This window comes from Salmo trutta, chromosome 29, assembly GCF_901001165.1.
Source record: "Salmo trutta chromosome 29, fSalTru1.1, whole genome shotgun sequence".
In the NCBI taxonomy this organism is placed as follows: Eukaryota; Metazoa; Chordata; class Actinopteri; order Salmoniformes; family Salmonidae; genus Salmo; species Salmo trutta.
The window spans coordinates 8,402,783-8,474,340 of NC_042985.1; the positions used below are offsets into that span (position 1 = coordinate 8,402,783).

The following is a 71,558-nucleotide window of genomic DNA, read 5'->3' on the forward strand; positions in this document are numbered from 1 at the left end:
TCCATTGTTAGATTGTTTTAACAACTCCTATAGAAATGGTAGTCTGTTAGGTACTCAGCAGGAAGGTCTGATTTCTCTATTATTAAAACAAGACCCAGATGGCAAATATAAAGACCCAGTCTATCTAAAAAACTGGAGGCCCCTTACACTTCAATGTTGAGATGTTTTCTATTTCTATGTTTAAGTTCTAGTTTTTCTATTTCTATGTTGGGATTGTTTGGGTTGATCTCTAATTGGAGGCAGCTGATCCTCGTTGCCTCTGATTAGAGATCATATTTAAGTAGGGGGTTTTCTTCCTGGGTTTTGTGGGTAGTTGTTTTCTTTTTAGTGTATGTCACCTGATGGAACTGTTTTCGGTCGTTTTGTTGTTTTGTTCAAGTATATTCATTAAAAGTAAATATGAGCACTCTACACGCTGCACCTTGGTCCCCTTTATACGACCCCCGTTACACCATGTCTCATTTTCGATTAATTGAAAATTATACTTTTTTCAAAGATTCTCTCTTTTTCAAACAAGCATTGCAGAGCTGGCTACAATTTCAATTTCATCCCCCTGAAAAGATAGAATAAATATTACAACAAATATTATGGCTGAACTCAAATGTGCTGGTTGATAAAATACTGTATTTATGGGAAAGATGTTTGAAAAGGGTATTTTGTTCTTAAATGGTATTGTAACTTGTAATGGTAGAGTTATGTCCTTCATGGAGTTATCAGAATTGTACGGGAAGGTCTGCTCAATCCAAGAGTACAACCAATTGATTACAGCATTTCCACAAAAATGGTGGCAGCGGGAGGAGGTAGGGAACTGGTCTGTCTGCCCAATATAAAGGATCAAAACTGGCGGAGGTGTCGCGCCCTGGCCATAGAGAGGTTTTTGTTCTCTATTTTGGTTAGGCCAGGGTGTGACTAGGGTGGGCATTCTATGTCCTTTTTTCTGTTTTGTATTTCTTTGTTTTTGGCCAGGTATGGTTCTCAATCAGGGACAGCTGTAGATCGTTGTCTCTGATTGGGAGCCATACTTAGGCAGCCTGTTTTCCTTTGGGTTTTGTGGGTAGTTAATTTCTGTTTAGTTCTAGTTATCCTGACAGAACTGTTGGCAGTCGTTTTGTTTATTTGTAAAGTGTTCATTTTTCCATTAAATTACAAAGATGAACAAATTCCACGCTGCACCTTAGTCTCTTCACAACAACGCACGTTATAGAACTACCCACCACAAGCGGACCAAGCAGCGGGGAAAAGAGGACTGGACATGGGAGGACATCCTGGACGGCAAGGGATCCTACACGTGGGAAGAGATCCTGGCCGGAAGGGATTCGCCTCCCATGGGAACAGGTGGAGGCAGCCAGGAGAGCGGAGGCAGTAGGAAGGAAGGACCAACGGCAACGGTATGAGGGAACACGGCTGGCAAGGAAGCCCGAGAGGCAGCCCCAAAAAGAATTTGGGGGGGGCACACGGGGAGTGTGGCAGAGTCAGGTTGGAGACCTGAGCCATCTCCCCGTGCTTACTGTGGCGTGCGTTGTACTGGTCAGACACCGTGTTATGCGGTGGAGCGCATGGTGTCACCAGTGCGCCGTCACAGCCCGGTACGTTACATCCCAGTTCCCCGCATCTGCCGGGCTAGGGTGAGGATCCAACCAGGAAGGATTGGGCCAGTCCTACTTCTCTCCAGACCTCCAGTGCGTCTCCTCGGGCCAGGATATCCTGCGCTGGCTCTGCGCACTATGTCTCCAGTGCGTCGACACAGCCCAGTGCGTCCTGTGCTTGCGCCCCGCACGTGCCGGGCCAAGGTCACCATCCAGCCAGGACGGGTTGTGCAGGCTCTCAGCTCGAGACCTCCAGTGCGCCTCCATGGCCCAGGGTATCCGGTGCCTCGGTCAAGGACAAGGCCTCCTTTGTGTCTCCCCAGCCTGGTGAGTCCTGTACCTGCTCCCAGAGCCAGGCCTCCTGCATGTCTCCCCAGCCTGGTGCGTCCTGTGCCAGAGTCGCCCGCCAATCCGGCGCTGCCAGAGTCGCCCGCCAGTCCGGCGCTGCCAGAGTCGCCCGCCAGTCCGGCGCTGCCAGAGTCGCCCGCCAGTCCGGCGCTGCCAGAGTCGCCCGCCAGTCCGGCGCTGCCAGAGTCGCCCGCCAGTCCGGCGCTGCCAGAGTCGCCCGCCAGTCCGGCGCTGCCAGAGTCGCCCGCCAGTCCGGCGCTGCCAGAGTCGCCCGCCTGTCCGGGGCCCGCTGCGAGGGTTCCCAGTCTGGGGTCGGCGGCGAGGGCCCCCACTCCAGAGGTGCCACCTAAGTGGGCCAAGCCGAAGGTGGAGCGGGGTCCACGTCCCAACCCCAGAACCGCCGCTGTAAGGAAGGCCCACCCGGACACTCCCCTTTAGAGTCAGGTTTTGCGGCCGGAGTCCGCACCTTTGGGGGGGGGGTACTGTCACGCCCTGGCCATAGAGAGGTTTTTGTTCTCTATTTTGGTTAGGCCAGGGTGTGACTAGGGTGGGCATTCTATGTCCTTTTTCCTATGTTTTGTATTTCTTTGTTTTTGGCCGTGTATGGTTCTCAATCAGGGACAGCTGTAGATCGTTGTCTCTGATTGGGAGCCATACTTAGGCAGCCTGTTTTCCTTTGGGTTTTGTGGGTAGTTAATTTCTGTTTAGTTCTAGTTATCCTGACAGAACTGTTGGCAGTCGTTTTGTTTATTTGTAAAGTGTTCATTTTTCCATTAAATTACAAAGATGAACAAATTCCACGCTGCACCTTGGTCTCTTCACAACGACGCACGTTACAGGAGGAATAAAAATAGCATAAAAGGAAAGTATACCAGTTTCATTTGAGGTCCAGGATGTTGACAACTGTGCCATACAGATTGCAAAATAGTTGGGAAGAGATTTTTGATGATACCGATTCCATGGTACAGGGTGTATAAGTTGATATATAAAACAACGCAAGATTCAAGACTTTGTGCTTTTCAGCTAAAAGTATTACATAGAATTCTTGCCACCAACAAAATGTTGAATATTTGGGGCGTAAAATCATTGAAGCTCTGCAGATTTTGTTGTGAGGATACAGAATCAATAGACCATTTATTTTGGTATTGCCCTCAGGTAGCCTGTTTCTGGTCTCAGGTTCAGGAATGGCTGAAAATGCATAGCATTGATCTAAAATTTACCCTAGAAATAGTACTGTTAGGAGATCTGGAGAGACCGGGTCAGTCAATTACTAATATACTAATACTCTTAGTAAAAGTATTTATCTTCAACTCGCAATCTGTGGATTCTATTCGATTAGATAGATTGAAATTGTACGTTAAACATCACAGCATAGTTGAAAGATATGTGTTGCGTAGAAACCCGAAGTGGGTGGCCAGCAGAGATAGATGGGATGGGCTGAGGGAAGCTGAGGGTTGTTATGTGGAATTGGAGACAAGTGGGAGTGGAGTTGCTGTGTGTGAGAGAGAATGATGGTCAAAGATAAAAGAAAAGAAAAGTCAAAATAAAACATAATAAAAGTACATTTGAATGACACTAAGTGGCAGTGTTTTTACAACTAATGCCAGTTTGCCTGAGGCTGATGCCGTACAGGTGTTTGTACACACTCTCATTAAAATAAACACATACAAGAACACACACATACATGTAATAGTGCCAGACATGCACACAAACATATATTTTTTTAAAACAACAACAAAAAACAATGGAGTAAAGAAAAGCTTATATTTAGGGTTCTGATGGGGTGTGACAGTTGGAAACATTAGAGTGCCTAATGTTAGGTTCTAATTCTCAGAGTAAAAACTTGATGGACACTACGAAAGCTTAAACCAAGTTTATTCTTCCCAGAGGGTCAGTACAGCTGCATTAGACAAAGACATTTTCACACAAGCACTGATATTTAACCCTTTCTCCTAGGCTGAGTCTCCTCCTACACATCTGTACAAACATTGTATCTTTACTGCTAGGCAGGACACTAAGTGATACGGGCCATAAACTTTTATTTCTCCCTTAACATGACCTGACCTCGACCCCTTCTGCACTAATCCATGGCTCTCTCCCCTTATCAATGCCTGCCACATGTGATCGCTTTCCCTACAGTCAGTACATTCCAAGCTTAATTTCCCCCACCATATATTTTCCTCCTACAGATAACCATTAACCTCTGGTGTAGCCCCTCGGCTATGACACCTCTCATTTCTCTATTACAACTAATGATTAATAAGGATTTAAAGTTCATAAATCCAAGCCTATAGCATATCAGAGTACCTATAGTATATTAGAGTACCTATACTGTAGTTTATTAGAGTACTTATAGTCAGACAGGTTGATGTATTCATCAAAATCTCTGTCGAAACATGTTGGTTAGCATCGAAAAAGTGCTTTTGCCTGTCAGGGCGAGATGCATAGTATTATGGCATTCAAAAGCTGAGACTATATATTTTTTCATCACAAGGGTTTGGGATTTACAAATATATATTTTTTTAAATGTATCAATCTAAAATCAAATCAAATCAAATGTTATTGGTCACATACACATGGTTAGCAGATGTTATTGCGAGTGTAGTGAAATGCTTATGCTTCTAGATCCGACAGTGCAGCAGTCTCTAACAGGTAATATTTAACAATTCCACAACAAAACCTAATATCTAACAAATTCCACAACAGAACCTAATACACACAATCTAGTAAAGAAATGGGATAAGAACATATAAATATAAAATAAATGGATGAGCAGTGACAGAGTAGCTAAGACGCAATAGATAGTATAGAATAGATAGTGTAGGATACAGTATACAGTACATGCATATAAGATAAGTAATGCGGGATATGTAAACATTCTTAAAGTGGCATTATTAAAGTGACTAGAGTTCCATTTATTAAAGTGGCCAATGACATGAAGTCTGTAGGTAGGCAGCTGCCTCTCTGTACTAGTGATGGCTGTTTAACAATCTGATGTCCTTAAGATTGAAAAACAGCTTCTATCTCTCTGTCCCAGCTTTGATGCACCTGTACTGACCTCGCCTTCTGGATGGAAGCGGGGTGAACAGGCAGTGGCTTGGGTGGTTATTGCCCTTGATTATCTTTTTTGCCTTCCTGTGACATTGGGTGTTGTAGATGTCCTGGAGGGCAGGTAGTTTGCCCCCGGTGATGAGTTGTGTAGACCGCACCACCCTCTGGAGAGACTTGCGGTTGTGGGCAGTGCAGTTGCCGTACCAGGCGGTGATACAGCCTGACAGGATGCTCTCGATTGTGCACCTGTAAAAGTTTGTGAGGGTTTTTGGTGACAAGCCACATTTTTTCTGCCTCCTGAGGTTGAAGAGGCACTGTTGCGCCTTCTTCACCACACTGTCTGTGTGGGTGGACCATTTCAGTTTGTCCGTGTTGTGTACGCAGAGGAACTTAAAACTTTCCACCTTCTCCACTGCTGTCCCGTCGATGTGGATAGGGGGTGCTCCCTTTGCTGTTTCCTATAGTCCACGATCATCTCTTTTGTTTTGCTGACATTGAGTGAGAGGTTATTTTCCTGACAGCACACTTCGAGGGCCCTCACCTGCTCCCTGTAGGCTGTCTTGTCATTGTTGATAATCAAGCCTACCACTGTTGTGTCATCTGCAAACTTGATGATTGGGTTGGAGGCATGTATGGCCACGCAGTCGTGGGTGAACAAGGAGTAAAGGAGGGGGCTGAGCACCCACCCTTTTGGGGCCCCAATGTTGAGGCTCAGCGGAGTGGAGATGTTGTTTCCTACCTTCACCACCTGGGGGCGGCCCGTCAGGAAGTCCAGGACCCAGTTGCACAGGGCGGGGTCAAGACCCAGGGACTCAAGCTTAATGATGAGTTTGGAGTGTAGCAAAATGTATGTGCACTGTAGTGGCAATTAGGACTCAGGACTCAATTGACTCAGTTGATAGTAAATATGATTTTTTTTACATTGCAGTAAACGGGGACAGTAGGTAAAAACCATAGTTATTTCATCCTGCTGTCCAATACAGAGGACATGTATTAACAAGCTCTTAAGCTCCTATTTAATGTGTTTGATATTTAAAAAATATTACACTGCTCTGAAAACTCACCAATCTATTACTGAGATATGTATCTATTAGAAACAATTTGAGTAACAAACTCACAAAAATTATAATTACACACACTTGGCAATTAAATGTGCTAATTTTGGTGGTAATTGTGATGGTAGCCATTTTGAAAAACCAGAAAGAAAAAATGATGAAGGTGACACCCCCACGTGAAAAGCCCAGAATGTCTTCTCAAAGCCACAACAGGTCCTAACACAGTGGCATGTATGACCTTTAGCGACACGGACCAAAAACAAATGTCCATTAGAGAGGACAACAAGGACTTGTTAGGACTCAGGAGGATGTCAGGCCTAACGTCAGTTGGTTACATTGTCGGTTGGCTTTGTTATTTTTGGAATCACAGAATGCCTCCTTAAAGGAAGATTCTTGCCTTTCTGGTGACAGAAAAGAAAAGAGCTCTAATGAGCCAGTGTTCACAGAATGGATGGATTTGTTGATAAAATACAACATTTTATGAGATTATGTTAGCCAAAAGGCTGGAGAAAAGTAATACAGACTCCAAAGAGATATGGGAGCAATTCTTGCTTTTCCTTAAAGGTACATAAAGAAGTATCATGTCCATGAAGTATCACTTATCAGAAAGTTATGGTATGTTAGTTTGTGTTGTTAGTTATGGTATGATATGTTAGTTTGTTAGTTTTTGTTAGTTTGTTAGTTTGTGTTGTTAGTTATTGTTTTTGTACTTTATTTGTTGTTGCAGCATTGGGCACGTTTTGTTAAATATGAAAACATTTCATAAATTGTCTTAGAAAAAAAGAATGATTCTCGTTAAGAAGAAGAAATCCAGATGTGGTGTCAGTTTGACTGGACATTTCTGGCCTGCACTACACTACAACTATTTTTTTAAAGCAAAGAAAAAATGCATCACAGCAAAAAACACCTTTTGTCAGATTTAGGCCTTCTATACATCCGTAGTCAATAGGGTGTGTGAGGGTTCTCTCTGCTTGAAATAGACCATCCAGAGTATTCCAGTCATGGAAGTAGGACTGTTTCCTTCAGATGCCCAGTATAGTACACATACAGATGTAGGATCATAATTTGATCTCTCTTTTGTTGCGGAGGATTTTCCGTCACAGCAGTGTATGAGTTTTAAAAATACTTCTAAAATGTGTAATTTCCACTTTCAAGTTTCAGACTTTTGCCTAAGTGTGAGTGTGTCAACCCCTACAAAAATAGCCATTAATTATAATCCACATATAATTCACATTTCCTGTTGCTGCAGGATTATTTTCCTGCTGTAGCAAATTGGCTAAAATCCTACATCTGTACTAGTGCCCTAAAGGCTTAGATACTCGTATAGCAATACCTTAAATGGCATTAGTGCTATTACTGGCCAGGTGTTGCATAACAAAAGCCAGGTTAGACCACCACCGCCTCTCACCTACCACTGGAAGCCAGCCAACACAGAGCTATAGGAAAGGCTGCTGTGAGGTCACTCAAAGCAAAACCACAAGCCTTGGTGCAATAGCATCCAATTGACCACAGAGAAACCCTGTGCTGTTTTGGTTGTGTAGAAATACAGTTAAATCACAGAAAACAGAATAGTGCCTCTATGTGGTTAAACTGAGGTATGGTACCTGGGCGGTGTTAATGGTATACATAGTAATTGTCTGGAGTTTGTAATTGGCTTGGCAGTGTTTTGGCCGTGGTAGGTGAAAGGTGACTGTGGCTCGATGACGTGGTGTACGGTGGCTTGAGGCTGATGGTGTCCTAACCTAATGGATACCAGACTGGTGATGCTGAAAGCCTATGATTTGACTTTAATCAGTCAAAATTGCACTGCCAAGCAGGGGCTGTTCCTACGATTCCCTACAGGTGTGGCAATAGAGAATGACAGTATGAGCCATAATACCCATAAAACCTAGCAGTCAAACAGGGAAACTGTTCCAATCGTTTTCCCACCATCAATTTTTCTGTAACGCCCTGGCCATAGAGAGGGGTTTTTTGTTCTTTATTTTGGTTAGGCCAGGGTGTTACATTGGGTGGGCGTTCTATGTTCCTTTTTCTATGTTTTGGTATTTGTTTGTTTTGGGCCGTGTGTGTGTGTGGCTCCCAATCAGGTACAGCTGAAGCTCGTTGCTGCTGATTGGGAGTCACACATAAGGAGCATGTTTTTCCTTTGGGTTTTGTGGGTAATTGTTTCTGTTTGAGTATTTTCCTAACAGGACTGTTTGCTGTCGTTTTGTTCATTTTGTAGTGTTCTCTTGTTTATCTGAATTAAAATTCTAATGATGAGCACATCCTCTGCTGCACCTTGGTTCCCTCTTACAGACAGCCGTTACAGTTTCCCATGGGAGATTTTAGAAACACTTAAAATAAGGGCTGCATTTCGTGTAGGCTTACCCTGGCGTGACGTTTTGATAACCGTGTAAATCTCTCCAGGACAAGGTGCCTTATCAATATATTTGCCTGTAGTTACTCCCCAAAATGAAATGCTAATTAGCTGCTAATATGGCTATCATAAATATATACTAATGCCATGATCTGGACAGACTGCCAAATCGAGGCAAAGGTAAGAATCTCTGTATCAATGATCTAATGTTAGCTAAATGTAGTAATGAATAAGGAATGATGATGAGGACAGTGTGTGTATGGTGACTTTCTCCACCTCTTCAGACTGGATTAGACCTGAGGATAGGTTCAGTATAATGGGGTTGTACTGTTGGGTCCTAGCAAACAGACACTTGGCATATAACTCTATTGGTAAAAACAACAGGCCACCAGGCAAAGACAGAACATTTTCCAACATTGGTTGATATTTGATTCTGTTTTCAACTAACATGAATTTAACTTGAAATGAATCCTTGACACCCTACATTAAAATGAGACCTAAACTGATTACATTGAAGAAACATAGCAAATTCACCCAGCACATCTATGGTGTGCTATGCTGATGCTCACCATAATTACACAAACATTATGTTGAAATAGAGATGTTATTAGTTGACCAGATCTTTTGCTCTGGGGGATGTCTGATAGCCAATGGTAATGAAACAGCTTTTGATTGGGAGGAGATTGCGACTTGATCCTTGCCTAATGAATGCGTGGCAGAAGAAGGGCTCAGACTATTGGATTATCGTATCTCAGGCTGGGCTGTATAGTGGTAAGTGACAGGGATATACCTAGTGGGAAAAAAGTTGGGTAAATAATAGTATACTATTCACTATATTTAAAAAGGTGTGTGAACGACATTACTGTAAAATAAATTGTGTAGCTGGGTAACCCAAGCAGCAGACTCTGTTATTTGACTTCTGTCCTAGGGAGTTATATGTCTGACTTCCCGATTCGTCCACCAGAAGGCAGCCACACGCTCTTAGTTTTGTCCCTTTGCTCAAGAATCTGGGCACTATGGGGGATGAGGGTAGTGGAATGTTGCATGTTAGAGCCCCATATGGGGCATGTTTTTTTCTGGGGTAACTTCTCCCCAGACCCTTTGTTAATTTCATGTTGTGAAAATATTTTTTATCCTCTAGAATTTTCTTCTCAGCAATCAATTAAATATCTTCACAGGACACCAATGGATTACAAACAAGATCATTTAAAACGTTGAAAAGAGTTTTAGGATTGTTCTGGGTAACCTGGGTCAAACACACATAGGCATTTACATAAGGTGAGAACATTAAGCTCCTTCCCCCAGTCAGAGATGCCAAAGTTCCAGTTATCCATCCCCGTAGTTAAAGGGGAAACCTGGCCCTTCTCACGTGTTCAGGTTGAGTAGTTGTGTTAAGTGTGCATTCATAAAGAACCTGTCCAGTGCATTCAGACAGATCTTTAATATGTTATAACACATGAAACAGCTTCTCAGTCCCCAACACCTTACACTCCATTCAGAGCAGCACAAGAATCAGGAGCACAAGTTATACCATTACAACGAGTGCATTGTACTGTGTTTGGAAAATACTATTGTATAATATACATACATACCCTCCCCTACACCTCTAACTCTCTCACTCATCATTATTCACCATTCAGTCATGATTATTCGTAATCATGGTAGCATCCACATTAATGTGTACATGTTCAGAAACATTTTATTCTTATTTACATTAAAAGTGTCTCCAAAATGACGTAATACATTATTTACCATTAATTTATATTGGGCACAACAATCTGAAACACAACCAAATCGAACTGCAAATGCATCCAACAAGTTTGTAGTCACAATGTAACGGCTGTCTTCGTGAAGAGAGGACCAAGGCGCAGCGGGTTGCGTGCTCAACATTATAATTTATTAAATGTGAACACCAAAAAACAATAAACAAAGAAACAACGACAGGAAACAGTTTTGCAGGCTACACCAACGCAATGCAAAAACAACTACCCACAATTAACAAACAAACACATCCCTATATATAGGACTCTCAATCAAAGGCAACTACAAACACCTGCCTTCAATTGAGAGTCCAACACCCAATTACCTAACATAGAAATTAGTAAACTAGAAAGAACATAGAAATACAAAAACATAACCCAAAACCCGGAAATAATAAATCAAACACCCTTCTAAACAAGCCACCACCCCGAACCACATAAAACAAATACCCTCTGCCACGTCCTGACCAAACTACAATCACAAATAACCCCTATACTGGTCAGGACGTGACAGTATCCCCCCTAAAGGTACAGACTCCGGAAGCACCTCAACAACAAACAAAAAAAATAAAATAAACCCCTAACTAAAGGGAGGGAAGGGAGGGTGGCTGCCGTCAACGACGGTACCTGTGCTACAACCCCCCTCCCCAACCCACCTATACTGGAGGTGGCTCAGGTGCGGGACGTGGACCCCGCTCCACCCTTGGCTTAGCCCACTTAGGTGGCTCCCCTGGCTGCGCCTGGCTGGCGGGCGACCCTGGTGGCTCCAGACTAGCGGGCGGCCCTAGCGGCTCCGGACTGGCGGGCGGCCCTGGCGGCTCCGGACTGGCGGGCGGCTCTGGCGGCTCCGGACTGGCGGGCGGCTCTGGCCTGGCGGGCGGCTCTGGCGGCTCCGGACTGGCGGGAGGCCCTGGCGGCTCCGGACTGGTGGGCGGCTCTGGCGGCTCCGGACTGGCGGGAGGCCCTGGCGGCTCCGGACTGGTGGGCGGCTCTGGCGGCTCCGGACTGGCGGGCGGCTCTGGCGGCTCCGGAATGGCGGGTGGCTCTGGCGGCTCCGGACTGACGGCAGACTCACCCAGTTCCGGGTCGCAGGCAGACTCACCCGGTTCCGGACAGTGGGCCGTCTCCCCTGGTTCCCGACAGTGGGCCGTCTCACCTGGTTCCGGACAGTGGGCAGTCTCACCTGGTTCCGGACACTCTGGACGAGGCACTGTTGCCGGATACTCTGGACGAGGCACTGTTGCCGGATACTCTGGACGAGGCACTGTTGCCGGATACTCTGGACGAGGCACTGTAAGCCTGATGCGTGGAGCTGGTAGTGGAGGTACCAGCCTGGGGACACGCACCTCAGGGCTAGTGCGAGGAGCGGGAACAGGCTGAGTTGGACTGGGCTGACTCACTGGAAGCTTGATGCGTGGTGCTGGTACTGGACATGCCAGCCTGGAGACACGCACCTCAAGGCTAGTGCGTGTAGCGGGAAACACTGGACCGTAGAGGCGCACTGGCGGTCTCGAGCGCAGGACTGGCATCACCCCTACTGGCTGGATGCCCACTTTCCCCTGGCACATGCGGGGTGCTGGTACTGCGCGTACCGGCCTGAAAATACCCGGCCTCGTCACAGCACCCATCACCCCAAAGCACGGGACCTGTCCAGTCACTGGTCGCTTGGAAAAAACACGGGGATTTGGCTTGGGACTTAATCCTCGCCCGGCCAAACTACCCGTGTGCCCCCCCAAATAAATTATTGGGGCTGCCTCTCATGCTCTACCTGCCTCCCAGGCAGGTTATCACAGTGGTCCAATAATTGTTCCCATGTCCAGTCAATTCTTGACTCCTACACCTCCAGCGACCAGGATGCCATCTACTCCCGAGCGCATTGCTTCCTCCACTCCAGGTGCTGCTCCTTATAGTCCACCAGTAATTCCCTTTGCTCCTTTCTCCGCTGCTTGGTCCATTTGTGGGCGTAGTTCTGTAACGGCTGTCTTTGTGAAGAGAGGACCAAGGCGCAGCGGGTTGCGTGCTCAACATTATAATTTATTAAATGTGAACACCAAAAAACAATAAACAAAGAAACGACGACAGGAAACAGTTTTGCAGGCTACACCAACGCAATGCAAAAACAACTACACACAATTAACAAACAAAACACATCCCTATATATAGGACTCTCAATCAAAGGCAACTACAAACACCTGCCTTCAATTGAGAGTAAATAATAAATCAAACACCCTTCTAAACAAATCACCACCCCGAACCACATAAAACAAATACCCTCTGCCACGTCCTGACCAAACTACAATCACAAATAACCCCTATACTGGTCAGGACGTGACACACAAGCTTGATGCAGTCATTGCGTGCTAGGAATATGGGACCAAATACTACATTTTGACAAAATGTAATACACTATAAGTGAATTTGTACAAATACTTATGACATCTTCAAATGGGGTGACTAGATACATAAGGCGCTTTCATTTTGAAACTGTAAAACAGATACAGTGCCGTGAAAAAGCATTTGCCCCCTTTCTGATTTTCTCTATTTTTACATATTTTTGATACTGAATGGTGTCAGATCTTCAACCAAAACCTAATATTAGATAAAGGGAACCTGAGTTTACAAATAACAAAAAAAATATACCTGTTTAATTTAAGTATAAACACTTTTTGTTATGCTTAAAACCTGTTGGGGATAGGGGGCAGTATTTGCACGGCCGAATAAAAAACCTACCCAATTTAATCTGGTTACTACTCCTGCCCAGTAACTAGAATATGCATATAATTAGTAGATTTGGATAGAAAACACTCTAAAGTTTCAAAAACTGTTTGAATGGTGTCTGTGAGTATAACAGAACTCATATGGCAGGCCAAAACCTGAGAAGATTCCATGCAGGAAGTGGAAATCTGATTTGTGGAATCACCTTTAACACTTTGCCTATGAAACACACCATGAGTTAGGATTCATTTAGCACTTCCTAAGGCTTCCACTAGATGTCAACAGTCTTTACAAAGTGGTTTGAGTCTTCTCCGGTAAAAACTGACCGAACGAGAGGCCTGGAAAGTTGGTCATAGGGGGAGGGCCATTACTACTATGACGCGGGCGCCCATGGGTACCCTCTCATTCCGAAACGTTTAGTAATGCCTTCGTCCGCCTTGAATATTATTGAGGCTCTGGTTGAAAAAGGCCCTAAAGATGTATGTTATACAACGTTTGACATGTTTGAACGAACGTAAATATATATTTTTTGCACATTCGTGACGACAAGTCCCGCACGCTTCAGTACATTATGAGTAGCCTTCGGAACGCGCTAACAAGAAGGAGCTATTGGGACATAAATTATTAACTTTTTCGAACAAAACTACATTTGTTGTGGACCTGGGATTCCTGGAAGTGCCTTCTGGTGGAGATAATCAAAGGTAAGGGAATATTTACAATAGTATATTTGATTTTAGATGGTTCCAAGATGGCGCTAACCTGTATCGCCTAGCCTATTTTTCTGAGCATACCACCTCGTTTATTGCAAAGTGTGATTTCCCAGTAAAGTTATTTTTAAATCTGGCAATGCGGTTGCATTCACGAGATGTTAATCTATAATTCTTTGAATGACAATATTAAATTTTAACAATGTTTTCGAATAGTAATTTTGTAAATTGTAGCGCTGATTCACCGGAAGCATTTGAGGGAAAATATTTTCTGAACGTCACGCGCCGATGTAAAATGCTGTTTTTATATATAAATATGAACTTTATCGAACAAAAAATGCATGTATTGTGTAACATGATGTCCTAGGAGTGTCATCTGATGAAGATTGTCAAAGGTTAGTGCTGCATTTAGCTGTGTTTTGGGTATTTGTGATGCATGCTAGTTGCTTTGAAAATGGCAGTGTGATTTTTTTTGGCAGGGTACTCTCCTAACATAATCTAATGTTTTGCTTTTGCTTTAAAGCCTTTTTGAAATCGGACAACGTGGTTAGATTCAGGAGAGGTGTATCTATAAAATGGTGTAAAATAGTCATATGTTTGAGAAATTGAAGTTATAGCATTTATGAGGTATTTGTATTTCGCGCGACGCGACGCGATTCCACTGGCTGTTGGCTAGGGTGGGGCGCAAGCGTCCCAGGTTCCCAGACAGGTTAAACTCAGTTATTCAACACCCAATTCTCCTGTGTGAGAAGTAATTGCCCCCTTACACTCAATAACTGGTTGTGCCACCTTTAGCTGTAATGACCGCAAGCAAACACTTCCTGTAGTTGTTGATCAGTCTCTCACATTGCTGTGAAGGAATTTTGGCCCACTCTTGCTTGCAGAACTGCTGTAACTCAGCGACATTTGTGGGTTTTCAAGTATGAACTCGACTAGGCCATTCCAAAACCCATGTCGTCCAAAAAGTTTACTCAAGTTTGCCAAGAAGCACCTGGATGATCATCAAGAACCCTTGGAAGAATATTCTATGGACAGATGATTCAAAATTATAACTTTTTGGACGTCATGGGTCCTGTTGTGCATGGCGAAAACAAAACACTGCAATCCACAGTAAGAACCTCATACCAACTGTCAAGCATGGTGGTGGTAGTGTGATGGTTTGGGGATGCTTTGCTGCCTCAGGAGTCAGGACCTGGATGACTTGCCTTAATAGAAGGTTTGTTTTACAGGTTGATCCAAAGCTATCACTTCAATTGCAGTGCCATAGACAACCATGTAAAAACATGGTAACTATTTTGACTTTAGTATGACCACATACTAACATTTGGCACTTATTAATGAACAATATTTCAAAATCAAGAACACATTTCAAGATTCTAAACTATTGAATATTCAAAACTAAATTCAAAACATATCTAAAGAATATTAAATATCAGTACTCCGTATTCAAAGATAATTTACCTGAAGTTCTTGTGAATTATCTTCCACCAACAATCTCTTATGACTCAATTGCCAGCAAAAACAGTTATCAAGTATTTAAATGGCTATTTGTGAAAAAAGGCACTATTAAAAAAAAGTGTAACCAATTGAAATATCCAGGGTGCAACTCTGGAAATGATTTGTGAAATGGCTACATTCTCACTGTGTGTGGTCTCTATTGTCATTCACAGGACTTGGCTGGTAAGCTTACTTGTTTCTACCATTTCATATGTTAAAAACATCCACATATACCTGGACATACTGTATATTGGGTATATATTGTTGTTTTTTTACAATATGTAAGGTACCCAGCTAACACATAACATTCTGAGAACCATATGTTTCTTAGAGCTTGGTGAGAGCATGGTTGTCCTATGTGTCACGTCCTGGCCAGTATATAAGGTTAATTGTTTTGTAGTTTGGTCAGGGCGTGGCAGAGGATATTTGTTTTATGTGGTTCAGGGTGGTGTGTTTGTTTAAAGGGTGTTTGATTTAGTATTTCCGGGGTTTTGGTTTATAGTCTATGTTTATGTATTTCTATGTGTAGTCTGGTGAGTGTGTTTCTATGTTGTGTTGATTGGGGTTGGGACTCTCAGTTGAAGGCAGGTGTTGTCTATCTGCCTTTGATTGAGAGTCCCATATATTGGGGTGTGTTTGTGTTTGTGATTCGTGGGTGATTGTTCTGTGTTGTGCTTTAGGCTTTGTCAGACTGTTTGTTGTTCGTTCGTGGTTTCGTTTGTTTGTTATTTTTTGTACGTTCATCTTTGGAAGTTAATAAATCTCAAAATGAGCATACACGTACCTGCTGCGTTTTGGTCCTCCTTCACCGACGACAACCGTGACACTATGGTTATAGAACCTTCCCACAATGTTCTGGGAATGGTGAAGGATACCCAGGTAGCACATAATGTTCTGAGAACCATGTTTCTTGGGTGGGAATTTCAGTACTTCAGCATAAAGTTTTCTGCATGTTTTCTCAGGGTTCTATTTAAAGTCTTGTTCTCAGAACATTAAGAAAACATTAGTAAACATTAGTTCTAAGAATGTTATTTAACAACATATGCATTATGTTCTCAGTGTCAACAAAACTCCCTCTGTCCTCTATCTTGTTAAGTGTGTTCAGGTGTGTTGGCTGTGACCACTAATTGGCCACACCTGAACTTAATGAGTGCTTGTTTCCTTTGAAATGGGGGTCTGTTTGAATAGACTAAATTGAACTGCTTTGCATGAGTAAAGAAAAACAAAGGATTATAGCTCCATCCTTGTGGCGCAGTGGACTAATTCCATGGATAGAGAACAGAAGATCATAGGTTTGAATCCTACTCCCCCAGTTTCAACTGTTCTGCCTGCGGCATTGGAACCCTGACCTGTTCACCGGACGTGCTACCTGTACCAGACCTGCTGTTTTCAACTCTCTAGAGACAGCAGGAGCGGTAGAGATACTCTCAATGAGTATGAAAAGCCAACTGACATTTACTCCTAAGGTGCTGACCTGTTGCACCCTCGACAACTACTGTGATTATTATTATTTGACCATGCTAGTCATTTATGAACATTTTAACATCTTGGCCATGTTCTGTTATAATCTCCACCCGGCACAGCCAGAAGAGGACTGGCCACCCCTCATAGCCTGGCTCTTCTCTAGGTTTCTTCCTAGGTTTTGGCCTTTCTAGGGAGTTTTTACTAGCCACCGTGCTTCTACACCTGCATTGCTTGCTGTTTGGGATTTTAGGCTGGGTTTCTGTACTTTGAGATATCAGCTGATGTAAGAAGGGCTATATAAATAAATTTGATTTTATACTGACACCATTCCACAATAAAAAATGAATGTGTTTATATGATTAATGTCTAAGAAGATACATTTTCATGTGTCTTACCTGTGCTTGGAGTTCAAAACCGTTTAAGCTAGCAGAGTTATTGAAAGTCTTATTGACACATGTTCTCAGAGTATTATTTAGTTACCTTCAAGTAAACTATAATTTCTATTCTCAGAACGTTAATAAAACCTCCCAGGAAAACTTTCAGTGAACCATAGTAAAATGTTCTCAGAACCTCCCTGAAACCTAAAAATGAACGTTCCCAGAACAGGAAACATTTTTATTTTCATTCTCAGAACATTTAAAACATATTCAGTTGTACCGGTCAGGAAACGTATGGCTTCGTTCCCAGAACCAATGGGAAACCAAAAACATATGTTCCCACAACTTCCAATGAACCAAAAGTGCTAGCTGGGCATGTACTATAGTATCAATACTTATCTTAATGTTATAAAAATGTAATGCATTTATTTTGATATTGGCATATACACAGAGTGTAGAAAACATTAAGGACACCTTCTCTTTCCATGACATAGACTGACCAAGTGAAAGCTATGATCCCTTATTGATGTCCCTTGTTAAATCAACTTCAATCAGTGTAGATGAAGGGGAGGAGAAAGGTTAAAGAAGGATTGTTAACCCTTGAGACAACTGAGACAAGAAATGTGTATGTGTGCCATTCAGAGGGTGAATGGGCAAGACAAAAGATTTAAGTGCCTTCGAACGGGGTATTGTAGTAGGTGCTAGGCGCACCGGTTTGTGTCAAGAACTGCAACGCTGCAGGGTTTTTCACGCTCAACAGTTTCCCTTGTGTGTCAAGAATGCTCCACCACCTAAAATGACATCCAGCCAACTTGGGAAGCATTGGAGTCAACATGGGCCAGCATTGCTGTGGAACGCTTTCGACACCTTGCAGAGCATGCGCCGGCAAATTGAATAGGAGAATCTCAATTGCATACTCTTCGTGTCCTCTCTCCTCGCTTCCTTCTCAAAACTCATTGTAGGAGAAGATCTCAATCAAATAAGCCCGGAGGCGATGTATGCTAATAACTCAATTGGGAATTTCTGCTGTCTGTAAAGAAATGGGCTGTAGGTTGATTCTGCTGATACAATTGAATATCATGCAAGATGCTCTAACCTAATGTAGCAGATGCAAAAAGATGCCTGAGCAAAGTTCCCACGTCTGTTTTTCAGGGGAAATGGAAGTTAGTTTGAAAATACTGTATCCCTGAAAACTGGAAACATCCGCTTTCTTCTGACTCCTTGGAGAGTGAGTATACTGGGAATAATTGAAATCCATACACAATCCTTAAATATCCAAGGATTTGGCAACGTCATTAATTTCCTAAATCTAGCAAATCCCCATTTTGAGAGATACTGACTTTATGATCAAAGTTATCCTTTTATGGGACTAGAGTCGATGATAATGAATACAGGCTGTTTTCAACCAGAGAAGTTGTTGTTTTGGTTCAGATCCTCTTTAATAGAGAGAACCAATGTCCTCCTCCTCCCTGTCGGACATTTTAGTTCATCGTTTTGGACTTTTGGAGTTTTCTGTCACTCAAGTGCTGGTGGACCCAGTAACTGGGGTTGATATCCAGGCGTATTAGTTTTTGCACCCAGGGGTCTCTCTTTGCCCCCTCCACAAACTCCTCCAGAGTTAGCTGACCTGGAACCAAAGACAACAAGGAGATCCTTATTATTCTACCTAATGTGTATCCACGCTGTCATTATACTGTATCATCAAGAATTAGTTAAAGGCGATAGCTCACTCCAAATTTTTTGAGATCTCACAAGTAACAATTCCTCCATTTCCCACGCCATCGGTTGAGTAGATCAAGCCATACATAGGTCACTTTTTTAATAGTGTCTCGCTATGTCATTATTTCTGACACATGACCATCCTGCCAGAGTAAAAGCTAAAGGCTGTCAAAATACACAAATAAGTGCTCCAGTACTCACCGTCACCATTCTCGTCAATTTTCTGGAAAATATGGTCACAAACCTCTTCAGGTGTAAGGTGGATTTGGCCTGCCTCGTCACTGACAGAACCTTTCTTTATCTTGTAGATGATCTACAGACATCCCAAACAGAGGAATGTTACATCAATCAACTGTTATAGTTACGTTTTGCAGACGTTGGTTCCTCAAAGGGTTTGAGAAATTTCCTTCCCTTCCATATGTGTGCATTTTAAATCATTAGGTTAGTACAAGGACAGCTGGAGAAAGTTCCTACCATATTCTTTACACCAATTCAATGCTTTTAAATCCATAAGGGGGCGTATACGAGTACACACTTCGGGGGAGCAGTAGAGCATCAGACTACAGCCTTCAAGTCCAAGAGCAGGGTTTCTCAACTTCGATCCTGAACAGCCACTGTGCACACAGATTTTCAATTACCCTATAAATTGCTCCAATTAAGAAGCCTGAATGAAATGGCCCAAATGTAATTCATTTGAATTATTCTAACTAGAGTACTTCTAATACTGCCAATACAGTAACTATGCCAACAGTGAATCTGAGAAAAATGTCTTTAAAGTATTTTTGTTAGCCATTCAAATAGGTTGTAGGTAAATAAGTGATGATGCAATGACGTATCATCTTATTATGAAGTAACGTTTATGCAGATCAACCATGACCACTGATTTGATCTATGACACCTAAAATGCAGATACTGCACTCTGCCTTTGTATGACCTTAACTATATGGGTAATGCAAGGGCAAAGTGCAGTATCTACAATATAAATGTGTTTATTCAACTTTGTTGTTGTTTTTCTGTTTGATAAATAGCTGATTCTCAGAGGCTTTGAGTTTAGTGGTTACCTGACCCAAGCAGATATATACGGCTTAGTGTCTAATTGATAATGAGCTATAGTGTGCTGTAGAACACATCCCTTCCAGGAGCCATGTTGAGAAACACTGGCTTAGAATGTTACTATAGGTCGCACTTCGGCCCAAACCCTTACCCTAATAATTATTCTCAGCTCGTGCCTGTCCAGTCGCCCATTGTCATCGTTGTCAAACACCTTGAAAGACCACTTGAGTTTATCCTCGAGCCGTCCTCGAAGCACAAGGTTTAGCACAGCAACATACTCAATGAAATCCATGGTGTTGTCCTGTAATAGAGACAGACAAACGATCATGACCAACTACAGCCTCAATAAAAATCCTTACGTGTTCTCCAAGTAAGAAATACATAACATCCCTGACAGTGGGCATATGTAAAACAAAAGGTATACCATGGGATCATGGTGGATTGTGAAAATATAGGGAAATAGACCTGGGTCAAATATGTATTTTCAGGTAGCCTATATCCAGATACTCATCCAGAGAGTTGTGGACCTTTTTAGACTTCTGCATCGAGCCTATTTCAAACTGTTTCTCATCAATTGTTACATTGGTGGTAACTGTGGGATAGCTTACTGGCCTACAGCATTGTCTTGGGCCTTTGTTGGAAGTGTGGCCCTATTTCCATTTGGGTCTTTCCATGTCAATTCAGCAGGCCGTAACACCCACTCAGATTCTTCTGAAGTCGTTTCTGTAGTTAAAAACAGATACTATTAGCATTTCTGCAACATAATTTTTTGAAATATAATTTGATTTCTGAGAAATTAAGCTGTTTGATTGCACCTAAATTGGACATTTTAATTTATAGGATTCATAGAATATTCAATAAATATAGTACCTAAGATACGATTTGGACCTTAACTTTTTTCTAACAAGGAGTAAGACGTGAGGAATCCAAAGAAATGTCCAAAAGCCACCCACGGACCTACACAACAATCCCACCCCAACTTCGAGTTTATAGTATCAGTTCTGTATGTCTGATAAGTAGTATGGAGCTGCTGCTCTGAGTATTATTTCTTCATCATATGTAATGTATTCTCAGTGAATTTGGTGACGTTTCTTTTCCCCATTCAGAGAAATTAGTAATGGAAGTTGTTAGGTTTATATCCCATCCTACATCCTGATATTACCAGGTTCTGACCACTAGGAAAATAAATATGTTGTATTGTCACAGACACTAGATAGGTGCAGTGAAATGTGTTGTTTTACAGGGTCAGCCATAGTAGTACAGTGCCCCTGGAGCAAATTAGCGTTAAGTGCCTTGCTCGGGCACTTCAACAGATTTTTCACCTTGTCGACTCGGGTATTCAAACCAGCAAATCCAATGCAAGTCAATGGTACCTATTAGCATTTTTGCACTTCATATCCATATAATCTATAAGTAACACCATTGAGTTAACATAAACATGTAATTAATAGCCCAGGTGTTTATTTAATTAAATTCCTGAACACAACAGGTGCTTATTAGAGACAGGCTTCTATTTAAGCCAGCTGTCTATTTCCTTAATGCACACAGCTTTTGCTCATTTGCATAGTTAATTGTTAAATTCCAGCATTCACTTCCAGCATTTTAATACATTTCTTCATTTTCCTACACTAATGTGTTATCGTTTACAAACTGTGTCACATTTCTTTAGTCTTAGCATGCCTCTATTGATTTTTTTCTTTACTTTTCCTTAACAGAATAAGTATTATTTGAAACAGGCATTTATTTGCTGAAATGTGTGCCGCCACCTGGCTATTAAAAGGGACAGACGGCTATTTGAGACTTGGCATTTAATTGAAATGAAGGTACACAATACATGTTAAATACTTTAGGATGATTTGAACATGAAGTGTGAAAATGCTAACATAGGTACCATAACCAAAGCATGTGTTGTCCATAGACTGCTTACAGGGTGAGGAAACCAATATGTAATTTTGTAATTTGCGTGAACTATCCATTTGAGGGGGGTTCAAACATTGTTCACCTAATAGCAGGAACACCACCATCTAGTGGTCAAACCAGGTAATATCAAGATGTAGGATGGGACATAAACCTAACAGCTTCAATGACTCATTTCTCTGAACAGGTAGAATACAATACATAGAATGAAAAAACAAAACTCAGAGCTGCAGCTCCATACTACTTGTCAGACATAGAGAACTAATAATACACTCATTGTTGCGGTGGGATTGGCGTGGGGTGTGGGGGGGTCCATTGGTGGCTTTTGATGTCTAAGTCACTGTTAGAAAAATAATGGTCAAATTTGGAAGTTAGGTATTATATTTAAAGAATACAAAAACTATTTCAGAACAATCTGAGAAGGTTGGTGTTGAAATCCTCTTTCTTGTGCTTTTTGAGGTGGAACGACCCATTTGGCTTTACACTCTGGCCCACTTTATGGAAGAGGGGTGTTATGGCCATCTACCTATAGGCTTTTAATTAAGCATATGGCCAAATGAAGCATGATAGTGTACAGACAAATAGCTTAGCCTACATGTGGAAAGAGCACACATTTTGGGAAACCCATATTCTAGAAAACAATATTAATAATAGTATTGTACTAAAATTGTATAAATCTATATTCATGAATTAAATGGGATGTTGAAAACACTTGAGTTGAGGGGGAGGGGTCTATGATAACTTTAGGCCTACACCAATGCAACATGTTTTGTTACAGTTTGCAAATACATCATTTACAGTAAATGCAAATGACCCAGGTCTGCTTGTTTGTATTCAGAATCTTACCCCATTCATATCAAACGCACTGAATATGCCCTCCATGTATTGCGATTCCGGCGAATTATTGTTTTGAACCCCAAACATCCTTTTGAACTCGTGCAAGTACAACGAACCGCTGGGGCACTCATTGATGAACCTCCTGTAGAGGTCTTGAATTGTCGATACTTCCAACTCTTCTTCGCTGGTTGACTGAGCTTGCTGATTTTGACCCATTGTAAAGTAAAAAAGGTTTGAGTGAAAAAGTTCAAAGTGTGAAAAAGACAACGCGTAAATTTAAATCCAGCTGTGGGCTAGTCTCCAATATGGCTGTGCGCAATAGCCTGGGGACACGGTTACCTCCGAGGTTCATAAAATTTGTAAACCTTTAAGAATTCGACCTCGTATCTTCTCTCTGCTCCCTGCATCGTTGCCTTTGATGGTTGTGCGTGCAAATAGGTCTGACAACATAGGCTACATCATGTGGGATATACATACGTTAACCCCAGGCTAACTTATTTTTAGCAAGACTTGTCCTATATCGGCATTTAGTAATCTGCAGACCTGATCCAATTGGACGATGTAATTTGTAGACCTACAAGGCTACAGTGTGCCAAATAGAGAGTATATGTCCTATAACTTTTGTGACTCAACTGGTTTTATTGTGTTAATATTTTATAAAACATTTTCACAATTGCATTTATGTTATAAAACCTTTTCACACCTGGAATGGAGGTTGTCAGGCCATGGGCAAATGATCACCCGTCACTATCTGAGGATTAATAAATACATTTTCACTGAACAGTCACTTCTGAAGTCAAAATAGTATGTGTACAGAGATCAGAACAGGTAAAATATAGGTAACATATCCAATAGTAGGTTGGAAATGAGTTTAGAGTGTTACTGGATGTAACAGAAGTTAGGTGTTTAAATAGAGAGGTCTGTTGGAATTTGTGAGGCTCTGATGTAAGGTTCGGCAATTGTTACTTTCAGATAACCCATGTTGGGGAATACCTTAAGGTTGGCTGTGGGTCAACGAAGGATTAACTGCACACACTGGCCTGTCACGAGAGACTAGACCCAGGACAGCTTGATTGTATTCACTCTTAGAAAAAAGTGTTTCGGATAGGGTTCTTCGGCTGTCCCTGTAGAAAAACTATTTTTGGTTCCAGGTAGAACCCTTTCACCCAACAAGGAACCCCTGAAATGAGCTTTAAAATTAAGAACTCCTTGGTGATAAGGAACCAAAAAAAGATGTCCCCTACAGAGACAACCAAATAACCCTTTATGGTTCAAGGGAGCACCTTTTTTCTAAGTTAGTACCTTAGATTGAGATTCTGGCAATGAATCGCTTTTAACTCCAGTGACCCATACCTGACCTATTGTTTTCAGCATCTCAGTCTACCTTTTGCATTTTTATAAGTTGATAAAGATAAGAGATATCATTAAAGTTCAGGTATGGGCTAAGAGTGTTATGAGATATTACACAAGTACAAGTTGATTGGCTCTGGTGTAAGCTTCTTCAACATGACCCACGTGGGGGAAAACCTCGATGTTGGCTATCGGTCAAAGGAGGATTTATATGAAACAGAAATTACATTGACATTTTATTCATTTCACAGACTCTACAAATAGTGCATTCATCTTAAGATAGCTAGGTGAGACAACAACATATCACAACTGTAGCAGGTACATTTTCCCTCAATAAAGTAGTTATCAGCAAAGTCAGTGCTAGTAGGAAAAGTGCATTTATTATTATTATTATTATTATTATTATTATATGGGGGAAGGTGCATGATTCAGCGAGATGATTCAATGTGAGATGATTCAGCGAGATGATTCCATGTGAGATGATTCAGTTGAGGTGTTGTATGAGAATCAATTCACCCTGATAAGGATTCATTAAACAAGTCCGATATTAAATAGAGAAGTCAGGTAGAAGTTGAGTAGCTCTGGTGCAAGGATCAGGTTAGAGTAACTCCCTACAGAAGACCCTTGTTGAGGAATACCTCGAGGTTGGCTGTGGGTCAATGAAGGATTCATCTGCAAAGATTATTCAGTTATGCCTACAGTCCTAGAAAAAGATGGTTCCAAAGGGATTATTTGTATAGGGATAGGGTTCTACCAAGAACTGTTTTTATCTGAAGAACCCTTTCTGAAAGACAAGTGTTCTATGTAAGACAAATGTTTCTACCTAAAACCTTTAACATTATAAAGAACTGTTTTTGGAAGAAAGGGTTCTTTGATGATTCTTTGGAAGCAAAGAATGATTTTTCAGAAGGCAAGAAGGGTTCTTTGGAAGGCAATAAGGGTTCTACAGTGAGGGAAAAAAGTATTTGATCCCCTGCTGATTTTGTACGTTTGCCCACTGACAAAGAAATGATCAGTCTATAATTTTAATGGTAGGTTTATTTGAACAGTGAGAGACAGAATAACAACAAAAAAATCCTGAAAAACGCATGTAAAAAATGTTATAAAATAATTTGCATTTTAATGAGGGAAATAATCCGGGCAGACGGGCCACTCTGGCTGATCCGGGCAGACGGGCCACTCTGGCATCTCCGGGCAGAAGGGCCACTCTGGCAGCTCCGGGCAGACGGGCCACTCTGGCAGCTCCGGGCAGACGGGCCACTCTGGTAGCTCCGGGCAGACGGGCCGCTCTGGCAGCTCCTGACTGGCGGGCGGCTCTGGCGACTCCTGACTGGCGGGCTGCTCTGGCGACTCCTGACTGGCGGGCGGCTCTCGCGACTCCTGACTGGCGGGCGGCTTTGGCGACTCCTGACTGGCGGGCAGCTCTGGCGACTCCTGACTGGCGGGCAGCTCTGGCGACTCCTGACTGGCGGGCAGCTCTGGCGACTCCTGACTGGCAGGCAGCTCTGGCGACTCCTGACTGGCGAGCAGCTGACGCACTAGATGCCTGATGCGTGGTACTGGTACTGTAGGTATTAGCCTGGGAACACGCACCTCAGGGCTAGTGCGGGGAGCGGGAACAGGACGAGTCGGACTGGGCTGACGCACTGGAAGCCTGGTGCGTGGTGCTGGTACTGGACGTGCCAGACGGGGAACACGCACCTCAGGGCTAGTGCGGGGAGCGGGAACAGGACGAGTCGGACTGGGCTGACGCACTGGAAGCCTTGTGCGTGGTGCTGGTACTGGACGTGCCAGACTGGGGTTTCGCACTTCCAGGTCCGCACGAGAGACAGGAACTGGAAACACCGGGCCATGGAGGCGCACAGGCGGTCTTGATCTCACCTCCTGCACAACCCGTCCTGGCTGGATGGAACTAGTAGCCCTGTATGAGCGGGGTGCTAGTACAGGGCGAACTGGGCTGTGCAGGGGCTTGATGGTTGCCGTGCGTAGAGCGGGCATAGGGTAGCCTTGTCCTAGGAGGCGCACCGGTGACCAGACGCGCTGCGCAGGCATCCTCCTACCAGGCTGGATGCCCACTCTAGCATGGCATCTGCGAGGGGCTGGAATAACTCGCACTGGACTGTGCGTGCGTATGGGCGAGATTGTGCGCACTTCAGCAAAACACGGCACCCTCCACTCCATACGGTCCTCCATATAAACACGGGGAGCTGGCTTAGGGCTCACCCTTGGCCCAGCCAAACTACCCGTGTGCCCCCCCCAAAAAAATTATTGGGGGTGCCTCTCGTGCTTCAACGCCAGTCGTGTTCCTCGGTAGCGTTCCCGGTCTTCGCTCCATTTTCTCCATGGGCCCTCCCCGGCCATAATCTGTTCCCATGTCCATTTCTCCCGTTGGTCCAACTTAAATTCCCCTTGCTCCTCAAAGTCCACCTGTTGCTCCTTCCTCCGCTGCTTGGTCCGTTTGTGGTGGGAGATTCTGTCACGGTTGTCGTCTGGAATGGTGGACCAAAAAGCAGCAGGAATGTGGATGCTCATCTTGATATTTATTTAGACCAAGAAAACACCAAAATAACAAACAACGAAGAACGAACGATCAACAAAACAGTCTTGTAAGGCTCACACACGCAAAACAAGAAACAATCTCCCACAAACACTAAACCAAACACATACCCATATATAGGACTCTCAATCAGAGGCAACGAGAAAGCACCTGCCTCCAATTGAGATTCCAACCCCCATTAACCTAAACATAGAAATACAACTAACTCGACTAAACATAGAAATACATAAACCAGGAACAGTGCCCAAAAACCCCGGAATACATAAATCAAATACCCTTGTACCAAAAACACCACCCCGAACCACATAAAACAAATACCCTCTGCCACGTCCTGACCAAACTACAATAACAAATAACCCTTATACTGATCAGGATGTGACAGAAATACAAAACTAGAACATAACAACATAGAAAAACTCAACTAGAAAACCCCCCTGTCATGCCCTGACCTACTCTACCATAGAAAATAACAGCTTACTATGGTCAGGACGTGACAATCTGTCTAAAACTTTACATATACACTGAAGCTATCTAGTGGCCAAAATCTAATTTGCACCTGGGCTGGAATAATGCATTATGGCCTTTCTCTTGCATTTCAAAGATGATGGTACAAAGAATGCTTAAGAAAGGTTGTTTTTTTCTTGTATTATCTTTTACCAGATCTATTGTGTTATATTCTCCTACATTCCTTTCACATTTCCACAAACCTCAAAGTGTTTCCTTTCAAATGGTACCAATAATATGCATATCCTTGCTTCAGGGCCTGAGCTACAGGCAGTTAGATTTGGGTATGTCTAATCAGTAATCATAGGATTATTATTACATCTAAGCATCCATTTACCCACATTTTAGTCCAATCTCAATCTTAATTACAAATCCCCATTATCATAACTGGACCTTAAAATCAACTACCAGCCTAAGTTACTAGTTAGATCATGGCTAGCCCTACTCTGCAGTAAGTAACTTAGCTAGCTATAATTTCTTACACCACTACAATACCTAACAGGCTATCTGCAAATTGTGGTAATCTTTTGTGTAACGTTAACAGATTGATAATAACAATTGTTCGTTTTGAGTTCAAGTACGAAAATCTAACTGAGTTAATGGATTTCAAATTGCTGAATGTTAACTTTCTGAACACTGACAGCTGTAGCCTACTAGTTAAGAGAGATCGGTTCCCAATTATAAGGTAGTTGTTGTGAAATTGTTAGGTTAGATTACTTGTTAGATATTAATGCATGGTCGGAACTAGAAGCACAAGCTTTTCGCTACACTCGCATTAACATCTGCTAACCATGTGTATGTGACAAATAAAATTAGATTTGATTTGAGTTACCCAACATTAGCTAAACATTTGTACACTGTAACTTACGACACTGCACTGTACTGTATATGCGTGTATTACCAGCACAGATGTTAACACAATGTTAGGCTAAATTGGGAACCGATCTCTCTTATCTGATTAACTGTCGGTTAATGGAGCTTAAGGTCTGACGTTAACTTACACAGTGACTCAACTTTCATAAAAATTGTTCAGGAAACGTAAACCTGATGCTAAACCTTAAAACTTACTTAAAATATGATGCTTTCGCCAATTGCGAAAAGAGCTCGTGGAGCTGAGGAAATATTCTCTCTTCTTCTGTATGTTCCTCTTATTCTTCTGTATCTCGCAACCAACATTAATATTCTCTCTTCCTCATCCTCGATTTGAAAAATGCGCTGCCGAACGTCAAAATAAATGCTTCTTTCAACAAGAGATGAGATGTCAATCAGCATCAAACTGCCAGTGGCAAATTCAATTTTGGGGTGACACCCGGGGTGGCCAATCAGATGTCAGGGGTGTCCAGTGCCACCCCGGACACCCCTTTAGCTCTGCCCCTGCAAGTTTGGTGGGCTATTAATGACCATCAGCAGCATCAGAGCTTGGAGAAGCCTAATTACTGTGACTAAACTGTCACATGGAATTTGACTGCAGTCATGACTTGTGACTGCCGGTGTGGCAGTAATACGGTCACCATAACAGCCCTAGGTCTGGAGATGGTACAGTATGTACCAGTTACGAGCTGGTATGTTCTGACTGACGCCTTTTAGACTCAGTTATCCCAATAAAGATCAACCTGCCTCCCACACATCTATTAAGGAGAAAGTTCTCCCCATGTCTCACACATCTATTAAGGAGAAAGTTCTCCCCATGTCTCACACATCTATTAAGGAGAAAGTTCTCCCCATGTCTCACACATCTATTAAGGAGAAAGTTCTCCCCATGTCTCACACATCTATTAAGGAGGAAGTTCTTCCCATGTCTCACACATCTATTAAGGAGGAAGTTCTCCCCATGTCTCACACATCTATTAAGGAGAAAGTTCTCCCCATGTCTCACACATCTATTAAGGAGAAAGTTCTCCCCATGTCACACACATCTGGTGAGGTAAAGTGTTTTTCCAGTTCGCATTTTGGCTACCGATGATGACTAAGAATGTTCTTCTTCAATCCTATGAGGTCAACTGTCATTCATAACTCATTGTGTACCCATGTCTAATCTATTGTGCATTTTTCCACGCCTGCACTGCATGTCACAGAGGTCCATGTCAAGATTCTTAACATGAAAAACAACATTCTTCTACTTAGTCATCATAGCTACATTCCACCTTATTTAGCTGCCTCTAACTTCCTTCATACTGCACACAATGACATAAAAATGGTATCCACAAGTCTATCTGAATCTGGGTAAGTACACAAAAGGCGTAATTGCCAGAATATTGCAGTATCCCTTTATTTACCTGTCTATAGGCTACGTATACACTCAACCCCATATGTATTTGGACAGTGAAGCTAACATTTAAAATGTATCTCTACACTCCAGCATTTGCAAATGTTTGGTCCTGCTTTAAATTCAGTTTAGCTTATAAATGCTTCATAAAGCCTTAATAAAGCCTTCATAAGCACTACATAAATGTGTCACAAATCATCTATAACTAAATGTCATGCTCTATAAAGGGTTCATAAGTGTGGCATAACTGTGTGACATAACCACCCATGTCAAATGTGACATAACCTACTATGTCATATATGACACAAACCTGTGCTTTATAAAGGGTGACATGAACACCGCTTAATAAAAGCTTTATAAATTATATCAAATTGAGACTTCAGAAATCTAGCTATAACCTTGTCGTGCATGTTGGTAGATTATTGCAGGGACCACCCATACGTAAAAATGTATGTGTAAAGGTATTGCTTCCATCCCTCTCCTTGAGCCAACCTTGGCTGGAACGATGGACCCTCTGAACACGACAACAGTCACCCACAGAGCATTGTTACCTATAGCTCCACAAAAAGCAGCGGCAGAGCAAGGGAAACAACTAACTAGCTAGCCATTTCACACTGGTTATAAATGCACGCATGACTGTAAGTCGCTTTGGATAAAAGCATCTGCTAAATGGCATATATTATATTATACTGTATATTTATATTACATTTCTAGGATGGCCTAAACTCTTTACTTCTTGGGTGCACAGCCAATATTGGACGTGACCCCAAAATACTGTGCTGCAGGATGACACACTCTATAGTGTAGTCAAGCGTAAAACATTGGTAGGGCCCTTAATTATTATTATTATTAGATATTTTTTGGCCTAATTCAGGGTTTTTTCTCACAAACTTTCTCGGTTTTGTTTTGCCAGGATTCGTATTTCCCCCATTTCTTTCCAGCTTCGCTCTCAAAATCACATAAAAATATGGATATAATAATAATAATAGGGTGATCTACACACCAGGGGAACTTTTTTAGATCTAAACTTTTAGTGCACCTAGCACTGTTGTTTGGGTAGCTATGTTTCTGTGCATGTGACAGAGTTCACAAATCAAAATGCCCACATGTGGTGCAACGGGTAGGTTAACCTTTATTTATGGTAATATAAATTAGCTAAGTGTTTAGATAGATTATATGGCTACCTCAATCTCTATTTCAAATAATTTCAATGACTTCACAGCTGCTAGTTAGCTAACGTTAGCTATACCAATGCTACATTTAGCTAGCTAGCAGGCTCAGCTAAATAAAAATCCCCCTAGATACTTTACTACAGTATACCTCATAGCCAAGTCTCAAGCCATGTCATGAGATTTGTAAATGAAATAGGACTAGGTTGTCTCCAGCTAATAATCTTTCATTTTCTATTACAGCAAATCAAGTCCTGATTAAGACATTGAAGATGAATATAGCTCAGAAACCAGTTAGCTAACTAGGTCTAGGCCTAATTGTTTTGTAATTGAAATGTATGTATTGCATTCCATTTGTTGTTATTCCACCTTATTAATTTGATTTGCCAACACCTGTAGTAAGTGTCCTTGGGGTGATTCATGCATGCCATTGACTATGGGTGTTGGCCACATACCTACGTATAAACTATACCTATAAGCCAATAGTCCCAACCCAACAGAACTACACAGAAGAAAGGGTGAATACACAGAAACAGGTAAGCTGTTCTAACACATCTGTTTGTAGAATAGAACATGTAAAATGCAAATGAAGACAGTTTTGAAGAAGGGGATAATGATATTCATGGTTATGATGATAAATATAATAATTTTTGCTTCTAGATTTGAATGGACAAGGAGCTTGTGACAATGAGGAATCAAATTATGCTTTTTGTGCTGTTTTTGTTAATGACGAGTAAGTACTTTATCCACTTTGTATGATGATGATTGTGTTAGTATTTTACATGTGAATTTAAGCTTGCTCACCTTGACCCCCCTCCATTGTTTTTCGAAAGGTAAGGTGACCACTGCTGATTTTGGTGAGTTTACATTACACCCAATAACTGATTTCAATCCACTTTTCAACTCGGACTAAATTGTAACTGAAACCGTCATGAGATACTTACATAACATGAAACAAGCAGAGATTACATCACTTAGTCTTAGAGGCATAGGTGGTAGTTCCTGAACAAGCACAGATTCATCGATTTTACTTCCTTATTCTACCAAAAGAATGCTTGGTGTGGAAACTACAAGTGTGAAAACTTGGCCTACAAGCATCCTAAAATAACTTATATTTAACTTATATTGCGACAATGTCACTCGAGAAGATCTGTGACTTAAAATTAAAGATTTTGAGAGGGTGTGCATGGATGTCTGTGGTATGTGTCTACCACAGGAGGTTGGTGGCTCCTTAATTAGGGAGGACAGGCTCTTGGTAATTGTAAGGGGTGCGTACTGGCGGCAGAGAAGTCAGACGCAGGAGAGCAAAAACTGTGTTTCCAAACGGTGCAGTTTAATAACAAAAAAAACCATCGGAAAACAGAACAATCAAATAATGGGTACATAACCCGACGCACACCAGGACAGACGTGCACAAGCACTTACAACAAACAATCACTGACAAGGACATGAGGGGTAACAGAGGGTTAAATACACAACATGTAATTGATGGGATTGGAACCAGGTGTGATGGAAGACAAGACAAAACCAAAAGAAAATGAAAAGAGGATCAGCGATGGCTAGAAGGTTGGTGACTTCGACCGCCGAACGCCACCCGAACAAGAAGAGGGAACAACTTCGGCGGAAGTCGTGACAGCAATGACTGGAGCAGAATTAGTGGAATGGTATCAAATACGTCAAACACATGGTTTCCATGTGTTTCATGCCATTCCATTGACTCCATTCCAGCCATTATTACGAGCCGTCCTCCCCTCAGCAGCCTCCACTTATTGCATATACTATAGGAGTGTGTGTGAGAGAGAGTGTGTGGCTTTCTTTAGATATTGTTTTATATACAGTATATATACTGTAAGACAACATGTTGACAATCTTATGTTGAAAGAACACTTGGACCCTAAGCCCATTATGGAATGTCCACTTGCTGATGTGCCTGATAGTGATCTCTCCAGTATGCCACTGTTTTGGGAAAAATGAGAAGTCAGACAATATGCACTTACATCCCAGCTGTCACATGTCCATATTCAAAAATTCAAGACCCATTCCCGAGCATCTCGTGTCCCGCCGCAATCTAAAATCAGTGGGGATTTAAGCGTTTATAAAAGACCAAATCTCTTATTTTGGGGGCTACAGGGTTTTACAGGAAGTGCTACATTTCTAACCTCTCTGTCTTTATCCTCCAGCGACCACTTCAACAACTGATGTCCCTTCAACAACCCCTGGTGAGTTTACATTACACCCAATAAATAGCTGATTTCAATACACTTCTCAATTCTCTCTTGCTGGATTGTAACTGACTGAAACCGTCTCTCATCTTTATGAGATGTTATGTTAAATAACAAATATTATATATAGGTGGGGTTGTCACGAAGAGCTGGGATTTGATCAGTAAAGATGTTGGTGTGACGCGGCTTGCCACTGACTGATCCGCCAATCACTGTGCATCACGATTTACATGAGGGTTGGGTTTGGATTACAATCATGTCAATGTTTTTGGATTTAGCGACTAATAATTTTTACACTATGAATGATTAAGTTTTCTTATGGCTTTGTCCTGTCCCTCTGCAGCAGACACGTTTCGAGCTTTGGGTTTTGGCACTCTCTGGAATGTTGAGAATGTTGAGGGCTGGTGGCTTGTGCTCTTGCTAAAATATTATTTTCTGAATACTAGAATTAGCAGAAAAATGAATCAAATCAGAGCAAATCGAATCTATGGAAGTCAACCCTAGTTTACCTCGGCCCTCCTGGCTCAGTGATGAATTATTGTTGCTGTCGAGTTGATACTCTTGAAATGTCACAAAATACTTTTTAAATCACCTGGTGGTTGAAGCATGAAACAACGCAACACATTACTCTTAAAATTTCCCAATTTTTTTAAAAACCAACCGGTGGCTGCAGCAGGGTAGGGTACTAGAGGTAAATAGCCCCCTGCGGTAACTGCCCCCCCCCCCCTTAATTCACATCAGACCACAAGATGTCACCAAACTATTTTTATATATGTGCTTCTACCTGTCATTAAGACCAGGGTTTCCCAAACTCGGTCCCCAGGACCCCAAGGAGTGCATATTTAGGGTTTTGGCCTAGCACTACACAGTTGATTCAAATAATCATCTAATCATCAAGCTTTGATCATTTGAATCAGTTGTGTAGTATTAGAGCAAAAAACAAAACGTGCACCACTTTGGGTCCCAGGGACCGAGTTTGGGAACAGCTGATTTAGACAATGACTAGCCCAGTTAGCGCTAGTTTATGCTAACTTGCTAGCTAGCAACTTCACAAGCAGTAAATGCACTTGCATCCCAGCTGCCACTTGTCCATATTCAAGACCCATTACCGAGCATCTCGTGTCCCGCCGCAATCTAAAATCAATGGGGCTTTAAGCGTTTTTAAGAGACCAAATCTCGTATTTTGGGAGCTTTACAGGAAGTGCTTGTGCTAAATTTCCAACCTCTCCGTCTTTATCCTCCAGTGACCACTTCAACAACTGATGTCCCTTCAACAACCCCTGGTGAGTTTACATTACACCCAATAAATTGCTGATTTCAATCCACTTCTCAATTCTCTCTTACGGGATTGTAACTGACTGAAACCGTCTCTCATCCTAATGAGATGTTATATTATATAACACATATTATATATTGGTGGGGTTGTCACGAAAGAGCTGGGATTTGATCAATAAAGATGTAGTTGTGACGCGGGTTTGCTGCTGCATGGTTGGCCAATCGCTGTGCATCACGATTTACATGAGGGTTGGGTTTGGATTACAATAATGTCCATTTACCCACTAACACTAGATTAAACAGATGCTCTGATTGTGCTCTATCCAATCGTAGCCTCCATACAGTGAGACAGCCCTGTCCATTACACAGTGCCTTGGAGACTCGGCATCGTTTACATAAAACAACATGTTGACAATCTTATGTTGAAAGAAGACTTGGACCCTAAGCCCATTATGGAATGGCCACTTGCTGATGTGCCTGATACTGATCACTCCAGTATGCCACTGTTTTGGGAAAAATGAGAAGTCAGACAATATGCACTTACATCCCAGCTGCCACGTGTTCATATTCAAGAATTCAAGACCCATTCTCGAGCATCTCGTGTCCCGCCGCAATCTAAAATCAGTGGGGCTTGAAGTGTTTATAAGAGACCAAATCTCTTATTTTGGGGGCTCCGGGGCTTTACAGGAAGTGCTACATTTCTAACCTCTCTGTCTTTATCCTCCAGCGACCACTTCAACAACTGATGTCCCTTCAACAACCCCTGGTGAGTTTACATTACACCCAATAAATAGCTGATTTCAATACACTTCTCAATTCTCTCTTACTGGATTGTAACTGACTGAAACCAATGTTATATTAAAAGAACACCTGGACTCTAATCCCTTTATGGAATGGCCACTTGTTGATGTGTCTGATAGTGATCACTCTAGTCTGTCATGGTTTTGGGCAAAATGAGAATTTAAATATTGCACTCCAACTGCCATTTGTCAATATTCCAAAATGAAAAACCAATTCCCAAGCATCTTGTGTCCCGCCGTGACCTAAAATCACTTTTGCTGAATTGCTGAAAAATCCCAAGAGTTTCTTCTCCATTTAGTGTGTGGCATCAACCAAATCAACAACAAAATAGCTGGGGTGAGGATGACAATGCAGAAAGTTGGCCGTGACAGATTGTTAGATAATTGCTGTATGGCCTAACTGTAATGATGTTATTAACGGACCATTTTGTTCATCTCAGGCCCACTCTATCCATTTGGGGCTGGAGACACAGTGAGCTCCCGATCCGATGATGGAAGTTCCCCTCCTATAACCCTGGAGCAGCCATTTGTTTATTTTGGAAAACCGTATCAACAGATATACGTGCGTAAAAATACATGTTTTTAACCTCTCTGGGATAGTACATACATTATGGAGTGATAGTAGTACATACTGTATTTATTAATATGTTGCATGTTTTTTTTTGTTTTTTACTCCTCCACCACCCAGAGTACAAATATCTTTTGTTTTTTTTAACAGCTTTTCTGCTACATATACATACATTTTACATACACATTTTACATACATGGTACTTTTATATAAAGCAGTTACATAACAATAATACATTACCAAACATAAGGGCTTTAATCCCACCCCTCAGCCACTCTCAGCAGATCCCACCTATCACCATAGACCACCCTTGTTTGGTTTCCCTGTGCCATATATTTATCAATGTGCTGTGATGTTTTAGATCCTTTTTTTACCTTTCTAATCGTATAGTATCCATGGATTGTGAGCTAAAGATGAAAACCTTTCCTACGAGTATTATTATATTATTTATTGACTAACTATGGCTTTCCAAATCACCCAACACTGCTATTTGTAAGGTTAATTTTAAGATCATGTTGTGATTTTTTAACCATTCCTGAACCTGTGACCAGAAACAAGCTACATGGGGGCAATACCAGAATAAATTATCTATTAATTCTATCTCTTCGCAGGCAAAATCTACAGAGCTGAGATTGTTGTATACACCCTATATATAGCATTCTGTTGGTGGCAAGAATTTTATATAATAACTTAAATTTAAAAACTTTAAGTGTTGAATCAAGTACAGTTTTTGTACCAGTTCATAAACCATGTGTCATGGAATTGGTACATCGAAAATCTCTTCCCATTTATTTTGCAACCTGTATGGCGCAGCTGTCAACATTTTTGTCCTCAAATGAAACTGGTATATTTTTCTATTTATGCAGTTCCTTTCAGCCAATTTGTATCTTTGATATATGGCAGGCAAACAAGTTCCCTACCTTCTCCCTTTTCCACTTGCCTCCTTCATTTTTGTTGTAGTACTGCATCCAGATGGTTGTAAGTTTGGATTGAGCAGATATTCCCATATATTTAAATAGCTAAATATGTGACATAACTCCTCCATTTCTATTCATAATATCAGTAATAAATATAATACCATTTAAAAAGAAAATCTATAAAGAATGTTTTTTTATTAATAAGTATATTTGAGTTTAACCATAACATTTGTTGTAATATTTGTTCTATCTTTTCTTGAGGATAAAACAGAAATTGCAACCAGCTTTGTATGGCTTGTTTAAGAAAGGGCAATACCTTAAACAAAATTTCATTTTCAATCTGTATACATGCAAAAAGGCAATTTTTGAACAAAGGCTGAGCCTTTCTTAATAACCTACTGAAGAACCATTTTGAGTTTAAGTATAATTTATGTATTAGTGAAGCTTTTAGTGAGAGGTTTCAAATGTTAATATTTAATAATTTTAGCCCCCCAAACTCATATTCATTATATAAATAGGCACGTTTAATTTTGTCTGGCTTAGCATTCCAAATAAAATGAAATGAGACTGTGCAGGGATCCAGATTGCGGACTTAAGAAAAAATTTGAATCATCAGCATACATTGACATTTTTTGTTTTTATCCCCTGGATTTCTAACCCCTTGATGTTCTTGTTGGATGTAATTTTAATAGCTGGCATTTCAAAGGCCATAATAAATAGATATGGAGACAATGGACAGCCTTGTTTTACTCCTCTTAAAAGCTCAATACATTCTGAGAAGTAACCATTATTTACTATTTTACACCTGGGGTTGCTGTAAATAACTTTAACCCATTGTATAAGAGATTCACCAAAATTAAAGTCATCCAGGCATTTATATATAAATTCTAGACATACTTTATCAAATGCCTTTTCAAAATCTGCTATGAAGACCAAGCCTGGTATCTTCAATGTTTCATAATGTTTAATTGTTTCAAGTAATTATCATATATTATCTCCGGTATATGGTCCATGTAAAAACCCTGTCTGATCAGGATGAACAATATCTGGTAAAACCTTTTTTATTCTATGTGCTATGCATTTCGCCAGGATTTTCGCATCACAACATTGAAGCATTAGAGGCCTCCAGTTTTTAAAATGGACTGGGTCTTTATACTTACCACCTGGGTCCTGTTTTAGTAGTAATGAAATCAGACCTTCTTGTTGAGAACTTGAACGTCTACCATTTGTATAGGAGTAATTCAAATATGTTAATAATGGATATTTGAGTACATCAAAAAAGTTCTGATATACCTCTACTGGTATACCGTCAAGTCCTGATGTTTTCCAGACTGAAAATATTTTATTGCCTCAAAAAGTTCCTCTTCAGTAAGTTGGTCTTCACACAGGTCTTTCTGTAAATGTGTTCATTTTAAATTATTGTTATTATTATTATTAGGAAAGAAATCCTTACAGTTAACATCATTCAGTGAAACAGAGGAGACTGAAAAGAAAACGCATGTTTAAAATATTTTGCTTCCTCTTTCAAGTTATAATTTGATGAATCATGGATAACGAGTTTCTGTAAATTATTTTTGGTAGAATTTCTATGTTGAAGATTTAAGAGAAATTTTTAGCATTTTTCACCATTTTCCATCCAATTCACTTTATTTTTGTAATACATTACACTTGATCATTCTTGAATAAGTACCTCCATTTCTTTTTTCTTTTTTTCTAGCCTATTTTGTGCCTCTATAGTACAATTTCCATTACCTTCTACCTGCGCTGTTACTTCCTCTATTTCCTTTATTAGTCTAATCTATTTTGACCTAAACTGCTTTTGTTTTAATGATGAGTATTGTATTGAATGGTCTCTAAAAGTACATTTAAAAGCATTCCATACAATATGTTGCATGTACTTTATTTATTCACGCATGCATTTTGTCTGATTTTCATTTACTTTCACTTGTCAGTGTTGTAAGCGATGCAAAACCATGATCTTCTCCAAAGATCTGTCCTTACAAATAAACATATTAAGAAGCGTAACCAGTTGTGTCTAAACTGTCATACAGACTTTATTTCCATTTCAATTAAGTAATTTCATTTCAGGTGAACCACAATGGACATCTGACCTTCAATGAAGCATTTGCCAGTTACAAACCATACCGATTCCCTGCATTTTCCTCAAGAGATCTGATCGCTCCATTTTGGACCGATTTGGACAACAGGTGGAATGGTACCATCTCTTACCGGCAGTACAGCAGTGGTAGTGTTCTTCAACAGGCCACACAAGACATTAATCAGTACTTCCCAAACCTGGGCTTCTCTGTTAATTGGGTCTTCGTTGCTACATGGGATAAGGTTGCCTACTACAACAATTTTGGAACAGTAAGACTTTTTGTTGTGGCTCTGTTTTTATTGTCAGCTAAAGTGATGCTTAGTTATTTTTAAGTCGATTAGTAAAAGCCTGTGAAGCTATAATATAAGATGTACAATGGGCAAGATTGGAACATGACACAGGAGGCTACAGTATGTATTAAAATGTTTATCTAATTTCCTTAATACAAGGAAATCACCTTCCAAGTGGTTCTGATTGCTGGTGGCCAATCCTCCTTCATCCTGATGAACTATGGGGAGATTGCACCAACAACTCAAGATATTCAGGTCAGAAGATTGAATGCATATTATACATTTTCATGAAGAAACATATATGGGTTTATATTCATTATCATGAGCATAAATTGTATTCCTGATGTGAATTATGTATGGATAGTATTTTATCTCTGATGCTTTTCATATATTCTAATAATGATCTATGATATGTGTATTTCTAGGCTGGCTATGACACAGTCAGCTCCATCCACTACTTCTCGATCCCGGGGTCATTTCAAAGCAACGACACAACTTTCAGTAACACCAGCAATGTCAATGTCGCTGGTCGCTGGGCCTTCCAGACAAATGGTACTTTCAACAAACCTGGGTTCAAATACTATTTCATGTATTTCAATTACTTTAAATACATTTCAAAATAATTATTCAAAGTTTTTTAAAAGCAGTTTACGTGAATGTATTTGGAAATACATTTGTAAAGTATTATATTTACAGCTACTTCTACTTGATGGCTATGTTTTTGAAACTATGTTTTGAAGTAAAAAAAAAAATAAGATAAGTTCACCAGGATACACTTTGACATCATCTGGTGTGCAACATCACCTTAACCAGTAAAAGTAGACTTTGCCTACTTGTTATTGCATAAAACCACATGATGCACACTAGATGATGTCAAGTGTTTAAATCGCTCTAAATGATTTATTTTCATTTTGGGAAAAATGTTAAGCAAATTATCCATGAAACAGTAAATAAAATGTGACTGATTGATAACATTAAATAGCACTATTATCCCGTTTCTGCACCAAAACTCTGGTATTGCTCCTTATTGGATTTAGGTACCAAGTGTTTTTACATGGTCCTTCGAGACGGATTTAATGACCAATGACAGATTTTTTTTTACATTGTCTGTCATTTCTCTGGATTTAGCGTCCAATAGTTTTTACACTATGACTGATCAAGTATTATTATGGCTTTGTCCTGTCCACTGCAGAAGACATGTTTTGGGCTTCCTTGGCACTATCTAGAATGTTGAGTTGTGCCGGTGGCTTGTGTTCCATGCTAAAACATTATTTTGTGAATTCTAGAATTAGCAAAAAATAGTTTACCTCGGCCTGCATGAATTATTGTTGCTGTCGAGTTGATACTGTTAAAATGTCACAAAATACATTTTAAATCAACCAACTGGTGGTTGCAGCAGGGTACAACGGAAAACACACAAGAGTGGGACGAATCAAGGTGATCTGCCTCCATTGAAAATGAATGACTTATGGACTGCAAAGAGTTTAATTAAGTAGTCGGTGAAATTGGTCATAATTCAGGGAGAGAAAGGGGAGCAGGTGATAGGAGTTTAAACAGCTGTACTCCTCTATCTAATTGAATCAGCAGGATCGAAGGCGGGTGGGGCTTTAAGTGTTTGTAAAAGAGTCCAAATCTCATATTTTGGGGCTATAGGACTTTACAGGAAGTGCTTGTGCTAAGTTTCCAACCTCTCTGTCTATATCTTCCAGCGACCACTTCAACAACTGATGTCCCTTCAACAACCCCTGGTGAGTTTACATTACACCCAATAAATAGCTGATTTCAATACACTTCTCAATTCTCTCTTACTGGATTGTAACTGACTGAAACCAATGTTATATTAAAAGAACAATCTGGACTCTAATCCCTTTATGGAATGGCCACTTGTTGATGTGTCTGATAGTGATCACTCCAGTCTGCCATGGTTTTGGGCAAAATGAGAATTTAAATATTGCGCAATACTAAAAAAAAGTTTTTAAAAAACAAACGAGATAAGTTCACCAGGATACACTTTGACATCATCTGGTGTGCAACATCACTTTAACCAGTAAAAGTAGGTTTTGCCTACTTGTTATTGCATAAAATCACATGATGCACGCTAGATGATGTCAAGTGTTTAAATCGCTCTAAAATATTTATATTCATTTTGGGAAAAATGTCATTTCTCTGGATTTAGCGACCAATAGTTTTTAAACTATGACTGATCAAGTATTATTATGGCTTTGTCCTGTTCACTGCAGAAGACATGTTTTGGGCTTCCTTGGCACTATCTTGAATGTTGAGTTGTGCCGGTGGCTTGTGTAATGTTAAATAAAATTCAAGACCCATTCCCGAGCATCTCGTGTCCAGCCTCAATCTAAAATCAGTTTGGCTAAATTCTAGAATTGTTATTAAGTCAAAATTCGAACAAAATTATTCTCACTTTCGTGTGTGGCATCAACAAGAAAATCGTAGGGGGTGAGGATGACCCTACAGGAAGTTGGTCCTGGAAGATTGTTACATAATTGCTAAATGATGTAGTTGTTACATTGTATTAATATTATGCTGCATCTCTGTATCAAACCTCTGTCTCTATTCCTTCCAGCTCCAACATCTGATGAGCCTTTCGCAGTTGATGACTTCTGCATAGATTCCATTTTTTGTAAAGGACAGGGTTTGACTGGTTCCGTTTATATGCTGAGCACTTTGTTAATTCTGGTGTTTCTTACCATTTTAAATAATTGATTCTTACTTTGTTGCAATCAAGGGAGTGGTTTTATTGGCAGCCATAGTGCATGTGCTATTCGTTCGGGAGATTTCTCTTTCAAAGTAAAGGCTGGAGTGCCCTGGAAGAACAAAAGTGGGGAAGGAGGTAGCCTATTGTCTAATATTCTAAACAGTATTGTATGTGCAGTTGCGCCTTTGAGTTACTCCAGATCCACTCCCATTTTCCTTGGGCCCTTCTTCCTGGGTGTTTTAATGGGCCTAGCTATTGTATTGATTTATTTGTGTAGATGGATAACTTGAAATATATTTACCTATTCATTAAAGTGGCAAATTCCAATAGAAACAAAGCGATCACTGTGCCACTTTTTGATAAACAGTTGAGGAATGGGGCTGGAGAAATGTAACCCAAATTCATAGATGGAGCTATGGGTGCAAGGACTGACTGATAACTATGTTAAACTGTTTCTGGACAGCGGTCAGATGTGTGCTCCTGTGATTTAGATTGAATTGTGTTGATTTAGTTCTGAGCGTTTGTGATGTTTTTATTATTTTGTATCATTGTTTTGGCCAAGCAGAGTGACAGTAATTAAATTATGGTAATTATTGAGATCTGGATCTGCCCTGGGAAGGATAAAAGTTGGAAATATACTTACTTATGGGAGCAATTGTTAACCAATCTCCTGACATACATTTTGTATGTCATTGTGGTATTTTCTAGGCTTATAGACTTAGATAAGTGAGTATCTTTTTACATTGAAGACTTCTGGTATTTTCTCTTTGATAACTGTATTCTTATTGCACAACTGTAATTAACCTGATTACTTTTAAATATATACTGGAACTCTGATTGCAAGTATTAGCTCAAAGTACATATGTCTTAACTTCATCACTCTTTGTGGCAGAGAATTTTCCTGCTGCATCAGGGCATTCAAATGAGCCTTGTGAGTCCCTGAAAAAGAGCAATTATCTTTCTCTCCATGCTGGGGCAGTCGAGTCATTCGGATCAGGGCTTGCGCTAAAAATATTTTTCTCAAATTTTTCATTAATACAAATAGTCTAGTAAATTGCCACCATAGATTTGCTTGGTAAAAAATGACATTCTTTACCTCTGCTGTACAGGATGCTTGTCATAAATCCCCCTTAGTCTGTTCAAAAAGGACTACGTTGTTACAATTACAATACCAACCGGAGGGCGAACATATCTTGAAAGACTTTGGTTCCAAGCAGGACTAAGGGTAACACCGATTTCATCTTTTAGGGAGCGGTAAGGGAGTGAAGTTTATTCATAGTAACGGTTGCATGGAGAAAATCGGACCTTTGAAATGAAAATGGATGGCCCTTCCTTCAACAAAATATATTTTTACCTTAATAGTGCCTAAATGCAAAAAAAAGTATTTAAAAAAAGTGACCCTCCCCTATATCCAAAATAATAATTAAACATAACGTGGGTAGTGGAGAACATGTCTACCGTTTACCATCACTTCTTGGACAGACCCGAGTCCAGAGCCTTAGATTGCAGTTTAAGAAACTGTTCTTCGTCCTGTATGCATTACATGGCATTGCAGGAATTTTGATAGTGTACAGCTGGCAACCCTCATTACGGACACCTGGCAACCATTATTACGTGCACCTGGCAACCCTTATTATGCACACCTGCGCCCCATCATGAGGCACATCTGGATTTCATCACTCCCTGATTACTTCCCCTTTATCTAGCACTCCTTTGTATCACCCATTAGGTAGTATTGTTTCCTGTTTTTATGTTTTGACACGTCTCCTGTTTTTGTATTTACTCCATGTTCGTTCCTATTAAACTCACCAACTGCACCTGCTTCCTGACTCCCTGCGTCTCCTTTAAACCAATGGGTCAAATGAGTCATAGAGAGCAGAACAAGCAACGAGGTGGGCAAAGCCAAGCACAAGTTAGAAAGATCCTATTGGCGCGTTCTAGCATGCATTTGCATATTCCATTAGTGAACACCTACTTTAAAATGGACGTGTGCTATAACTCAATTTGCCTTTGCACTCCTAAACAACACTGTTTTTTTTTTACTTTGGCACTTTCTACAAAACTTAGTCCACTCTGTTCGTAACAGATTCTAGTTTTGGAAACAGAAAACTCTATTGAAATCAAATGTTACGTTGATAAGAATTTGCAGAATATCGGCCAAAATCCATCTCATTCCATCTTCTCCCACTACCGGCCACTGGCCTTCCTCTCAGTACCATATTTGGTAGTGAATGGAAATGCCAAACGGATGCTTCACATTTATACATCCGGTGAAATATCTGTCTCATAGTTTTATCTGTGATGTTACTTTCAAAAGTTAGGCCTTACTTTCCACCCCAGACAGAGTAGGCTTTCCGACACAGGAACATGTAAGCTTTACGTGCTGGCTACTCTTCTTCTGTGGCTTAATCCAACGAGAGGTCACAAGTGTTTCCCTAAAAGCTGTCTGGGTTTAAACATCTTCTATTGTACGTGAAACCGATGTGAAATGGCTAGTTAGTTAGCGGTGGTGCGCGCTAATAGCGTTTCAATCAGTGACGTCACTCGCTCTGAGACTTGAAGTAGGGTTTCCCCTTGCGTTGCAAGAGCCGCGGCTTTTGTGGCGCGATGGGTAACGATGCTTCGGTGGGTGTCAGTTGTTGATGTGTGCAAGGGTCTCTGGTTCGAGCCCGGGTTGGGGCGAAGAGAGGGACGGAACCTACACTGTTACATACGGAAACGGAATAATTTAATAAATTGACAGCGACAGAATTAGATTACTTCCCAAGAAAAGTCCCCAAAAATGATCCTCGGCTATCGAGGGTTGTAGCTCAGCCTCTGAATGTCAAAGAAACTAAACAATGATATCTCCATATGCATCAGACGGAGTCACGCCTTTCCCAGGTATTTTACAGCTTGTTCCTAACATAAAGTCTCGCAGACCAAAGCGCTGTCATAGACCACTTTATATAATCAGATCCATTTTATTTTCTTCAAAATCTTAAGAAAGGGTAGGCCCGTTTTTTAAATTTTTTTATTTATTTTTTGTACAATTTTCTTTAATAAAAGGTAGTCCTACGGGATACCCTCTCATACACCCTCAATTCCAGTCTTGGTTTTAACTTAACAGCCCTTCAGTGACACTGAGATAGGCTATTTAAAGAGTGCATGGTGGGTGGAGGAATTGACCGACAAATCTATGGCTATAGCAGCATATACCCTAATTTCGTATGTTAAACAGGTAGGCTTACTCTCCTCCTGAACTGCCACCGTAGGCCTCCTATGCAGCACAGCCATTGTTTAAGCAGCAGAACACTTTTGATCAGCTAGCGCAGAGCAGGCCGGGGCTCAGGGTTGGAATATCCATTAGCAGTGTGTAATGCGGCCTAGTTTTATTTATACCATCCCACCAGCTATCCATAATGTCTATACATCCCATCACACATATATACATATTTACTTGTAGATGTGTGTATTGTTGTGAATTGCTAGATATTACTGCACTGTTGAAGCTAGGAACACAAGCATTTCGCTACACCGACAATAACATCTGCTAAATATGTGTATGCGACCAATAACATTTGATTATCTTAGAAATATAACTTTGCTCTGTGCTTCTACAAGCATGCAATTCGTAGCCTATAGGCTATAGATCATTTGATTGAGACCACACTAAATAGCCTACAGGCGCACTTGATATTGTGTGCCCAGTGGCGAATCAGAGATGAGGGGCGACATCGGGGACACATTTGTTACTCTGTATTTCGTATATTTTTTTAATCAACTTACCTAGTAAATGCATAGTAATAAACAGGCTCTAAAATGAAGGGGGGGGACTAGCTAAGTATTTGCACCTGTAAATCTTCAGACAGGTATGTTTTAATCATTGATTTTATACAACATTTAGATGCAAACCTGACAACTCGGGCGTGTACACTCTTAGAGTTACAGTTATCTTGTGATACCATCCTTATGACATCACAAAATAATAAATGATGACATGATTATTGTTTGGATCCTCACCAACCATTCCAAACATTTGGATTTCAAAACAAATGTTCCAATGTCCAATCTTTTGATTTTGATGTTTTGGTGTCACAGTTTCTCTCTGTTGTAATGAAAGGATTTTTAACTTCTCCATACTGCAGTGCAAGAGAGAGAAAGTTTACGACCTGTTTTTAAGTCATGAAACCAGCCCAACTCCACCTCTCCTCTGGGAGAGAGGGGGTTTGGACTATCTGTTGTCCTGTGATCCTCACCAAGATAGAGATAGTCATGACATTATGTTTGGAATATTTATTTCTTGCACAGAATAGAATAGGTCAACTTTTGTACTATGGGGGATAGTAAATTGACATAGGCTAGTACTTTTGCTGTTCGGTAGGCCTACTCATCTTGTTGGCTGACGAAAAGTAAATTTAGACAGTTCTTCCCATATGCACCTCAGAACTGGATATGGATGTTGCGTCCCCGAGTCTGTCTTCACTTGTAGCCTGTGAGAAAGACCCGATCACGTGATGGACAGCCACGTGAGTGAGAAGTGCTCACATGGCTGTCCATAGGAATTATAATGATCATATTCAACCCAAGGGCACAATGGCTACTGGTCGCAAAAGGCATGGATTTTTTTTAAGGAGCATTACAGCCACACAGGGGATGCAGCCAGGAAATTTGAGGAATTATCAAGTGCTTGTCAGATTGTGAATGAGAGTGTGTACAGCCTGCACAAAAAAATAAAGCTGAGCTCATGCCTTTCATGCAACTTTAAAAAAAAATCATAATGAGAGTAGCACCATACAGCCTTAGAATGTATTAAAAATCAAAATATATATAGCCCAACATTTGCATCACAACTAAAGTTTCATAAATAACTCTAAATTAAGCATATAGGAGTAGCTGTTCCTTTGTTAACTGCTCAACACAGAATTGCTGCATGTCCACACTCCCCCAAATCGTTTGGAGAAAATATTATTTATATTTTATTCAGCTATGTTAAACTATATTCTTCATACTATAAAATGATATTGTCACACCCTGACCATAGAGCGCCCTCGGGGTTCTCTATGGTGTAATAGGTCAGAGCGTGACTAGTTTTTTTTCTAGTTATTATAGTTCTATGTTGGTGTGTGAGTATGGTTCCCAATTGGAGGCAGCTGAATATCTTTGCCTCTAATTGGGGATTATACTTAGTGTGTCCCTTTTCCCACCTGCGTGGTGGGATATTGTTTTGTGCGAGTGCCTTTGTGCGCTACGTTTTGCACGATCGTTATATCTTTTTTTTTTTTTGAAGTTTCACGAGCAATAAAATGTTGAACTCTACTCACGCTGCGCCTTGGTCCAGTTATTTAAACGACGGTCATGACAGATATAAAATAATGCCTCAGAATTCTAAGCAAATCTTGTCTGCTAAATGAACTAGTGTAGCCCACAGCCATACGACATAGTCAGATTACTTTGTAAAACAATATTTGGAAGTTGATCAAATATTTTGTTAGCCTACAGCAGACTTCTTCTCTTTTTAGCAGGAGACATTTGGTTTCCAACCTGTGTTTTCCCGCAATTGTTTTAGAAGTATTTAGAAAGCCTATTTTGTCTGCATACTGTTCACTGATAGATTTGCAGCGCGTTCCCGACTGTAGGCTATGCCTTGTTATTGGGCTACACACAATCCACAGCTTGGCATTTTTTTTAAAGAAGCTGTTGATCCTCTGTGGCTAAATTAAGGGCATTTTCATGGTGTAGTAGGCTATTCTGAATTATTTCAGTGCTTGTACAGTCACTCGCTCCCCACGGTAAGCACGGGGAGTTGGCTCAGGTCTTACACCCGCCTTAGCCAATCTACCCGTGTGCCCCCCCCCCGCTGCCTCTCGGGCTCCTGTAGCTCTCTTAGCCGTTCTTCCCAGTATCGCCGTTCCGCCTTCGCTGCCTCTATCTCCTCCGGCGGGCGGCGATACTCTCCAGGCCTTGTCCAAGGTCCTGCCCCATCCAGGATCTCTTCCCAGGTCCAGTCCTCTGATCCACACTGCTTGGTCCCGCTCGTCTTCCTGGTGAGCGCACGCTGCTTGGCTTTCTTTTGGTGGGATCTTCTGTCACGAGTGCTGTCTTCGAATTCCCTGTCATAAATCAGCCAAGGCGCAGGTTGCCGGTAGTTCCACATATTTTATTTGTGAACTTGAACAAAACAATAAACAGGTGAAACTGAAACAAATGTGACATTCTGGGGCTGCTCACACACAGCTGCACAAAAACAAGATCCCACAAAAACACAGGGAAAACAGGCTGCCTAAGTATGGCTTCCAATCAGAGACAACGAGAGACAGCTGCCTCTGATTGGAAACCATACCCGGCCAAAACATAGAAAACAAAACATAGAATGCCCACCCACCTATCACACCCTGACCTAACTAAACAGAGAAAACACAGCTCTCCTAGGTCAGAGCGTGACACCTTCAGTTATGCACATCAACAACCACAAGATAAACAACTAATACTAGCCAGAGCGAGATGAGCTAAAATCTTGTGATCATTGCCCTTGCAAGTTTGATTGTATTGACATTCCCAGCCATAGTTACATTCGTCCCGTTTCGTCCCAAAATATTGAGTCATTGAAACTGAAACAATGCATCCCGATTTAAGTGGAGGCAGCAAACAATGTACCAGGCCAACTGTGATTTACAACTTGATAGCCATATTTTTTGGACTACCAAGAAATGTACAGTGCATATTGAAATTATTTAGACCCCTTAACTTTTTCCACATTTTGTTTCGTTACAGCCTTATTCTAAAATTGATTAAATAAAAAAAAATCCTCATCAATCTACACACAATACCCCATAATGACAAAGCGAAAACAGGTATTCAGATCCTTTGCTATAAGACTCGAAATTGAGCTCAGGTGCAGCCTGTTTACATTGATCATCCTTGAAATGTTTCTACAACTTGATTGGATCCCACATGTGGTAAATTCAATTGATTGGACATGATTTGAAAGGCACACACCTGTCTATATAAGGAATTGTCCGTAGAGCTCCGAGACATGATTGTGTCGATGCACAGATCTGGGGTATAAAAAAATGCCTGCAGCATTGATGGTCCCAAAGAACACAGTGTTCTCCATCATTCTTATATGGAAGAAGTTTGGAACCATAAAGACTCTTCCTAGAACTGGCCGCCCAGCCAAAGTGAGCAATCAGGGGAAAAGGGCATTGGTCAGGGAGGTGACAAAGAACACGATGGTCACTCTGACAGAGCTTCAGAGCTCCTCTGTGGCAATGCGAGAACCTTCCAGAAAGACAACCATCTCTGCAACACTTCACCAATCAGGCCTTTATGGTAGAGTGGCCAGATGGAAGCCTCTCCACAGTAAAAGACACATGACAGCCCGCTTGGAGTTTGCCAAAAGGCACCTAAAGAACTCTCAGACCATGAGAAACAAGATTCTCTGGTCTGATGAAACCAAGATTGAACTCTTTAGCCTGAATGCCAAGCGTCACATTTGGAGGAAACCTGGCACCATCCCTAAGGTGAAGCATGGTGGTGGCAGCATCATGCTGTGGGGATGTTTTTCAGCGGCAGGGACTGGGAGACTAGTCAGGATTGCAGGAAAGATGAACGGAGCAAAGTACAGAGAGATCCTTGATGAACACCTTTTCCAGAGTGCTCAGGACCTCAGACTGGGGTGAAGGTTCACCTTCCAACAGGACAAGGCGCCTAAGCACAAAGCCAAGACAATGCGGGAGTGGCTTCGGGACAAGTGTCTGAATTTCCTTGAGTGGCCCAGTCAGAGCCCGGACTTGAACCCAATCTAACATTTCTGGAGAGACCTGAAAATAGCTGTGCAGCTCTGCTCCTTATTCCAACCTGACAGAGGATCTGCATAGAAGAATGGGAGAAACTTGCCAAATACAGGTGTGCGAAGCGTGTAGCGTCATACCCAAGAAGACTCAAGGCTGTAATCACTGCCAAAGGTGCTTCAACAAAGTACTGAGTAAAGGTCTGAATACTTATGTAAATGTTATATTTCATTTTTAAAATTTTTAATACATTTGCTAACATTTCTAAAAACCTGTTTTTGCTTTGTCATTATGGGGTATTGTGTGTAGATTGATGAGGGGAAAAAACGATTGAATCCATTTTAGAATAAGGCTGTAACGTAACAAAATGTGGAAAAAGTCAAGGTCTGAATACTTTCCGAATGCGATGTATTGGTGAATTATATTATTCATGCATTGAACTGCATCCATCTATTCTCCCAACAATGCCTTACTGTATGTCATGGAATTTTGAGTGAAATAGAACCTATTTTTAAAACCTCTTATTAAGTTGGTTTTGTAGCATGCTCTGGGAATTTTATATTTTGTATTGATATTATGATTGTCTGTTTGTTTCATATCTGCAAAGTAGTTAAAGTGGAACTGACATTGTTTTAAGGCCCCAATTAAATCATCTACAGATAAAGAAAAACTGCACTGCAGGTTCACTCAGAATGAACAAGCTGTTCATCTCATGGAATTTATGGAAGGTAATCGACAACCATTCCTGTCCTTATAATTAAAACTAGCTTAAACAATCCGAATGAATCTGCAATGTGCTTTTTCCTATTATGTGCAATTGATTTGGAACCTAATTTAGTTTAAGAAAAAAAAGGGGGGGAAAGAAAGAAAAATGTTAAATGAAGATGCTTTTGTCTTTCCAGTCATTTTAAAAGTGCGCGCTCTTCCTTCTCTGTTCCAGCACCCAGCCATAAGGGTTCATGTCCAGTTGGAGCATGTTCATGATCCATGGGTCTCCCTGGGCCCCCTTGATGAACTCCTCCAGGGTGATGTGACCTGTATGGGCCATCACAACAGAAAGGTTGTCCAGAAAACAAGGCAGACAGACAGACTGGAAGTTTCTGTGCAGGCCTACAGCACACCTGGACAAGCAGACCAGGGCCACGTTCAGTAGGAAAACGTTGTGGAACATTGCAGATAAACATGTAATGAATAGAGCTGACATGACTACATGTAGAAGAAAACAAGAGGGATTTCAAAACATATCTGTTTGTTCCACAATATTGGGCTCTGCTGAATTTGCCCCCAATACTGCACATAATGTAAACATTCAGACTGAGTATGCACCTACCGTCATTGTCCACATCCACAGTCTTCAGTATTCTTTCACACACTTCATTCACCGACAGCTGCATACCCTCCTGCTCTCTTTTGGACGTCGTCTTTAATCGATATATACTCTAGGGGGGAAATTAAGAAGGAACAGTGTGTAACCAATACATACAGTCTATGGTTATAAATTATTTGGGCCAAGATCATTCACAAAGTAAGAGGGCCTAAAAACCTTTACTATTGTTAGGCCTAACTTACATCAATAGCACCTGTTTGCAGGTGTGCATTCACACTTAATGTTTTTACACATCAAAGTTGTTTTAGATTTGTAATTTAAACCACACCTCATGCCAAAAGTAGCCTACACACACACATACACACACACAGAATTGGCTCATCAGAATTGTTAAAAGTTAGCCATCTGAACAGAAAGTTTTAACTGATCAACTGATTGTCTGCTACGGCTTATTTATCATCACTGTAGAAGACTCTCTCATAAGACCCTTGGATAATTTAATCACTAGACACCGTAGTGACCTTGTGGAATCCTCGGGCGACCTTCACTGGGTGCTTACATCAATAATAGCTCGCAGTTCTGTCCTATCTACATAGCCGTTGCCGTCCTTGTCGTATACTTTAAATGACCAGCGTAATTTGTGCTCCAAGTCCCCCCGGAAAACCAGATTCAAGGCTGCCACAAACTCCAGAAAATCAATGGTGTTATCCTGAAAAGACATAGACAAATTGAAAACAATACTTTTTTTCCCCAAACTTTGAAAAACGGTGCCTGTGTTCATTTGCAAGGATATAGAAAACTATAAACTCACAAACATACAGCATACAATAGGCTATCTCACCCCATTCTTGTCAAAAGCTCGAAACATGCTCTCCGCATACTCAGAGACTTCCCCAGTTGGGTCGACGCCAAAAAAACGCTTGAACTCGTGGATAAATAAAACACCGCTCGGGCACTCCGTCACAAACTTTTTGTACATGTCCTGGAGCGCCTTGACATCGATCTCCGGGTCATTCTGCTCCGTGTGGTGCGTCTGTCCCATGTTGGCGGGCAGGTGGTTGGGGGAGCGCTGTCCTCTGTTCTGAAACTCCTTGGTGCTGAGTCTCTGCAGTAGGCCTACTAAAAGAGGTCATTAACAAACAGGAGGGGCTCCCGAGTTGGTGTCAGTAATTAGGAAGGACTCGATCATGAAAGCACTTGAACTGATAAGAGGTTGGACACAGAGGCTTCACTAATGTTCCAGTCAGGTGACTTGGAGCAGCTTTAGAACAGGAATTATGTCAGACAGGTTTCCCCAGGCCCCAAGGGTTGTTAATTGATAAAAACGTATGGTACCCTAGCCTATAGTCCCTGTATATACCCTCATGTCAGCTTGTCCTGAACATTATTCAAGGTAATGCCGACCTAGACACTCTCTCCTCAATTCAAATGATCATACAACTCCCCAAATGCTTTAATTAATCTGAAATGGAATTCATTAAAACAAATAAAACTCAATCTAGTACCCATGATAGACTGAAAATACTATTTAATGAGGCTGTACCACCCCATCTCATTCTTTCTACTGATTCTATTTATAAGCTGTCAAGACTGTCATGACAGCACAGCAATTGAATCAATAGAAAACACAAAGCCCCTCAGACCAAGCTAATTTGTCTGGTAAAGTCCCTCAGTATGTGATTCTCATCCTGTGGTTAATTCTTCACAGTCTTTCACTGTGGAACCATGGAGCTGCTGATCAACCAATCACTATGAAGGAATCGTCCATAGCCAATGGTCCATGGCTTATGCCAGAGGACATTCATTACTGCCATGTAAGCATTTCACATCGAAAGCAATTGTCCTTAAAGGGGTTCCCAGCTTGATGCCCGCAAATCTTCTCAGAACAGACCATCTTAACATAACAGAGAAGTCAATTAGGTGAGTGAATGCCAGGCCTTTCACAACCCGCCAGGGTCATTTTCATTGGGCACCAAAGGGAACAAAACAGATTGAAACAGGGAGGGACTGCCTGAACTTGTCCAATAAGAAAAGCTTTTTTTCATTTTCTGTTGTAAAACACTTTGCTACGTCAACTACAGTATGCCCTAATGAATACAACCTAGGCCAGCCATAGAACAACAATGTTGATAGTCATTTACATCCGGTGGGCACACACACATTTTGAAGTTGTTTTCTGGAATTTGTATTTGTATTTATTATGGAGCCCCATTAGCTGCTGTCAAGACAATGTAATGTGTCTGAATGCTGAAACAGTCAGGTAGGCTAGATACCCAAGCTAGGGACCTCATATGCTATACAAAACATTCTGACATTGATTTGACTGTAAATTGCACAACATGTCGTAATCCACGTCAAAGCTGTAACGTAGGGCCTTTTCACCTTGAACTGAGATGCACTTACTGGGCCATGGCCAGATTGAGCTCCATGTCTGTCCTTATTCCTTAAACAGTCTCAATGTTGTTTTTCTTGGACTGGATGTCTCCCCGGGTGAAGCTAAGAGGCTCTCGGCCAAGCTAGATTTGTAGATGGAAGACTGGTATATCAAGCTCCCTAATGGGATTGTGGCGCTGCAAGGCTAATGCATCAGGCTATGCTACACTGAGCTAAAGAAAATATAAAGCAAACCTGGGTCCTATTCATTAGGGCACACTGTAGCAAAACGAGCTCATATAGTACCTCCCAGTTTCAAACAGTTTTTTTCAGTTTCGTGCCTAGTGAATCCGACCCTGTATATTTTCCAGTGGGTCAGTCCATAATAAGGGAAGCCTATAAAAGCACCTCCCACTGGGCAAAAACTTTTTGCATTAAAGTTGTTCGCATGTAATTTCAACCAAAAATTGTAATCTGATGACGTTGAAAGAATGTGGGAAACTAATTAGATTTGCAAAAAGGTGTCAACGTAAGGCAACTTCAGATTTTTTTCACCCAACATTTTTATTACCTAGTTGGCTAGGGGATTCAAACCAGCGGCCTTTTCGGTTACTAGCCCAACACTCTTAACCGCTAGGCTATATTCAAAGGTTGTTTGTTATCCATTTTATAATTGGTACAATACCGTTCATTTCACAGTGGCAGGCTGGCAGGAATCTATATTGGAATAATGAGGTAAGGTGTGGATAAAGTAAGCCATTAGTCCAAATCTCATTAAAGTATATCTAAGGCATATTCATTAGTAAAATTACTTTAATTTACTGTGGAATTTCAAAGTCATACCCCCTAAACCACATTTTGCCTATTCATTCTCTATGACTACCTCTGAACATAGTTGGCAAAACAACACAAACAGATCTGGGACCAGGCTACCATTTCACCTCAAAGGCACAGCGTAGTAGCCTAAAAGTAAAAAGTTGCGTGAAAAAAACAAAAGAAAATAAATGAAAGTCCTTATGTGGATGACTTTTTGCAAATCCAATCAGATTTCTATGTAGATTCAACATTATCACATAAAATGTTTGTTGAACTGTTTGTGCCCAGTTTGTGCCCAGCGGGATAGCGTTCAGGTCCCTGGCACAAATAGGTTGAGAAACTCTGACCTTGCCTGCTGTGTCCTTGTCCTTACTAACTCTTATTTGACCAAGATTGTTTGTGTGTATGTATTAATATGTAGGCTACGTGTGCTTTTTTGTAAAAAAAAAAAAAAATTGAAATACTTCTTTGTTTATAAATCAAAAATCAAATCAAACTTTATTTGGCATGAAATGCTTACTTACATGGTAAGATCTACACTTGTTGTATTTGGTGCATGTGACAAAGTTTGATTTGATTTTTGATTTAAAAACAACAGAGTAAAAACAAAATGTTGGGGGGGGTTATGATCGGGTTAACAATGTCTTCGTAAACAAACAATGTATAGCTTCAGAATATGGCAAAAGCTGTCATGTTGCTCTCATTGACTGTCAGCCCTTGTATCCATTACTCTACATTTGAAATCTGTTACACTTACAGTATACAGTCCCATCCCCCAGTTTAAGTATCGGGGTTGCCGCTGGGCTGAAGCAAAATCCCAAACTGCCCCTTTAAGTCTAGATTGGCAGTGCGTACAAGATGCTGCTGTACAGTAAGCCTAGATTCTTGACATTTGAAAACAGAAATGTACCCATGTGAAATGATGCAGAGCCTGTGTGCCATCAGGGAAATTTCAAAGGTGCATTGGAGGAAGTTCAGTGCGCAGTGGGCAAGACGCTTTCACAGCACTAGAATGAATCCCAGCCAAATAGTTTGGGCCAACCCCTCAGATTCTAAACCATTGTTCTGTAATATCAATTACCTCGCTCTTGAATGTGCATTTACATCACCAGTAATCCAGTAAGGTTGGGCAAAGGTACAGGACGGCATGCAGGCTCAGGGTCAGGGCAGGCAGATAAGGTCAACACCGGGAAAACTAGAAAACAGGAACAATCAAGAGACATGAACGGAGGGGAAAACACTGGTAGGCTTGTAGAAACAAAACGAACTGGCAACAGACCAACAAAGTACACAGGTATAAATACACAGGGGATAATGGGGAAGATGGGTGACACCTGGAGGGGGGTGGAGACAATCACAAAGACAGGTGAAACAGATCAGGGTGTGACAGTACCCCCCCTAGGGCGCATACCTGGTTGCATACCTGGTTGACCGGGGTGTCAGCATTGGAAATCCGAGATGAGGCCTGGGTCCAGGATGTCCCTGGCGGGGACAGGAGACAAAGGGCTGTGAGCCATGGGTTTAACTCTGGATACATGAAAGGTGGGATGTATGCAAACGGTACGGGGAAACAGAAGACGAACAGCAGAGGGGCTAATAATTTTGGAGATGGGAAACGGGCCGATAAACCGGGGGGAGAGTTTGCGGGATTCCACCCGGAGGGGCAGATCCTGGTTGGATAGCCATACCTTCTGCCCGAGATGATACCAGGGAGCCGGGGTCCGATGGCGATCCGCTTGTCATCAATACCTGCAGGTGGTCTTGAGGAGGGCTGACCGGGCTCTCCTCCAGGTATGATGACAGCGGCGGGAAAACATCTGGGCAGAAGGTATGCCGACCTCTTCTTCCTACTCGGGGAAGAGCGGGAGCTGATACCCCAGGGAACACTCCAAGGGCGATAGGCCCGTGGCAGAGCAGAGAAGGGTGTTGCGGGTGTATTCCACCCAGACAAGCTGCTGGCTCCAGGTGGTGGGGTTGACGGAGACCAGGCAGCGCAGAGTAGTCTCGAGGTCTTGGTTGGCACCCCCGACTGGCCTTTGGACTGGGTGTGGAACCCAGAGGACAGGCTGGCCGATGACCCAATGAGGGTGCAGAAGGCCTTCCAGAACTGAGGACCTCAGTAGGAGATCATATCCACGTGGGCAGTCCAGGGATCCGGAAGACGTCCTGCACCATGAGCTGGGCCATCTTCTTGGCCAAGGGTAGTTTGGGAAGAAGAATGAAGTGGGCGGCTTTGGAAAACCGGTCGACCACAGTCAGGATGGCAGTGTTGCCCTCAGATGGGGGGAGACCTGTGACACAATCCAGGAATATGTGGGACCAGGGATGGTGAGGGACAGGCAGTGGTTAACCTGTTAGGGTATAGGGGGCAGTATTGAGAATTTTTGAAAAAATATGTGCCCATTTTTAAATGCCTCCTACACCTACCCAGTAACTACAATATGCATATACTTATTATATATGGATAGAAAACACCCTAAAGTTTCAAAAACTGTTTGAATGGTGTCTGTGAGTATAACAGAACTCATTTGGCAGGCAAAACCCTGAGACAGATTCTGACAGGAAGTGGATACCTGATGTGTTGAATTGACTTTGAGCCTATGCCATTGAAAAACAAAGGGGGTGAGGTATATTCTGGCACTTCCTATTGCTTCCACAAGATGTCCCCAGCCTTTACAAAGTGTTTTGAGTGTTCTACAGTGAGATCTGACCGAATAAGAGCCATGGAACGTGATGGTCCATCATTCACCCTGGCGCGCGATTTGATGGTGGGTACTCTCATTCCGAAACGTTTTAAAAGAAAACCCAATGGTCCGCCTTGAATTTTATTCATGTTCTGGTTAAAAAAGGCCCTAATGATTTATGCGATACAACGTTTGACATGTTTGAACGAACGGAAATATATTTTTTCCGTTCTTGAAGTGAAGTGAAGTCCGGCTGGCTTAGATCATGCGCTACAACACGGAGGTTTTTCGACATAAATGATGAGCTTTTTTGAACAAAACTACATTCGTTATGGACCTGGGACTCTTTGGAAGTGACATCTGATGAAGAGAATCAAAGGTAATGGATTATTTATATAGTATTTTCGATTTTAGATTCCTCCAACATGGCGGTTAGTCTGTGTCGCGATGCGTATTTTTCTGGCGCAGTGCTCAGATTATTGCAAAGTGTGATTTCCCAGTAAGGTTAATTTAAAATCTGACAAGTCCATTGCGTTCAAGAGATGTAAATCTATAATTCTTTGAATGACAATATAATATTTTAGCAATGTTTTCTAATATTAATTAATTATTTTGTCGTCATGACTTGACTGCCGGTATTGGAGGGAAACGATTTCCTGAACATCAACGCCATAGTAAAACACTGTTTTTAGATATAAATATGAACTTGATAGAACTAAAAATGCATGCATTGTCTAACAAAATGTCCTAGGAGTGTCATCTGATGGAGATTGTAAAAGGTTAGTGCATAATTTTAGCTGATTGTATGGTTTTGGTGACGCATGTCTTTGAATCGACAATGCATTGCACACAGCTATTGTCAATGTACTCTCCTAACATAACCTAACTTTATGCTTTCCCCGTAAAACCTTTTTGAAATCGGTAAACGTGGTTAGATTAAGAAGATGTTTATCTTTCAAAGGCTGTAAGTTAGTTGTATGTTTGAGAAATTTGAATTTGTACATTTATTTGGTTTCAAATTTGCCGCTCTTGAAATGCACCTGCAGTTGATAGGGTGCGCCACGGGGGGAACGCTAACGTCCCAGGTAGCCTCAAGAAGTTAAATAAGACCAGCCGGAGCTTGCCGAGGAGTCTTGTTCTGAGCACAGACCGTGCAAGCGGCGACAAATGCTGCGACATCTGGAACCATAGTAGGCCGCCAAAAGCATTGTCGCACAAAGGCCAGGGTCCAACTGGAGCCCGGGTGGCAGGCAAGCCTGGAGGAATGGGCCCACTCCAGGTCCGCGGAGTGGACAGTGTTGTGGAAAATATTGAATAAAATACTTCTCAGATACCGGAGTTTGTGAATTCAAAAATACTTTATTACAGAGAGTAACAAAGCTGAGCAATTACATGGAAGAACCAACTCTTCTTTCTTAGTACTTGGCAATTATACAGTCTTATCCTTACATAACGTCATCACTCCACTTTACGAATCTTGTTGTCTTACAAAGTTTCCATTCTCTTATTGGCTCAGACATTGGGGCATAGATTCTATTGGTGGAGTGACATGCATACTCCTACTGTTGCCTATCACTGATTAGCTAATGTTCCTATCCAAAGGTCTTCACAAGTTCAGGCCGATGTTGTCTATGTATGATTTACATGGACCAGACCAGACACGTCTTGTTGGTTTACCTTGCCTAATCCACACAGATTTTGCTTACGTTCTTTTACATGTCCAATGGTCAATTCGATGTTGATCCAGCTTTGTACACTCACATGGGCTTCAGCCTTCATTCTGCTTACACATGTCTAATATTTAAACTTATATCGATAATCCTTTCTACTTCAAAGAGAACAGTATATTTACTAAGAATCACCAGATGACTGGAAAATCCTCCCACATAATCCCCCCTATGGGACATAGTTCCAAAAAACATAATTTCCCAGCATAAATGAGAACCAGAGCACCTTCTGTAATGTTATTGACGCAATCTACCTCTTATTCATTTTAACAATCTTAGCTTGAGTTACTCATTCACACTGGTTGAGTCAGGTTATCTCAGTTGAATACAAGAAAAATAGTAAACAATAAAATCAATAAACTAAACCCTTATGTCATTCTCAATATGATACCTAAACATATTGCCCTTCCTCACAGACACCTCTCTAACAACTATTTTTGACATAAATGAAAATCCTGTTAGAGATTGAGGGCAAACTCTATGTCACATACATGTCTAGGTGAAAAGATATTCAGAAGGTCTAACATCATTTATCATTCAGCAACTGTTACATTGAGTACATGGTTATACTTTGTTATACTATGTGTATACATTTTGGCTGGCCCCACTGAGCCCACTTATACCAGCCATTTGTTATTGCTTTTCAACATTTTTGGTCAATTTTTGATTCTGGGGTAGTTTCTTCATTGTGGCTACACCAGTTGGTAACAGATGTCCAGATTTTCTGCATCAACCCACTTTCTTGTGATTTTGCCATTGTCTTAGTTGGCGTACTAGTGGATGTGGGAGGTGAGTTTACATTTTCTTCTAGGTTTGTTGCTGTTGCTGTCAAGGCCATTCTACCGTTCTTCATCTGTCCTGGTTTTCACTCTGTTAGAAAGACCATGTGAGGGCAGAAAAGTCGATGGTAAGAAAGTCTCCTTCCCATTCTCCTGTCGTTGTTTCTCCGTCCCCTCGGACAGCGCCTCTGTCAGGGGTATCTGCCAGAGTAGATATGTCATCAGGAGCAACAGGCATGTCACTCCTCCCCATCCCTGGACTCTCTGGATATTCAGACAAGAGCATTTGTTGGCTGTTAGAAGATGCTCCTTGATCCGCCTCTCCTTCGGCTTCTTCCTGGCTCCTGCCTGGCGCATCGACATCTTGGCTCCTACCTGGTGCACTGACCTCCTCTGCTCCCGTTCCCTCCGGACACCCGCCTGGTTTATTATCATCCTCATGGCTTGGTGGTCACCTCCTTCTCCCCGCCGGGACTCTGGTGCAGTGGTTTAGATGGTACCAGATGTTGCTTCCTTTCACCTGGACGACTGTTGGTGTCGCTAAGACCACTCTGTAGGGACCCTCTCGCCTTGGCTTGTTCCACTTCCTCTGGAACACTCAGATGTAGTCCTGGTCCCCTGGGATTACCGGACGTGGAACCTCTGGTCCTAGTTCATGATGTTTCCATGAGGTTTTCAAACTCAGAGACTTATGGCCTCTGTTCTATGATTACACCATGCACCATCTTATTTCCATCTCTCATCACACAACAAAATGCCATTCCAGCTGATACTGGTGACTTCCTTCACTTCAGCTGAGCTGCTTTTAGTTTCTCCACTTTCTCCTTCTGATTCCTAAGAGAGTGATAGCATAAGACTTGCAAAGCAATGAAAAACACAAAACATAACAGTATTAACAATATGGTAAGTTAACCAATAAAGCAAGTAGATCCTAGATTAACCCATCTGCATGTATGTCTATAGTGGAATCTAGTCTCTCTCTCTTTAGCTCCGCTTCCTCTGTCATAGTGTTTTCACCTGAGGATATACACACTGCAACACATGGGTTATTTCCTGACAACATAATTTGTGACATTTGAATAACCATATCCCCTGTACTCCCATCAGTCTCCCAGTTACCAGTTACCAATCCATGTGGCATGAGTCCTCATAAACTGATATCCCAACAATGCTACTAAAGTATTTCAACCGTATAATATAGCTATGTTTCTCTGTATTTTATACTCCTCTACCCCAGTATATACTTTATACTCCTTGTTTAACACTTGTTTAATCATTCCTCTGTATGCAATGATAGCTATTCAACATACTATTTTGTCAATCTCCTATCTTTACACAGTTCCATTAATCATTTACATTCCCCTTTCCTAGTAAGGACTAGATGCACCCCTCTTACCAAACCACACTCAATTGATATCACTGGAAGATTGCGCAATCCCCCTCACTCAGGACAGGCAACATCCACACACACTCTTACACACTACGTCTTTCCTAAAACGACCTGCAGTTTTAGCCTAACACGATACACTTCCACAACACAGGGAGACTTTACTCATTCAGGCTTTAATTCACATTCATTCAGGCTGTTATTCACATTCACTCACCCATACTACATTTTACCTAAAATGACCTGCAGCTTCTAGCCTAGCCTGGTGCACTTCCTCATACAGGGAGAGGATATTATGCAGGATTTTCAACATTTTTCAATGGTTCAACATGTCACGGAGAACATCATTTACCAGAGCCTGGAACACAGCAGGGGCGTCATTGGATTGAGGTCATTGGATTTTCCAATGGTTTTCTATGGGATTCCCTTATTAATAGGAACCTGGTTGCAGTTCCTATGGCTTCCCCTAGATGTCAACAGTCTTTAGAAATTGTTCAATGTTTTTCTTTTGAGAAATGAAGAAGTAGTCCTATTCATTGTAAGTGTTACTCCAGGTGGACTCTACTGTTTTGGTGCGCGTGAACTGGAGCGAGCTTCACGTTGTTTTTCTCTGGTATTAGAAACAGTTTATTCCGTCTTAAATTTTATCGATTATTTACGTTTTAGGGTACCTGAGGTTGGATTAGGAACGTTGTTTGAAATGTTTGGACCAAGTTTACAGGTAACTTATTAGATACTTTGAAGGCATGTTGGGCGAGTTGAAACCGGTGTATTTCTGAATCAAACGCGCCAAATAAATGGATATTTTTGGGACATAAAGAAGGACATTATCGAACAAAAGGACCATTTGTGATGTTTCTGGGACATTTTGGAGTGCCAACAGAAGATCTTCAAAGGTAAGGCATTAATTATATCGCTATTTCTGACTTTTGTGGCGCACCTGCCTGGTTGAAATATGATTTTCATGTGTTTGTATGCGGGTGCTGTCCTCAGATAATCTCATGGTTTGCTCTTGCCGTAAAGCCTTTTTGAAATCTGACACAGCGGCTGGATTAACAAGAAGTTAAGCTTTATTTTAATGTATAACACATATATTTTCAAGAATGTTAAATATTTGAATTTAGTATTTTTGAATTTCGCGCTCTGCAATTTCACCGGATGTTGGCCAGGTGGGACGCTACCGTCCCACCTGCCCATAAGAAGTTAACAGTAATGTCATTGAGTCCCCAGTAGTCAATGCACGGTCTTGTCCTTTTTCTCCACGAAGAAGAACCCTGCGCAGGCGAATAAATCCTGCAGCCAGGGAGTCCCCAATGTAGGTCTTCATAGCCTTGGTCTCCGGTCCCGACAGAGTACAGACATCCCCGGGGCAGTGTGGTGCTAGGGAGAAGGTCAATCCCGCAATCATAGGGTCAGTGCGGCGCAAGCAAAGTGGCCCGGGCCTTGCTGAACAACTCCTGGAGGTTCTGGTACTCTGCGGGGATGGCGGAGAGATCCGGGGCACCTTCCGAGCCCCCAGGAAAACATCCCGGGCAGGTTGCGCTGACTTCAGACAATGGGCGTGGCAGAATGGACTCCAGCCCATGACATAGACCAGTTGATGAGGTGACTGTGTCGCTGGAGCCAGGAGAATCCCAAAACCACTGAATCTGAGGAGACTTGATGAGCAGAAATTAAATAGTCTCGCTGTGATTCCCTGACACCCGTAGGTTGAGGGGAGTGGTATTATGAGTGACCCGCCCAATAGAGCGCCCGTCCAGCGCTCTAACATCCATTTGAATGGAGAAGTGCTGAGTGGGGATGTTCAGCTCGGAAGTGACTCGGCTGTTGTCGAGATAATGGGGAAGATGGGCGACACCTGGAGGGAGCCAGGAGAATCCCAAAACCACTGAATCTGAGGAGACTTGATGAGCAGAAATTAAATAGTCTCGCTGTGATTCCCTGACACCCGTAGGTTGAGGGGAGTGGTATTATGAGTGACCCGCCCAATAGAGCGCCCGTCCAGCGCTCTAACATCCATTTGAATGGAGAGGTGCTGAGTGGGGATGTTCAGCTCGGAAGTGTCTCGGCTGTTGTCGAGATAATGGGGAAGATGGGCGACACCTGGAGGGGGGTGGAAACATTCACAAAGACAGGTGAAACAGATCATGGTGTGACAGTTGTTCATCATTGCTAGACATGTTCAAGTCTTACCATAGATTTTCAAGCCGATTTAAATCAAAACTGTTACTAGGCCACTCAGGAAGATGTAATGTTTAGTGGTAGATTTGGCCTTGTGTTTCAGGTTTTTGTTATGCTGAAAGGTGAATTAGTCCCCCCAGTGTCTGTTGGAAAGCAGACTGAACCAGGTTTTCCTCTAGGACTTTGCATGTGCTTAGCTGTACTCCATTTCTTTCAACAACAAAAAAACTCACTAGTCCTTGCCAATGACAATGACATGATGCAGCCACCACCATGCTTGAAAATATGAAGTGTTACTCAGTGATATGTTGTGTTGGATTTTTGTTGTGTTGGATTTTCCCTAAACATAACATAACGCTTTGTATACAGGACAAAAAGTTAATTTCTTTGACATATTTTTTTCAGTATTACTTAAGTGCAAACTTCTTGCAAACAGGATGCATATTTTGTGAGCACTTCAGAAACAACCAACAAAAAAGTACTTCATATATTTAATTCTTATCTTGTCATTTAAAGTAATGTCACAACAATCTTGGCCAGCCATCAGTGTTTCTGAGTCATGTTGCAGAGTGGAGGATCAAGATTTTTGTAAGAATAGATTGCTATAATTCTCATCAGCATGCGCTGTAACAATCTGTCACTCTCCTTGATGGGGGGGTTAAACCATGGGAGCTGTTTGCAATGGAGGTGTTAAGGAATTTACCTGCAAAAACACAGCTCCGTTCAGCTAAACCTGCTACTAGTTTTTTACAGGTTACGTACCGAGGTTTCAAACTGGGTTTTTAGTGGTAAATGTACTTTTCTTTTTACCTCCTACCCCTCTCAAATATACAAAAAAGGTGGACCTTGATCCAACACCTGCCGTTTATTCAAACCAACCTTGTAACTGCATGTGCCTTACGCACATGGGCGAGTCAGTGCCGCATTAATTTTTGCCCCCCAAATAAGTTATCCTGCAAACCTATGCCATGGTGGCATATTAGAAATTCCCTCTTTCTTTTATTGTGCTCATCATTAATGCAATGTTTGGTGACCTTATCAATGAACGAGCAGGCTGATTTCTTCCACTCCTGTCGATAAATAAAATGTTTGTCGTAAGGAGTGGACCAAAATGCAGTGGGTATATTGATCATTTTCTTATTTATTGAAGGAAAAAACACTTAAACAAAACAAACGACAAAAACAGTCCCGTAAGGTGCACAGACTATACAGGAAACAACCACCCACAAACACAAGTGAAAACGAACACACTTAAATATGGCTTCCAATTAGAGACAACGACAACCAGCTGCCTCTAATTGGAGGTCATTGAAAAACACAACATAGAATTAGAAAAGCTAGATAAACACATAGAAATAGAAAATATAGAACATAAACCAAAAACCCCGAAACACACAAAACAAACACCCCCTGCCACGCCCTGACCAAACTACAATGACAATTAACCCCTTTTACTGGTCAGGACATGACAATGTTATTAATAGGCATACCAATGTTTGAGCTACTTAATATATGAGTGATGTGTCAAAACACCTGGGTCAAATTGACAGAAAAGTGGTTTTAATGGTTGATGCAGCATGATCATGTTGATGTGGTATAGTAAAGTAACATTAGTACAATGTTGACTCAACCAATGTTTGCAAGCAAGATGGAAAGTCCAGAATACATAAATAGCTTTTATATATTCCTGATTAAACAGATATGTATGAAAATACCCTTAAAAAAAAAGGTGACATTCTGTACTGTCGCCTCGTATTGATAATTTGATCTCAAATCCAAAATGCTGGAGTACAGAGCTTAATGTACAATTTTAGCTTCAGTGGTTAAGGTAAGGGTTAAAACAAAACAAATATTACAAATCACTTTCCTTAACACTGGGATTGAACCTGCAATCCTCTGACCTGTAGATCCCTGTTGTAGCCCATCATCAACCCCATCCCAAACGTCCTAGCTCCTCGTGAACCTAGTAGACATATAGGCTCTCGCATTGCCCCTAGTAGATGGTAGGAAATTGCCATGGAAATAAAATTCCACCACATGCCATAATTTCACCATTTCAAATATGCCTAAATTCGCCATTATCCACTAGAGTTTGGCCTGGATACGTTATGTTACGAATGGAATAGTCATCATACAATATCATACGAATTGGAGGACTTATATTATCATATGTCTTGCTCTGAGGCCAGGCTGCTTGCTGTGTTAGCATTTGTGGCTAACTATAGCAGCTTGCAGGTTATGTGTAGTAACGTAGCAGGTTAGGTGACCTAATGTAGCAGGTTAGATTAACTAACATAGCAGGTTAGGCTACTATGGTTAAGGTTAGGGTTAGGGGAAGGGTTAGCTAACATGCTAAGTAGTTGCAAAACACTTGTGGTTAGCTAAAGTTGCTAACTTGCTAAAATTCTAAAGTTGTCCTCGACACAATTCAAACATGCATGTTGAAACTGCTGATTGGCCCTTTAATTAACCAGACCATTCGTACATATCATATGTTTTGGAGGTACACAAAAAAACGTAATATCCTTTGTATGTCTCTGAGGCTAGCCAGTAGTTTTTTTTTACTGACACAAATGACAAAAGAAAATAAATATGCCACTTACAAACATAAATTAATCACACCCTTTTGTTTGCAAGGACCAGCTCCTTTAAAGTATAGATACAAATAGGGCAGGTTTACCCGGAAACAGATTAGGCATAGTCCTGTACTAAAAAGCAATTTAAATGGACATGCTTCTTAATCCAGGAATAAACGTAATCTGTGTCCTGGAAACCCACCCATAGGCTTTCAGATAGAACACATAAACTAAACATTTCTGTAGGTAAATTACAATTTTTTATTGTTTATGTTAGTCATACCCAGTGAAAATCTGCATTTTTCAACTTCATATGCATCATCTTTAGCATCACGCCAACATATATGAAAATAGTGAGTTTCAATGTTTTGCTGTTAAAAAGATAAAGGAAGATAAGTGTTTCCAATGACATCATCAATGTGCATCGTGTCATTTTGACCAATTGTTAGTAGGCATTACCTACTAATTGTCTACTAATTGGCTGGTGATGTCATTGGAAACACTTATCTTTCTCAATATGTTTTACTACAAAACATAGAAATGTGCCATTTTCACATATGTTGACGTTGGGGTGTTGCTGAAGATTTTTGACATTTCCCTATAAGTGTAAAAACAGATCAGAACTTTGATTACATTTACATCATTTAGCAGATGCTCTCATCCAGAGCAACTTACAGTAGTGAATACATACATTTCATGCATTTTTTTGTACTGGCCCCCCGGGGGAATCAAACCCAAAACCCTGGCGTTGCACACACCATGCTCTACCAACTGAGCCACATGGAAGACATTGACCTACACTCACCTCCATATATATGTACAGTATTTGGACAGTGAAGCAATGAAAAAGAATTGTGGCTTTACACTCCAGCATTTTGCAATTGATAGCTTTTATATATTCTTGATAAAACATATATGTATGAAAATACCCTTAAAAAAGGTGACATTCTGTACTGTCGCCTCGCCTCGTATTCATAATTTAATCTCAAATCCAAAATGCTCGAGTACAGAGTCTGAGTATCAGTATTTTTAGCTAACACTCCACTGCACATTTGACAAATCACAGGAGTAGCAAGGAGTGGAATGTATGGCTGAACAGAGACGGCAACTGGGCTAACTTTACGTGTCAAGTCCTCCCATTTGAGGAAGTCATAAGTATTTGGACAAATTAACTTAAAGTGTATTAAAGTAGTCAAAAGTTTAGTATTTGGTCCCATATTCCTTTCACTCAATGACTACATCAATCTTTTGACTCTACACACTTATTGAATGCATTTGCAGTGTGTTTGGGGTTATATTTTACCCAATATGAACTGAATGATGAATAATGCATTGTGTCATTTTGGAGTCACTTTTATTGTAAGTAGGAATAGAAGATATTTCGGGAACACTTTTACATTAATGTGGATTTTACCATGATTATGGATAACCATACATTCATTGTGAATAATGATGAGTGTGAAAGTTACAGAGGCACAAAGATCATACCCCCCAAATAAATGATATTATTGGTAATGGTGGAAGGTGAAAGGTTTTGTTGTAGCCTCTGTAATCTTATCACTCATCATTATTCATGATTCATTCATGATTTTTTTAAATCATGACATTATCAGGATTCATTTTGAAGTGTTCAGAAACATCTGATCTACTCCAGTCATCATTTACCATTCAGTTCCTATTGGGTAAAACATAAACCAAAACACACACAAATGCATCCAACGAGTTTGTAGACACAGGTGGGATGTGGTCATTACATGCTAAGAATATGGGACCAAACTGTACACTTTTGAGTACTTTAATTACACTATAAATGAATTTGTCCAAATACTTATGACTTTTTCAAATGGGAGGACTAGATACATCAAGTGGTTTCATTTCTAAACTGCAAATCCAATCCATCACTATTTACTTTAGTCACAGATGGCAACAATATGTTCAGTTTCTGTGAACTCTTTGACTATAGCTGTGAATGTATTCAGGCGCACAAGTGTAACCGATGTGAAATGGCTAGCTAGATAGCGGTGGTGCGCGCTAATAGCGTTTCTATCGGTGACGTCACTAGCTCTGAGACCTGAATTAGTAGTTCCCCTTGTGGCTTTTGTGGCGCGATGGGTAACGATGCTTCGTGGGGTGTCAAGTTGTTGATGTGTGCAAGGGTGCCTGGTTCGAGCCCGGGTTGGTGCGAAGCACTGAGGCTGGAATTCATAGTGCTTTCAAGACAATTGGGACCTCGGAGTAAAACAAGATAAAGTCATGACCTCAATTATCTTCAGCTCGGAAAGTTGGAGGTCTAGAAAGATACCAGAGTTTCCGACTTAGATGTCCGTTCAAAATGATTTTTCCCAGTCGGAGCTTGTTTTTTTTCCAAGTTCCCAGTTGTCTGAACACACGGAAGTCTGAAGTTGGAAAGTTCCAAGTTGTTTTGAAAGAGGCATCAATCCAACCTGTCACCATAGCAATGTGTATGCAGTGTCTTCTCTACAAACTACTGCCTGAATCTTGACGTCCTCAAGAGGGCCGCCAATGAATTTCCAATATTTAAATGTTTTATTTAACCTTTATTTTATCAGTCATACTGAGACCAAGGTCTTTTTTACAGATGAGCCCTGAATTACATAAATTACAAAAAATACACACATTAAAATACAAATACGAAATGCAAGCAGAAATAAAAGCATGGTCATAAAAACAAACAAATTCATCAGCAATAAGGTCCTCAATCAGCTTTCTGAATTGCCATAGAGGCACCAAAACATCAAATATCAGAACATTTTGAAGATTGTTACACAAATAAGGTGAAAGAAAAGTCAAAGCTGATTTACCTAACTCAGTAGAGACCAAAGGAATTTCCAGTTAGCCATCTCTGAGACCGGGTATGGTAACCTACATTTCTAAAGTTTAGTAATGATGTTAGGTACAGTGGGACTTTTTGCAAAAGGGCTTTATCAACCTACGTGGCATCAAAGAGGGCCAAGCAACTTTCTGGTAGAGAATGCAGTGATTAGTAAATTGTCGCCCGTAAACAATAAACAAAGTGCAGTGCGCTATGATAAACTGCATATAACGGCTTTAATAAAGTGGCAGCTGCATTCATATAGACTAAAGAGGATGTCGCCATAGTCTAGGACCAATATGAACATCGACTGAATAATCTGCTTTTTACTATTTAGTGAGAGGCAGGACCTATTTCTATAAAAGGCCGTTTTTATTCTGAGTTTCTTAACTAACTCATCAATATGCTTTTTAAAAGACAGCTTTTCATCTATCCAGATGCCAAGATATTTGTAAGCAGTGACACGATCAATGTATTTCAATGCAGACTTGCTATTGTTTCCTATCGCCACCACTTCATAACATAATTTTGATTAAAACCAAAATGCTCTCTGTACACGACTGAACTACAGTTGTCTCCTGGTGTGTTGAGTGGTGGTCTACTGTTCCCGGATATCAAAGGTCAAATATCTCCAACCTATGACTTCTGAGGAGAGCTGTCCTTACATGGGACACTAAAAGTGGAATCGGGACCATGGGAATGATATCTATGGAAAGACATACTGTCTACTTTGTTTAACTGTGGGAGAAAGTTTATCACTTTAAAATAAATGTTGGGGGGGAGAAAGTGTATCACTTTAAAATAAATGTAATGAATAAGCATGAATAAACTGTCAGTATTGTAAGTACAACAATGAGTATGAAACATGTATTAGCGTTAGGCTACATGGGAACTGTCTTGAAACTGTCTGAAAAGTCTTGAGTCAAGTATTCAACCCCTTTGTTATTGCGAGCCTAAATAAGTTCAGGAGTAAAAATGTGCTTAACAAGTCACATAAGTTGCATGGACTTACTCTGTGTGCAATAATCAGTCTGATATTTAAAAAAAATCCACTGATCAACAAAAAATACCACACCATTTTAAAGTGAAAGGAAAATCTAGAAATGTATTAACAAATGTATGATTGTATTGGACATCAGTTTATTCTGGATCAGTAATCATTGGTTGCATCGTTTTGTAAAAAAAATGTTTATTGTATTTTCATTTCTCAAAATAACAAAAATGGCATTACATGCATGTTCAACAAATATAAACCTACAAATCAAGCAAGACTTGAGACATGAGATCCGCATAAAACGATCATGATCCATTAACCGGTGAGTCTTCATCCATATCATCATCCTCAGACTCATCTTCCTCAGACTCTTGATCTTTACCCTCCTCCCTCTCTTCTTCCTCCTCCACGTCTTCCTTTTCTACCTCCTCCACCTTTCCCTGTACATCCTCCACCTTTCCCTGTACCTCCTCCACCTTTCCCTGTACCTCCTCCACCTTTCCCTGTACCTCCACTACATCCTCTTCCATCTCCTCCACTCCATTTCCTTCCTCTGTCTGTATCTCTCGTTCCATATGCACAACCCCGTTCTCCTCCTCTTCCTCTTCCACCTCCACCATTTCCGGGGGGACTGCAACACAAGAGAAATAAAGACCGGAAACAGTCAAAGAACCATATATGCAAACCCCTCTGCCCCATAATGCTGTTTACTTTGTCCATCGATGGCTCATTTAAATACTCAGACAACGCAGGACATGACAGACACACAGTACATGCCTTGGACATGTCGTATGAGAAGATGTAGTCGCCTGTACACACCTTGTCTGACCTCCCGTCCGGGGATCTGACCAGCCTGCAGCATCCCCTTCAACCTCTCCACCTCGGCCAGAGACGAGGCGTTAGCTATTGCATTCTGGGTAGGGCACAGAACAAATGTATTAGTTCATACATGCATACATACATACATACATGCATGCATACAGAACCATTACATTAGATAGGCATTTTGGTTTTGATGAACACTCTTTTTGAAAGGACCATTAGAGTAGATTGCCAGTCCCGTTACATTAATTTGTTTAGCAGACCATAAATTGACCATTAAAATTGTGAAAATTACATTAGGTCAGTGGAATAGTGGTATAGAAAATGAGCTGTCCACGCCATAGCGTGTCACTGTCTGAAAACAATGACGTAGGTCTAATCCATGTGTTGCAATGAGTTTGAACACACAATCTGTGGAATGAAAGCAAGCCAAAAGGAACAAACTACACAGCGAGTGTACATTTTCTGGCGCTAAATACAATGTTAATAAATTATGAAGTGCCTTGATCGCTTCCACGTCAGCAGGAGACGGTCCCATCTTCTTCTTCTCAGGCTGCTGCACGGCAGCTCCGGGGGTGAACCTGAGAACGCACAGCAGCAGAGTTAGAGAGAACATGGAGGGGATGGGTGCTTCTCTAGCCTCTCAACCAGTGTAGTATCTTTTCTTATTGAGTCAAATAAACTGATACGACAGGAAATGCCATTGAGACGGCGCTCCTAAGAAACACTGTTGCATGGGGGGTGTTTACAGTAGTTGGGGCAACACATATTTAGATACTCCAGTTGCTACGCAACACCCCATCTACAAGAGTGATCGGTGGTGCAGATAGTCCGATTCTAGAGTGTTCCGGTGATTGTCCAACACCCCCACCAGCCAGTGTCCAGTGATTCTAAGGAGCTGCCGTCCGACGGGGACTTTCATCTTACGTTTTGGTCCGCTTGGCAATATCCTTTGCAAGCTGAGCACCTCGTTTGCCCTTGAACATTTTCTCCGCCTCCTGACGCTCCTATGGTAATACATCACAGTTAAAGTGAGAGCTTTTTCAATCAGACAACGACACCTTCACGAGAAGGACGGACAGACGTTTGGGAGAAACATACAAATACAGCACTCTCTTAGCATGTCTAGGAAGACAGAGCTCTCCTCCTATACATTTCCTTCTATTCTGCATGCTGCTTTATCATTGCACTGCAAAGATGAATAACTAGGGCCTTTGTAGGCCAAGTCCAACGGTATGTGACTGTTTGCACTGACTAAAGGCCTACATCATTACAAAAAACACCGTTGTTTCATACAACCTGACCTGTGTTATAGACGACCACCCTTTGGACCTGGTAATGACAACGCTTTTCTATAAAGCTACAACTCTTAGTTTCTGAACGATGGCATGCACTTACCTTTAACTTGACCTTCTGGAAGTCAAGCACGTGAATCTGGGGAATTTTGTTGATGACATAGAGCCTGTAGTGCTTCTTGTTGGTCACTGGATTCCTTAGGAGGCTGAGATGTCACGAAAGCAGAGATTACGATATTGACTCACAAAACACAGGATTTAGGTGCACAAATATAGCAACTCATCTTGTCCTGCAATTTACAGTGAAATTGATAGCAACCTAAAGGATGAATCTGACTTAACTAGGTGTTGTAGTAGAGGTAAGTATTTATCATGAGATACCTGAGAAGGGTCAATGTCTTCACTGAGGCTAGCGGATCCAAATCACCCTGGAGGTAAAAGCACATTTAAAAACATGCCAACACATTAAAAACAAATCGATGGTTCAACAGCTGTGACTGAACACAGGAGCACACTCATGTCACAAATATTGCTAAATAACAGCACAGGTCATATTTTTCCAATCAACAACATGCATTGGTAAAATGCTCCCAATCAGTAATTATTTAAAAAGATCTGATCAGATAAGGCCTTGACCCATTCACTAATGGGATGTGTGATAACTCACCAATTCCTGGATGTTGTTGCTTGTGAGGATCAGCTCCCTCATACTCGGCAGTGCCTGTTCAAGGTTTTCACCAACACGACTGTGGGAGCACACAAAACACAGTGATAGCTAGCTAGTTAGGAGGCTAACCTTAAAACGAAATCTAGCA

The 71,558-nt window shown here is 41.3% G+C and overlaps 4 protein-coding genes across 10 annotated transcripts in view; 1 reads left to right on the forward strand and 3 right to left on the reverse strand.

The window, feature by feature from the left end:
- Positions 1 to 18,759: 18,759 nt before the first annotated feature.
- Positions 18,760 to 22,878, reverse strand: LOC115167457 (guanylyl cyclase-activating protein 2-like). The gene is made up of 3 exons (XM_029721883.1): positions 22,455 to 22,878; positions 19,843 to 19,992; positions 18,760 to 18,951 (listed from the first exon to the last, which is right to left on the reverse strand). Exons 1-3 carry the CDS (start codon positions 22,659 to 22,661, stop codon positions 18,760 to 18,762), a joined length of 549 nt encoding a protein of 182 aa, XP_029577743.1. The 5' UTR covers positions 22,662 to 22,878.
- A 7,862-nt stretch (positions 22,879 to 30,740) lies between these two features.
- Positions 30,741 to 42,999, forward strand: LOC115166853 (sushi, nidogen and EGF-like domain-containing protein 1). 5 transcript variants are annotated; one of them, XM_029720734.1, is made up of 12 exons: positions 30,741 to 30,827; positions 30,952 to 31,024; positions 31,125 to 31,148; positions 32,472 to 32,510; positions 33,758 to 33,796; positions 34,516 to 34,554; positions 35,029 to 35,150; positions 38,162 to 38,440; positions 38,621 to 38,716; positions 38,887 to 39,013; positions 40,171 to 40,209; positions 41,046 to 42,999. In XM_029720734.1, the coding sequence occupies exons 2-12, from the start codon at positions 30,958 to 30,960 to the stop codon at positions 41,183 to 41,185; spliced, it is 1,011 nt and encodes a 336-aa protein (XP_029576594.1). In that variant the 5' UTR covers positions 30,741 to 30,827; positions 30,952 to 30,957; the 3' UTR covers positions 41,186 to 42,999. The 5 variants fall into 5 exon arrangements, with proteins under 5 accessions (XP_029576594.1, XP_029576595.1, XP_029576596.1 ...); XM_029720735.1 differs by lacking the exon at positions 34,516 to 34,554; XM_029720736.1 differs by lacking the exon at positions 33,758 to 33,796.
- Positions 43,000 to 49,501: 6,502 nt separating this feature from the next.
- On the reverse strand, positions 49,502 to 55,809 carry LOC115166854 (guanylyl cyclase-activating protein 2). Of its 3 annotated transcripts, XM_029720741.1 has the most exons (7): positions 55,154 to 55,809; positions 54,877 to 54,947; positions 54,547 to 54,660; positions 51,118 to 51,395; positions 50,836 to 50,985; positions 50,280 to 50,388; positions 49,502 to 49,984 (listed from the first exon to the last, which is right to left on the reverse strand). In XM_029720741.1, exons 3-7 carry the CDS (start codon positions 54,563 to 54,565, stop codon positions 49,857 to 49,859), a joined length of 684 nt encoding a protein of 227 aa, XP_029576601.1. In that variant the 5' UTR covers positions 54,566 to 54,660; positions 54,877 to 54,947; positions 55,154 to 55,809; the 3' UTR covers positions 49,502 to 49,856. The 3 variants fall into 3 exon arrangements, with proteins under 3 accessions (XP_029576601.1, XP_029576600.1, XP_029576599.1); XM_029720740.1 differs by having other exon boundaries at positions 54,889 to 55,809; XM_029720739.1 differs by having other exon boundaries at positions 54,877 to 55,809.
- Positions 55,810 to 68,804: 12,995 nt separating this feature from the next.
- Positions 68,805 to 71,558, reverse strand: part of LOC115166855 (U2 small nuclear ribonucleoprotein A') — a 3,292-nt gene continuing 538 nt past the window's right edge. Inside the window, exons 3-9 of the mRNA XM_029720742.1 lie at positions 71,411 to 71,489; positions 71,125 to 71,171; positions 70,847 to 70,949; positions 70,376 to 70,455; positions 69,951 to 70,029; positions 69,446 to 69,539; positions 68,805 to 69,257 (exon numbers count right to left, since the gene is read on the reverse strand). Of these exons, the coding sequence (XP_029576602.1) occupies positions 68,932 to 69,257; positions 69,446 to 69,539; positions 69,951 to 70,029; positions 70,376 to 70,455; positions 70,847 to 70,949; positions 71,125 to 71,171; positions 71,411 to 71,489 (808 nt within the window). The 3' untranslated portion in view covers positions 68,805 to 68,931. The remainder of the gene's footprint in view (positions 69,258 to 69,445; positions 69,540 to 69,950; positions 70,030 to 70,375; positions 70,456 to 70,846; positions 70,950 to 71,124; positions 71,172 to 71,410; positions 71,490 to 71,558) is intronic.

What these genes read in the sequence shown, in the direction of transcription:
- LOC115166853 (XM_029720734.1), top strand. Translation starts at nt 30,958, where the DNA reads ATGGACAAGGAGCTTGTGACAATGAGGAATCAAATTATGCTTTTTGTG. An exon ending in AACCGTATCAACAGATATAC is followed by an intron (nt 35,151 to 38,161) that starts GTGCGTAAAAAT and finishes ATTTCATTTCAG; the next exon opens with GTGAACCACAATGGACATCT. An exon ending in ACTACAACAATTTTGGAACA is followed by an intron (nt 38,441 to 38,620) that starts GTAAGACTTTTT and finishes CCTTAATACAAG; the next exon opens with GAAATCACCTTCCAAGTGGT.
- LOC115167457 (XM_029721883.1), bottom strand. Translation starts at nt 22,661, where the DNA reads ATGGGTCAAAATCAGCAAGCTCAGTCAACCAGCGAAGAAGAGTTGGAA. An exon ending in GTGCGTTTGATATGAATGGG is followed by an intron (nt 19,993 to 22,454) that starts GTAAGATTCTGA and finishes TCTCTATTACAG; the next exon opens with GACAACACCATGGATTTCAT. An exon ending in AGCTGAGAATAATTATTAGG is followed by an intron (nt 18,952 to 19,842) that starts GTAAGGGTTTGG and finishes GGATGTCTGTAG; the next exon opens with ATCATCTACAAGATAAAGAA.
- LOC115166854 (XM_029720741.1), bottom strand. An exon ending in GAGCTTTTGACAAGAATGGG is followed by an intron (nt 50,986 to 51,117) that starts GTGAGATAGCCT and finishes ATGTCTTTTCAG; the next exon opens with GATAACACCATTGATTTTCT. An exon ending in TGTGGATGTGGACAATGACG is followed by an intron (nt 49,985 to 50,279) that starts GTAGGTGCATAC and finishes TGGCCCATACAG; the next exon opens with GTCACATCACCCTGGAGGAG.